Genomic DNA, 72,089 nt, shown 5'->3' with positions numbered 1-72,089 from the left:
GAACAAAAATATTTATTAGATTTCAAATTTATATATAAACGTAAAAAGCATAATATTGTATATATAAACCTAAACTAGAAATTATCATTTATGTTTAAACAATTGAGATAGTCATACTTATTCTATAAGCTAAATTACATATGTACCAAAAAGAAATTAATGAAATTCAAACTGCAAAAATCTAATCCAAATTCATAAATAGAAGCATCTCCGTTTCTCAATCCCATTATTTTCCTACTAGTAGATAAATAATTTTAGCATAACTAGAAAATCTGCTAATCCTGCATTTAATTGCAAAATGTTGTACAAAGTAAAATAAAATTAAATTAAATTCTAAAAAGAAAATGTAAATGAAAGCTTACGGGAAAGCAAGCTAAGGTAAGCCAAATTGATTTCAATGTCGCTTGTTTCTGCAATAAAAGAAAGCAAAAACAAAAAAGATGAGATTAAATGAAGAAACTAAGCTTGTGATCTCAGTAAACATTATAATAAATTCATTAAACTCGAATCCCATGCAATTTCAAAATTCTGAGAACTTCATTTCCAGATATAAACATATAAACGAACGTTTGCCGCTTAATTATTTGATTGAATCATAGATTAACAGAAAGCTAATTGACAAATTTCATTTCATACAAGAAGAAGAAGGAAATAAAGTTACCTGGATTAACCAAAAACAAACAGACAGAAAATGGAAGGGATCCATTGTTAATGATTTCTTAAAAGATTCAAACGCGAAAATTAAGCAAAATACGACGCTACAATTAAGCAAAATACAACGAAAATTAAGTAAATTAAAATTTGCTAAGAACACATAGATAGACTTCTTTACCTTGAATGAAGTTCAAACCTGCATAAGTTAGAACATGTGTATTGCCAACACATGCTAACTCAACTGAAATTCCAAAGCAAGATTATGGCTTAAATTATGAATTAGCTTGAGATTTGCTCTTGACTAAGTTGTAGGCTTTCAAAAAATTGAGTCATCCCAAAACATGCTCAAATCACCTAAGCTCAAACCTTATTTTGATACCACTGTCTGGAGAAATAAGCATAGGGTAAAACCATTAATCTCAGGGCATGGAAGAGAATCCTAGAAATCCATCATTCAGATTATAAAAGAAAAAAGAAAAAAAACCATTATTCAATATCTCTACTTCTTTCCATAGACATTAACGAATAAATTTAGCAACATTATTACCCAAAAATCAAAATAATTAACATAAAAAATCATAAGAATATTAACGAATAAACAAACGGTTTACCTTAAATACGAATTTGTTGGCGATTCGGGAATAAACAAACCCTTAAATGCTTGATTCTGGAATTGGGTGGAGGACCGGAGGTGGATCAGTGATTCGGTGGAGGTAGCTTGATTTTGGAATTGGGAAAAAAAGGGAGGAGGGCACGATAGGGTTAGGGATTTTGGAAGACTGTCGGGATGTGAAACAAAACATAAAACTTAAAACTAAAAGTAGTATATTTTAAAAATAAAAATATATATATTTAATAAAAAAATTTACCCGAGGGCCGGCCCATTTTCTAAACCGGCATCTTTTTTGCCCAAACCTATATTTCGGGCCTATATTTGTACCCGAACCCTCCCATTTTTTGGGCGGGCCGTCAGGCCGGGCTGGGCCACCCAACCCATGATCACCTCTAGTGTATGGTATAGGAACTCTACTTCTGCAACTAACTATTGGGGAATGGATTTTCATACTCAAAACTTTTGGCTTTTATATATTATCTCAAACAAAAAAATTATTTTTTCATCTCAAATTTTAAGATGACAACTTTTGATATTCTAACCGTTTGCTTGATTTAATATCATGATTTTCATTTTTACATTTCGCTTGATTGAAGATCGTAGCTGTCATTTTTACGGTTCACTTGGTTTAAGATTGCGGCATTCGGTCTTCTAACAGTTCGCTTGATTTAACAACATGAATAACATTTTTATGGCTTACTTGATTTAAGATCGCAACCTTCGATATTCTAATAGTTCGCTTGATTTGATATCGCGGTTCGCTTGATTTAAGATTGCGACCTTCGATATCTAAACAATTCGCTTGATTTAACATCACGTTCTATGCGTATAAATTTGTCTCAAAAGAGTTACTTTATAATAAAATATATAATAACTCAACCCGAGGTCTAACCCGAATAACTTCCCTATATAATAAAATTCTAAAAACCTCTTGGGAGACGGGACTTCCAATTCCCCATTTTTATTATCTTCTTCTCCTTTGCTCCATCACCAGTGCACTCCTTTTCTTGTGTCAATTACTAATGTTGATGTTATGTATCAACGTAACTGAATTTTTTAAAATAAAATAAAATAAAATAATTAAAATTTAAAAATAAAATATATTTTAATCTTTAAATGTTTACTTTTATCATTCTAACTTTAATTCAATCAAGTATTTAAAATGAATGGATAGATCTGCTGGGGGTTCACAGGGCCCACATGCTTTGTATTCTTAAATTTGTTTTTACTCGTTTTGTTATTTAAGTAAGAAAAATACTTATTTATTTTTAAAGAATAATTGATATAAATTTTAAATTGAAATTAGAAATATGAATAAAACTTTAGTAAAAGTGAGATTTTTTTAAAATAAACAAAAATTTCCTCCTCTTTTCCAAAATAAATTATGTAAATAATTAAAATTAGTAATTAAAATTAATAAAATATGTTTTAGTACATTACAAATTGAGGATGAAAATATTATTATTATATAAACCTAAACTCTTAAAGCTATTAAGATAAAGTTTTAATGGCTTGTTTATTTGCATTGTGGTGCATTAATACACTATTAATTCAATAAATGTGTTGTATATATATATTAAATTGGTGATAAATTTATGGGATAAATTTAAAACGCAATTATATACATAGATTTTAATTTTGTGTAATTTATATATGAAATTTTGATTTGATCCCATTCTTATAATTTATTGATATAATATTATGTTATATTTATATATTGCATACATAAATAATAATATTTATCTAATATAAAAATAAATTGATGTATTTATCCAATAGACATTTAAATTTTAAACCACAAGTAGAGTTTTACGTCGTCTAATGGTAATTAAACATTAAATCAAAACTTATGTATAATTTTGAGACTACTAAAAAATACTCTATCTCATATTTATATAAAAACAAAAGTCTGATTTGAAGTTGTTTGTTATAGTGAAGTTTAAGCCAAAAATATTATATGACGAAACAAAAAGTATGAAATATTTGTTGTAATAGTAGATTTTGCATTAAATTATTCATCAGGATAGATTTGGTAGTGATGAGTGACAGAGGACCTCTTCACTTTGCAATATAATACCACTTTCAACGGATATCTTTGCTCATGTTTAACTAAAAGCTCTAAAGTCTTCAACCCCAGTAACCTTTCTTCTTTCATGGCGATGAAAGAGGAGGGATACTTTGTTCATTTCTGAAGAAATTCATTGGATCAACCATGGTCTTTACCTGTACCAGTCTTTTGAAATTATTCTTGAAATATTTAAAACCCCAAATACTAGCTTGTTGGTAACTTGTATAGCCACTAATGTTATTAGATCCAATATCCAAATCCCTATAATTAAAATATGCTTCTCTTGGAGATTTTGAAACATAAGTCGCCATATAACTGTAAAATCTTCGGATCCAACTTATGTATTTTCCACATTCTGCATTTTCTTCTTTTCTCCATCCCACAATGTACGAGGCTTGGAACAAGTTGCCTGCTCTATGCGGGTAAGGTAGTTCATTTTCTGGGATCTCTTCCATTTTTCCTCCGAAAGGCACCATTAACATTGAAGCGAAGTCAGCTTCTTTCTCAAGAAACATGGACAAGAACCCCTCGATTCCACTTTCGGGGATGGGTTCCTTGACGTAGTCTGATTTGGCTTTGAAAATTGTTCTTGGAATAACATTTTTATCAAGCAACATATCCAGAGATGTTCTTGGAGCTCTACCAAGGTAAAGAACGGATTCAGCCCAACTCATTTCGCTGCAATTCTCTTTGGCTAGTCCCAGCTCTGGAAACCTTTCTTGGACCAATGGAATCAGCTCATCAACCCCACCAAGAAACAACGCTATGAAAGCAGCTTGAACTGTTTTCTTCCCTGCTTGACTGGAACTCACCTTCGTTATCCCTACATCCACATATAAATCATCGGGAAGCTTGTGAGCTATGTACTGCCATCGATGGAGAATTTTGGTTACATTTTGTTCCAAGTTCTTGTTGACTGTAAACACAGTTACAACAACTGGAACGGGGACTAACTTTATTTTCCAAGCAAGAACAATCCCAAAGGTATTTCCTCCTCCGCCTCGGATGGCCCAAAACAAATCTTCGCCCATGGATTTTCTATCAAGAATCCTTCCATTAGCATCAATCAATTGAGCATCAATTATATGATCAGCAGCAAGACCGTACTTGCGGACCAATATGCCATATCCACCCCCACTAAAATGCCCACCAATGCCCACAGTGGGGCAAACACCAGCAGGGAAGCCGAGTGTTTTGGTCTTTGCAGCAATTCCGTAATACAATTCACCTAGAGTTGCACCAGATTGAACCCAGGCAACTTTATTCTTTGTGTCAACTTCAACTGCTCGAAAGTTGAGCAGATCAAGGATGACAAATGGAACTTCAGAAACATAAGAAAGACCCTCGAAATCATGACCGCCACTTCGAATCCTAAGCTGCAATCCATGTTTTTTGGAACAGTAAATTGTTGATTGGATATGGGATGTTTTGAGTGGTGTAATAATGGCCAAGGGTTTAGGGGTAGCTGGTGTGGAGAACCTGGTATTTTGAATAGAAGCATTCAAAACAGATGAATATGAGGGATTATTTCGCATGTAAATAACCTTAGAAATGGTAGAAGAATTTGGTAAATGAAGAGAAAGGCAATGAAGGAAATCCCCATGAGAATGAACTAAAGTTGCCCCACTCAATGACAATATTACAACGACTAAAAGAAATGGAAGCACAGAATACTGCAGGAACTTCATTTTCCTGAGCTGGTTGTGAGCATGGGGGTGAGTTACATTTTGCCTTCTTTATATAGCATTGCCTAGCCATTATTATATCTATCATATTCCTATATTTCGTGATGTCATAATTAGTTTGAGATGTTTATTTTTGTAGTATATTATTTTGTAAAGTCTACTCCAGGGGAAAAAACTCTAATCTTCTCCGAGTAAATAATTACGAAAATAAAATGTTTTTTTATAATAAATATTAGTACTGTTTGATTGGTTGGTAGTGTCACTTCAATTTTTTCCCCAATCATCATACAATATATGGTTTTTTAAAAAATGATTTTTTTATTAGTGTTGTTAAATTCAGTGGCGATATCGGATTGAAGTGTTAAAAATAAAAAAGTTCATGGGCCTAATATGAAACTTTTCCTTTTAGATTAGTTGTTGTAAAAAAAAGAGATTAAGGGCTCTGTCTAAGAGTGTGGTAGCACCAAATCTGTTTTAGCGAATAATTGCTTCATAAACCCTTCTTTATTTATTATTATTTTTAAGGTGCTTGTATTTTTTAAAATAACCACTTTAGTCCCTCTCATTACCTGAAACTTGTTCTTTTTCATTTTTTTTACACGAATAGATGGTGGCTAAATTTTAGTTTTAATCCTCTCTTATTTTGAGATTATATAATAATGGTTAATTTTAGTTTTGATCCTTATATTTGGCTCAAATTTAAAATTCAATCTCTATATTTTATTTTTGAAATAAAACTTTAATTTTGACATGATTTGATATCTCAACTCTTATAATTCCATTAATTAAATTAAATACTTTTTAAAAATATTAGCACCCTTAAAATTCTCTATTAAATTCAAATTCATTACAATGTCACTTTTTATTATATGGATAATTAGAGAGTGTATTTTTTAATTTCAAAATATTACACCGAAGAATCGTAATGGTGTAAGCAAATTGACCTAAAATTTTCAATTCAAAAATAAAGTAACTAAAGTCTTGAAAATAAAAGTATAGAAACTAAATTTTAAATATCTGAAGAATATAATAACATTGAGCGTATTGTAACCTTTAAAATTTTACTCTACATTGAACCCAAAAGTAATTAATCTGGTACAAAGGGTGAGCATATATACATTAAAAGCTAACATATATATATAGTTTAAATGTCATATGTTCTATATTTGAATTCCCACAAAATGAAAGTATCATAAAAAAAAAAGCAATGAAGGGTTTATGAAGCAATAATCCCTAAAACAACAATCAATCTAAAAGAGAAAGATTCGTATCAGATCTGTAAACCTTTTGGTTTATCACACTTAAAAAATGGTGGTGCCCGATATTCACTATAGAAAATATTATATTTTTATAAATAATCTGTTTCCCATATATTTTTTATTTAATTACTTTTAGTATTATTTTTATATAAAAAACACGTTGCTTACCGTAGTTGATTTTGTTTCCCACCAAAAGGTTTTATATTTTATAATAAAACATTAGGAAATCTTTTAAATGACAGTCTGATAATGGATACACGCAATCCTTGAAATTATTAATCAAAATTTTAATTTATTTGAAGCTACGACAAGAACATAATATATTAAATACTGTAATTAACTATTTTTTTTATAAGTAAGGTTAAACAGAATTTTTCATACGTTATTATATTATAATATGTATGTATTTGAAAGAAGAAATTTAAAATTTTAGAAAATTTTAAAATATAAATAATCCATGCCTTTGTTTGTGACAAGTAAATGCAATCTAATTTGGTAAATTTATGGAACCAAGTGCAATGGGTTAATTAATCGAGGTTTTTTCTTATGTTAATTTCGGTTTTAGAGATTTCGAGTATAACTCTTTTTAATAATTTTGAAATTTATAATTTGTGTAATCTAATTTATAACATCCAAAGTTAGCAAAATTATTAACAAATTCATCAAAGTTATCTTAACTAACTGGCTTTTTTACCTAAACAATACAAAAAATAAAATTAATAACTGAAATGACATGCCCATGAGATTATTTATCAAAATGGTATGGTTTTACTGGTGCCGCCTATCAAATTGGCAGTACTAGACTAAAATGTAATGATCTAAAGTCTTCAGGGACATGATAAGTAAATTTTCCATTTTGAGTGGCTGCTGGAAAAAAAAGTGAAAAGGTGCTCTGTGGCATCAAACCTTAAACGTGGCTCACTGCCTTGTAAACCCTCCTTTTATATATATATATATTCCCCTTCAAGTCCTACATTATATTTAAACAAGCCATTAACCTATTTTTATAGTTAAACAAGCTCTTAACTTATAATTTTTGCTCATAAAATCCATTTATTTTAATATTAAAGTAAATATATTTTACTTATATTAAAGGGCTTTTTAGTATATTAGCCTTACTAGACTATATGTTGTTGAATTGGCACCTGCATTAAAATCAATGAAAACATAGATGGAAGGCTAATACACTAAAAAGCACTTAAACTATTATATTTTGTTTAAACAAGCTTTTAAATAGACCCTTAAACTATGATTTTTACCCATGAAAGTCCTAATTTTTAATATTAAAGTAAAACTATTTTAAAATATAAACTAATTCACATTTTATGTTGATATAAATGTGACGAGAATAGTTTATTAAATAAAAATAAAATTTTAAAATTTCTTGAGAGTGCTTATATACATGACATTCTTAACTACTCTTTTGAAAAATTTTGATTACTTTTTAGATTTTATGTTGATGTTAACGTGTATATAATTTTTATTGCATCAACAAGAAATTAAGATAAGAGCTTGAAATTTAAAATATATTTACTTTAATATTAAAATAAAGGGCTTTTATGAGTAAAAATCATAGGTTAAGAGCTTATTTAACTACAAAAATAAGTTAAGGGCTTGTTTAAACATAATGTAGTGAGTTGAAGGAATAAATATATATATATATATATAAGGAGGGTTTACAAGGAAATTAGTCACATTTAAGGTTATCAAAATAGAAATTTTCCATATCAAGTCCCTAAATACTTTAGATCATTACATTTCAGTCCGGTGCCACCAATTTGACAGGCAGCACCAGTAAAAACATACCATTTTGATAAATAATCTCATGGGCATGCTATTTTAGTTATTAATTTTATTTTTTGTATTATTTAAGTAAAAAAAAGCCTAAGAAATTCCTTTTGTACTTTTTTTTCTTTAATTAAAAAGAATTTGAAAGAATTATTAAAGTTTTATTATAAATGAGGATAATTGTTCTTTTCAAATCTTTAGTAGGTGACTGTCTGCTGATTGGTTGGTGATTTGGACCGCATGTTGACACCAATTTAATTATTTTTTGAAAAAAAATTAATTTTAATATACATCTAAAAAGATATCCCGCTTTTTTTATGAAGGTAACCCAAAACTTTTAATTATTTATGAAAATAGCTCACTTTGAAAATTATGTACGCAAATGACCCGTTTTGAAAAATAAACGTCGATGACGCCATTGCCATTCGCGTTACCACCTCTAATTTTTTTAAACAATAATGGATGTCATCGATGTCATTGGCGACACTGGACTGAAGTATAATTATATAAAATGTTGAGGGACCGAATGAAATAATTAACCTTTTAGATTGGATTAAAAAAGGGTGGCGCCATTCCTATCGGGGGCACCAATTAAATACTTAAGTATATCTCCTTTTAAAATTAAATTTAAATAGCCCTTAAAAATATAAAAATAATAAAATAAACCCTTTTAAATTTTATTATTATTATTTTAAAACAATAAACTTAAAAGACTACATGAAATTCTTATTTAAATTACCCAAATATATCCCTTAAGAATTTTCCTCAAGTCAAAAATTCTTATTTAAAACTTAAGGAAATTATCGAGGATATATTTGAGTAATTTAAATAAGAATTTTATATAGTTTTAAGTTTATTGTTTTTTAAAACAAATTGAATAGGGTTTGTTTTTGTTATTCTTATATTTTTTAAGGGCTATTTAAATTTAATTTCAAAAGTGAACAAACCTAACATGTAATTAGATCAAAAGTTTAAAAGCATTTAATTGGTGCCGTGGGAGAAATGTCGTCACCCCTTTTTTATCCAATCTAAAGAGGGTAATTGCTTCATTCCATGAACGTTTTATATAATTATACTTTAGTCCAATGCCGCCAACGACAATGGTAGCATCGACGTTTACTGTTCAAAATGGATTATTTATGTACATAATGATTAAAATGAGTTATTTTTGTAAATAATTAAAAATTTTGAGTCATTATAAAAGCTAAAATATTCCTATGGAATTGGTAAAACAAACACCAATTTAATTATATATTTTTTTAAAAAGTACTAATATATAATTAGTTTAGGTTTTTTACATGAATAATATAAAATAAATCAATATATACGAAAATAGGATAATAAAAATAATATTTACGAGAATAGGTAAAATACACAGTAAAATACGGGTGTCGCCTGACCAATCGACGGCACCACTTTATTTCTAATAAAAAATTCATTTTTTTGGGTGCAGCCGGATCAATTGGCGGCACCCGAATTTTGTATGGTAAATACAAGTTTTTTTAGTATACGGGAAAAAAGTAAAAAAAAAAAATTATTTGGTGTCGCCAATGTGTTAGGCAACACCCAAAATTTTTTTTAAAAAAATTAGCTAAAAAAAACTCGTGCTTTAATTTTTTTCCGATATTAAAAACACGAACTCGTGGTCACTTCCGTCAGGCTGGTGCCACCTGATAGCTTGGCTGCATCACTTTTAAAAACAAAATTGCTGAAAAAAAACTCGTGTTTTAATATTTTCAGTATTAAAAACACGAACTTGTGATCAAATGATCACTTCCATGTCAGCCATTAGGCTAGTGCAGCCAAGTTGTCAAGTGGCACCAACCTGACGGATGTGATAAAAACAACGAAAAAATGATATATAATTGTTTACCAGGACCAATAAAAATGATGTAAAAGTAAGAAATGAATGAAGATGACATAAAATATTTTCTGGCGTGAACAGTAAATATTCCCTACAAGAAAAGACGAGTAAACATGAAATATTCTCTGGCGTGAACAGTAAATATTTCAAATATTTTTTTTACTTTTTTTCCCGTATACTGAAAAAAACTCGTATTTATCATACAAAATACAGGTGCTGTCAATTGATCCAGTTGCACCCAAAAAAATGAGTTTTTTATTAGAAATAAAGTGGAGTTGCCGGTTGGTCAAGCGACACCTGTATTTTATTGTATATTTTGCTGATTCTCGTAAATATTATTCATGTTATCCTATTTTTGTATATATTAATTTATTCTATATTATTCATGTAAAAAAGCCCAATTAGTTTGCTTCTCTTGCTTCCCAACGGATCGTTATTCCAAAAGAAGACGAGAAGCAAATATTTTATACTCTCTTGAATTATTTAGAGATGAATAAATATAAATAAAATAAATAGTCTCAAAAGTTAGGGTAAATTAGATAAAAAATATATTTAGAGAAAAAGATTTTTTTTTCATATTTAAAGAAATAGGTTAATTTTGGAGAGAGAATTAAAAAATACGTCTAACTTGAGAGCTTTCAACTGAAAGCAGGATGCACTTTTTGAAAACGCTTTCTACGAAACATGTTTTCTATTAATGCATCAATTTCTTTAGTTAGATGATTAGATGTTAGCGATTTTGTTCTTGCATTTCAGGTTCAATTCCTCTCTCACTCACATTTGTATTTTTTAGTTTATTTTGATTTAATTTTTTTTTAATTTTTAATTAATTTTTTAATGTATTAGCTATGTTGGTTAGATGATTAAATAATATTATTTTTATCCTTGAGTCCTAGATTCGATTTTTCTTCTAAACATATTTTTATTTTTATTTTAATTAATAAATATTTTATTCTCAAATTTTTATTTTAATTCAACCTTTTAATTACTTTTTATTTATAAATAAAATAATTGTTTATATATATTGTTCTATTAAAATATTTGAAATAATAATTTGATTTTATAAATAAAAGAGTTATGAATTAAAATAGAAATAAAAAACTTGAAAATAATATATTTATTACTTAAAAAATTAATTAAAAATAAAAAAGGTGTGAAACAACATGAGATAAAAAAATATATAAATGTACTTAAAAGATGAATCCGACTTGGAACTTAAGGATAAAATCACTATTTTTAACTATATAACCAAAGAAGTCGATGCATTAAAAACATTAGTTAAAATTAAAACAAAGTTTAAAACAATATGAAATAAAAAATACAAATGTTATTAGGAGAGAAATCAAACTCGGGACTCAAGGAAAAAATCATTAACATTTAACTATCTAATAAAAGGAGTTGATGCAAAAAAAAAAGTGTTTTGTGAAAGGCTTTTTCAAAAAATGTGTCCTACAACATTATGCTGATTTCCCGTTTTCTGTTTTTCTCTCTCCAAAACCAACATATTTCTTTAAATATTGTAAAAATCGACATAAAATCCTAAATAAATTCTACTAATTTACTTCTTAAATAAATTTTCTCATACAACACCGAAATTCAAAATTTTTAATAACTGTAGATGTTTTCTTTTGCGCATCATAGTTCATGTTTTCTTGCTTCTATGATAATCCAATCCTTCATTAAATGAATTTAAGCTTAAAATGCAAATATGAAAATGATTTTATAAATTAGTAATAAATTAAACTTGATCATGCATAATAAAAGTTGGTTAGAGTAACTAAGCATATTTTACTTTACACAAAAAAATCTGATAGTTAGCAATGAACGTTCCTCCCTCTTCCTCTTTGGGTGCCAACAATTGTGGTAGAGTTACGAAGAAGGGACAATCGCCTCATGACTTGGGTGACCTTATGGATTTTAATCCCATTAGGGGGCTATGTCTTTTAAGGATTGGCTAATGAATAATGGTTAAGGTTTAAAAGGGAATGGCGTGGCTGGCGATGATGAGGATATTGCTTTTTAGGGGGATTTTACAACAGGGATAGTTGATGGAGTCTCCTCTATCAAGTTTTCTGAAAGAATCCATAATTTGATTAAGTTGAGTATGGCAAGGACAATGGTCGTGAAGCTGTTAGGGAAAAAGATTGGTCTAAATGATTTGTACAATCAAATTCATTTATAAAAACTACAACAATCAATTCATCTTATAAATATTGACAATGGTTTTTTTTTGGTCAAGTTTAGCATTGAGAATGATTTTTTGACCACCTTGTCAAAAGATCCCTGGGTGGACTTCCAACTTTAACATGCTTTAGTTGTACCTATCGAATGTAGTAGCATGGATTAGACTACTCAGCTTGTCAGGTGCCTGTATAAGAAAAACAAAAGTTATAGGTGAGACAATTAAAAAAACATGAATAATGATTCTTAAAATAGATTTGGTCGTATGGCGGTTAATATTAATATCAACAAGCTGTTAATTTTGGAGATATAGATTGATGATTCCCTTCAAAGGGTTGAATATGAATCACTTCCAATAATTTGCTTTAGTTGTGGGAGATATAGCCATGTTAATGAAGGATGCTCGTTTACTCCTAGGAATGAATCACAACGCAATAACCCATCAGAGAACCAACCAGAACAACCGAGGACGGTGTCGCCGGTAGAGAAGGAGAAGTATGTGGACTGGATGGTGGTGCAACGTACGTCACGGAAACAAACATGGAAAGGAGACAACTCTGTCACAGAAAACCAGGGGAGCAATCGAGGGAGATTAAAATTTGATATATTGGCTAACTTAGAGGAGGATTCTGCTGTAGTTAAAGAGGTTAACGGGGCCAGCTTTGATGATTTTGGCGGTTTCTCTTTGGGCTCTGCACGTCAAACCCAAAAGCCCAACAGAAGAGAAGAGGGGAAGCTCGGATCATGGGCCGGACAAGGCTAAATTCAATTTTGGGGGCCCGGTAGCGAAGGCTTATTCAAAAGAGTCCAATCTGCCAGTTTTTACAGTTAAAAAACTGCAGTCATCGTTGGATAAAGACGGACATACTGTGGTTTCATTTGAGGAGACAGAATATAGACCTCAATGTCGATACAGCAGGTGAACCCAAAATGCCTCAAGCTGACCATGATGAGCTCCTTCAGGGTTCCAAGGCGTCATCGTCTCGTCCTCCTGATGGTGGCGGTAACAAGCCTCCCATGGATGCTGGCTTCAGAGATTTGTCTGTCACTTACTGCTTTAGTGATGTGCTGGTGCATCATGCGTGTTGATTGGTCTTTTTGCAGGTGACTCTTAGCTGTTCTGCTCTTGGTGCGCATCTGAATTGGGATTTAAAGTGTGATATTTTCAGTGTGGCGTATTTGTGGGGAGGGGCGAGGTTCTCTTATCATCAATCTTTTCTCTTGTGCTTTCTATTTTTGTCCTCCGTTTGGAACAAGGGTGGATGAATGCTTTTTCCTGGATTGATCGTGAAAAGTGAGAAGCTGGTTTATTGGTTTTGTCTATTTGCAGCTCCACTTTCGGTTGCTATTTGGTTGAGATATGCGGCGCAAGGCTTGCCAATGTTGCAGGCCCCCTTCATTTATGCTTGTATTCAGACCTTTTATATCATGATCGGTGTTTGGTTAATAAGAATAATTGCTCTCTTTTCCTCCCCCTCTTATCTCATCTTAAATTATTTGTGTATATACAATATCGTGTCAATATGAAATATACATAAATTATCTTGTTCGTTAAAAGATTAATATTGTTTTAGTCCACATTTCTCTTTAAAAACTATTTTTAAAAATTAATAGTTAAATTTAAGTAAAAAAAAGAGTAAAAATTAAATTAATAAAAATATGAAGGGATTAAATTTAAATAAAATAATGTTAGATGAATGTATTCAAAACTACTTAACCCTGTGAGCAACAAATTTAATTTTTTTTTATAAAATTGGCAGCGACCTTTAGATTGGTAACAACATTTGTTGCGTTTACTTGAAGGAACAGCTCTAAATATGGACTAGAATAGAATAGCTTTAACCTTCAGCAGAAGAAAAAAGAGAGGAAAAAAAAAGGTTGATTAGTTTGTGGGTAGAAGTAATGTTGAAAAAGTCAGATTGAAGAGGAAATAGTAGAGACACTTCTCTGGGGTTTACAAGCTAAAGTTTTATTCATAAAAATATGTAATGATTAAAAATAACATTTGCTGGACAGAGTGGCCGGCGCCGGTAGTTCTTAACATGCCCATAAGGACCCTCTGCAAAAAAATAAATTTTTACACTCGATTAACCAATTAAGTTTGTACATGTGTTGCTATCCATCAAATGAATTAGTATCACATCTGAGGAAAATTACCAAAAACCAATTGAATGATAAAGGAGTGGGTAAGAATCCTAGACTCCTCTTCTTCCAAATTCCGCCGTTTCCCCCGTTTTACTTAATAAATACCTAATTAAAACTACGTCCAAATCAATTTCATTTTTTTTAAAATAAATAAGAAAATAAGATAAAGGGCAAAGGCTGCCGGCTTTTCACATGCACTTCTTTTACGTTAACCACTTTTTAATAAGAACAGCAGGAGCAGTGGCTGATACGCGTCGATTAAAAAACTGTTATTTTTTACGATTCTAGAAATATCAGTAAATTACAATAGTCAATAGAATATGAATTAGTGCAGTAGTTATACCATCCTTATCAAAGAATGGAAATTAAGCTATCAAACTTTTAATAACCTAATTAGTCTAATTCTTTGTTCATGGCATAGGAACTCTACTTGTGGAACTATTCGGCAGTGGGCTTTGATAGTTATCACAACTATCAATAGACATCTCAATTCTTTGCCATTTAGACCAAGCTATGGTATTCTCATTTTACATTGACTTTAGAGAAAGCATAATTCACATTTGCAAATGAACATTTATTTTGATAATATCTCAGGCTCCACACTGGTAATTACAAAATTGTATTGCGTATACGTTTTACCAACAGCTTTGCTTCAGTTATTCTAGAATTCTAAACGTCATTTATTTGCCTTTTTTTGTTTTATAAGGGTACAGAGGTAAGTTCGGAATATTTACCTTTAAAAAATGAATGGATGGGTATTGAATTTATATATTAAAAACTGACCAAACTAGGGAATCAAGGGAGCCATAATCTGCTGCTGGGGTTCTATTCTTCAAACCCCCTCTCACAAATCAAATTTTATTGCATTTCTTGCTATATAATATAGGTTAATACACTAATGTTTTGTTACATTACAAATTTTAATCAGAATTACTAACATTAACGCGATTAGCACAACTCCAACTCAAGCTATACCATACTAGCCATTAAGCTACCACACAGAATTTCTTATATTTTTTTCTTAGTTGTGTCAAATAAATATATTATTAATTCGATAAATATAATATATATTAATTTGGTGAAATATTTTTTTTTGTTATCAAAGGTATATTTATATATAATTAATTGAATCTTTACCAAATAAAATCTATGATATGAAAATGTTAATTTGTTTAAGCCAAAAATATTATATGATGAAACAAAACTTGTAAAACGAAGTTGAAATTATGATTTAATTAGTGGATTTTGCATTAAATTACAGATACAGTGATAAAAAAAAAAAAAGAGGATATTTTATTTTCAATATAATACTACTTTCTATCGAAATCCTTATTCATCATTAACAAAAGACTCTAAACTCATCAATCCTAATTACCTTTCTTTTTCCATGGAGACAAAAGAGGAGGAATGCTTTGCTCATTTCTGAAGAAATTCATTGGATCAACTTTGGTCTTTACTTGCACCAATCTTTTGAAGTTATTCTTGAAATATTTAAAACCCCAAATGCTGGCTTGTTCGTAACTTGTGTAGTCATTGTTGTTAATTCCAAGATCCAAATCCCTGTAATTAACATATGCTTCTCTTGGAGATTTTGAAACATATGGGGTCATATAACTGTAAAGTCTTCGACTCCAGCTTATGTATTTTCCAGATTCTGCATTTTCTTCTTTTGTCCATTGCACAATGTACGTGGCTTCGAACAAGTTGCCTGCTCTATGTGGGTAAGGTAGTTCATTTTCTGGGATATCATCCATTTTCCCTCCGAAAGCCGGTATCATCGCTACAGCATTGTCAGCTTCTTCCTCAAGAAACATGGACATGAGCCCCTCGATTCCACTTTCGGGGATCGGTTCCTTGACGTAGTCTGATTTGGCTTTCAAACTTAATGTTGGAAGAGCATTTTTATCAAGCAAAATATCCACAGATTGTAATGGAAGTCCGCCGAAGTAAAGAACGGATTCAATCCAACTCATTTCGTTGCAATTCTCTTCGGCAAGTCCCAGCTCTGGAAACTTGTCTTGGATCAATGTAATCAGCTCATCAACCCCACCAAGCAACATCCCTCTAAAAGTAGCTTGAACTGTTTTCATCCCTACTTGACTGGAATTCACCTTCGTTATCCAAACATTCATAAATAAATCATCAGGAAGCTTGTGAGCAATGTACTGCCATCGATGAAAGATTTTGGTTGCATTTTGTTCCAAGTTCTTGTTGACAGTAAACACAGTTACAACAGCTGGAACGGGGACTAACTTTATTTTCCAAGCAAGAACAATCCCGAAGGTATTTCCGCCGCCTCCTCGGATGGCCCAAAAGACATCTTCTCCCATGGATTTTCGATCAAGAATCCTTCCATTAACATCAATCATTCGAGCGTCAATTATATTATCAGCAGCAAGACCGTATTTGCGGAACAATGTGCCATATCCTCCCCCACTAAAATGCCCACCAGCGCCCACAGTGTGGCACATACCAGCAGGGAAGGCGAGAGTATTAGTCTTTGCAGCAATTGCGTAATACAATTCACCTAGAGTTGCACCAGATTGAACCCAGGCGACTTCATTCTTTGTGTCAACTTTAATTGCTCGAAAGTTGAGCAGATCAAGGATGACAAATGGAACTTCAGAAACATAAGAAAGACCCTCAACATCATGACCACCACTACGAATCCTAAGCTGGAACCCATGTTTTTTGGAACAGTAAAGTGTTGATCGGACATGGGATGTTTTAAGTGGTGTAATAATGGCAAAGGGTTTAGGAGTAGCTGGTGTAGAGAACCTAGTATTGTGAATAGAAGCATTCAAAACAGATGAATAGGAGGGATTATTTTGCACGTAAATAACCTTGGAAATGGTAGAATAGTTTGCTAAACGAAGAGAAAGGCAATGAAGGAAATCCCAGTGAGGATGAGATAAAGTTGTCCCACTCAGGGACAACATCACAACCACCATAAGAAATGGAAGCATAGAAAACTGAGGGAACTTCATCACGTTCTTGAGCTGGTTGTGAGCATGGGAATGTGTTAACACTTGGTTACCTTATTTATAGAGCATGACCTACCCATTAGTATATCTATCATTTCGTCGACTCTTACGGTCAAATAAAAAAATTTCTTATAGTATAGCAATTTGCTTAACAGAATGTTGTGCAAGCAATTTTCTTTAAATTAAAGAATCAAAAACTAAGTTTGACCTTCTGTATCAAAAAATTAAGTTTGACTTTAAAAATAAAAAAAGAAAGATTAAGCTTGACTTTTTTAAAGGCAGAGTAGCAAGTTTGTATAAAAAATGGTTTGACTTTTTGTATTTGTAGTAAGATTAATATAAATTTATATAAAATTAACAAATTGTAATATGTAAAGAAATTATATTAATATATTAATGTTTGTAGTTGTAAACTCTACCGTGCAAGTCTATAAAATCTATTAAAATTAATTAATTGCCAATTTCTTACAATTGCTTAATTATACCATGTTGCTGATTTTTCTTCCACCAAATCGTTTTCAGTTTTAGTATAAACAATGATGAAATGTTTTGAATGACAAGAAGTGAATTGGGTAGATGGAAGGTCACACTCTATCTAATTTATACCAACATAATTATATATTTATTATAAGTAAGGTTAAAATGGTAGTAAAATTTTAATTTATTATTTTTTATAAATATATATTACAACTATATTGCCTTTTATTTTATACCTATTAAATGAAATCATTAAGAACTTTTTAGATGGAATTTAAACAAAAGAAATTTAATTACTCAATTCCTTTTAACATTTCTCATAAGTAAACCATAACTAAGTGCAATGGGTTTTTTGATTTCGGTTTAGGATTTGGAGAACAATATAAAGTATCGCATTTTCTAGGAGGATTTGTTTTAGAAATTAAATTTGACCATTTTATATATAATTTTATATAAAATTTAATAAATTAGTGACTTATATTATACAAAAGCAATTTGCATTTCCGTTTGATGCATAGGATAGTTGTATATACTAAAACACATGCAAAATAGAAGTTGGTGTTCAAACTCAAATCGATAAATTAATTAATGATTCAAGTTTATTATGTTACTTTGATTTTTTTAAATATATATGGTTTCAAATTTATGTGATCTAACATAAAATTAATTATACTATAACAAGATCTTAATTTGATATATTTAATTTTTTTAATTTCACTCGATTCGACCAAGCTATTAAAATTATATAAATTTTTACACTTCAAATCATAGTCCAATCATTAAATATTTTTGAAAGAGAGCCTTCGTTAAAGTAAATCATAAAAAAAAATTATAACTGATCATATATAATAAATGTTGTGATAAGATTTGCGCGTAATTTTATTTTATGGTAAAATTAAATGGAATGTATTGGAAACAACATAACCCAGCCAACGACAGTTTTTATAATAACTTTGGGGTTGCGTTTACTTCAAGAAATAACTCTACATGGATCCAACTTACGCCACTCCTGTTCATCAATATTAGATACAATTAGCGCTATTCATTGGAGATATACATAACTTATTTATTAAAATTGGCATTTTTTTATAAATATTTTTATTATTAGGTTGTTCATGGATGGATTGATCTTGGACAAGATGTTTTTATTTACGCGCTACCCCGAGTTTAAACAAAATGATTTCAAAACTATTTTTATTTAAATTTAATCATAGAAATATATAAATATTCATATAAAATGAGAATAATTTATATTAGAATCATCTTAAAACTAAATCTTTTAAGTATTAAAAAATATTGTCACGTCATTAATTTTTAAAGATAAAATATTATTATACACTCCTTTAATTAAATTAATTAAAATTATAAATAAAAGGAAATACATTAACACTGTACGGTAGAGAAAACCATAAGGAAAAAGTTGAAAAATCTGAAATAAATAATTAAAATTAAAAGAACAAATAAAAAATTATAAGAAGTCAATTGAGTCTTAATTTGGTTGGCATTGACATTGTTGGCAATGGAGGAGAATGTAGGTTTGAGTGTGTTGAAACCCATTTATCCTCCTATTTAATGGTTAGGAGGAATTATGGGTAGTTCGTATAAAAATAAAAATCAAAAAAGAATATTGAAAATAAAGAAAAAAATTTAAAAACCTAAAAAGCAAATTTTGGAAAAAATAAAATGATAAAAATATAAAAGAAGAAAACGTGTTTGTTTATTTTAAAAATTAATGACTTCAAAGTAATATTAAATATAAATGAATATAATAATACTTTCTCATCTTTAAAATGGATGATGTAACATTATTTTATTGATGTCTAAAGTTTTAACTTTTTAGAATGATTAATTATTTCCATATAAAATTAAAATAATAATATAAATTTTGGAGTAAATCAAATTCTAATATAACGTTGAGTTTAGTCGTCTGTATATCCCTCTATTATACTACCGGTGGGTAAATTTTGGGTAAGGTTGGCATGAGATGGGGAATAAAAAAAACTATTAGTGGAGAGTGATACAACTGCTTCCATTAAAGCTGTTGCTTCCCAAACAGCAGCTTCCAGCATCATCGGGCGTGAGGTGAAGCACATAATCCATGAAACTAACATGGTGCCGGATAGTGTGGCAAAGGAGGCTATTAAGAGGCCGGTTGGCTTTTACTTGTTCCACCACTTCCTCGTTCGATTAAAGTTGCACTTACATAGGATGCTATAGATTGCGATAGCTTTAGCGGCGCATTATCAAAAACGCCGCAAAATCCCCCAATGCTAGGAAAAATACGTCGTTGGCTTAGGTTTTGTTGCGGCGCTTTCACAAAAACGCTGCTAAAGTCCCTAAGCGTTAGCGGCGCATCATAAAAAATGCCGCAAAATTCCCCAATGCTCAGGAAACGGCGTCGTTGGGCTTAGGTTTTTTTGCGGTGCTTTCTCGAAAACGCCGCTAAACCCTGAATGTTCAGAAAATGGCATCGTTGTGCTTAGGTTTTTTGCAGTGCTTTCTGGGAATTGCCGCTAATGCTTATTTTCAGCGGCGTATTCTGTGAAGTGCCGCTAATGATCGATCCTTAGCGGCATTTTTATCCAATCGCCGCTAAAAACCTGTTTTGGTGTAGTGAATTGTATTATTGGCTACTAGCTTCCTTTTCATACCCAAAAAAAAAGAAAAAAAATTCACGTAAATCTCCTTTGCCACATTAGTTACCTGGTTGACCGTCAAATATAATACCTTTAATAGGTAAACTTTTAATACAATTAATAACTCATTACCAAAGCTGACATAACAAATATAAAAAGTCTAACCATAAATAACCAAAAGAAAATTTAAAGCATCTATGGATAGTCGTTTACATTCTATAATCTTGCATGTTTTCTTCTTTTTCTTATTTTATCATCTCTAGCATCTATGGAATTGTTCAACCTTTTTTTAATATACCTGTTCAAATTTTCTTTTCTTTTTTTTAAATGAAAGGTTGAATTTCATTAAAGGAAACCAAAATGGTTTGTTGAAATCGTCATAACTAGGTGTTATATAATTTGACTTTCTTTTTACCCAATATGAACTCCAGCTCTGTAGGGGAAGACTGAGTCTAATCAAGCAAACAAGTTTTGTTTTGAGTTTTTCTTAATAACCAGTCCGCAACCTGATTACAATTTCTCGTAATAAAATTAAGAGTAAGCCGTAAAGACGTATTACGTTTTCCGCATTTTGATTATTTATCCATTAACAATGATGTTGTTGGAAAAATTATTTATCCGATCTACCAAAACTTTAAAATTTTTCCATAAGATTGACTCTATAATAATAAATCTCACCAAATTATCAGATTTAGTATTTGTGTTTCAAAGCTAGAGCGTCCTGTATGACTTTTGGATCTAATATTTAATTTTTTTTAGCTTACGATCAAATTATTTTTTCCGCTATTCTTAAACCCTTGGATGTTAAGAGAGTGAGTTCTTATCTAGAACCAGACACAAAATGAAAACTAAAACTTTCTAGTAGTTTCTCTATGAGAAAACCAAAAATTCATTAATTTTATAAATTTGAATGAGTACTCACGAAAAATAAATTCTCACTAAAATTCAGTAAAGTATCCTCATATGTTTTTTTTATATGCATATTTTTCGCTACCTCATAGTCCCTATATATTGGAAAAATCACAAGATTTCTATTAGAACAGGACAAATAATATTGAAATAGAAAATCCGCAGTCCCTCTAGGCCTCTACATTAGACGGTACATACACACTAGTTTCCCACGCCAAAGAGTCGCCGGAAAAGGCCCATGGTTCATTGCCCTTATACTACACGTGCACTTAAGCCATGGTTTATGGGGATTGTTCTTTTTTTGAGTAAAAGTGTATGGGAAAGAGAGAGGGAGGTGAAGGAGAGACTTGGATTTTGTACACAATGATCCACATTTCTAAAACACACAAACCATACGCTCCTCCAGGGATCTGTAAAACACGCGCCCTTTTCATATTTTCAGTTTTCACTATATTTTTATCAGGCTTATTCTTCCATTCCTTTGGACGAAGCATTGACTCAGCCAAAAATTTAATTTTATATTTAATTCGGGTTCTGTACTGTTCGCTTGTTTCTGAGACCAATTTTTAATGTTAATTAATAGAGATAAAATCAATTTTAGCCTAATTTATTTTAATTTGATTCCTAAAATTCTATTCCTTCACGTTAATTTCGAAATTTAGGTTTTTTTTAAAAATTTGGTCTTGACTTTAAAGTTTATTAAAGTGTGATGACACGATACTTTAAAATTATATTATGTCCTCACTTAAAAATTATAGTCGATTAAGTCTTAGTTGATTGGCATGGTTATTATTGTCAATACAGGAGGATGTGTGTTAGAGTGCACTGAAGCGTATTATCTTTCTAATTATGGGTTGGAAAAGGATTATGAGTAATTATAGATATTGTGTTAAAAAGAATAGATATGATCGAATCTATAATGAAATTGTTTGAAAAAATTATATATATAATTTTAAACAATTCAAAATTTTTTAAAATTAAAAAATAATTACATAATATAATCTTAAAATACTACACCATCGTATTTTAAGAGAATCCATGTTTAGGATTAAAATTGTAAAAACCGTCAAATGGAGATGAAAAATAGTCAAATTTAAGCGCTAAATATCAATTTTATATCAAATTAATACATAAAAGGACTACAAAGGTAAAAGACAGTTAACAAGATTAACACAGTATTTAGGTAAATATTAACAATATTAATTATAGTTTAAAAAATATTAGCAAAAAATCAAATGAATGATTACAAATCTGATAAGACATTAAAAAGGAAAAAGTTAGAGGGTTAAGTGGGATGAATTTAGGTATTATGATGAGGAAAAAGAAAAGTAGAAATAGAGAAATTAGAGTAAGGTTCATTAGGATGATAACCAAAACCAGAACAGGGTTAGCAAAAAGGCCAGGGAGTGGTGGTCGCCATTGAATTACCCCGACCAATGGAGTTCTAAACTAAATTCTATATCAAAACTTTAAAAAGTTATTTATTAAATATTTGATCCAAAGGGGCAAATTGTTTTTAAATTTAAAATATCCATAGGGTTTTAGATCTAATAGGGCTTTGGATTTCAGGGTTGGGTTTTCGGGTTAAGATCTAATTACTCGCGTTTCTAATTTATATCTATACATATTTATGACTCATAATTAACAATTTAAGTCGCTAACACAATATCAAATTCTCTCTACAATAATTAAATATGAATTCAGGTGAGTTGCATTATTTAATAGCTACTGATTTTGTAATTTGGATGCAAATTAGGCAATTCTACTTAGGGAGTTTCAATGTCAGACAATTTGCGATTTGGTGGCGTGGCACATGCTGCCTCCAAAGCTCCCTAACTATATAGCATCAAAGATAACAAGCTTCTTCCACTCCGATTCCATATATCTCATGCTGATCGATTTGTTGGCTCTTCCCACGGATAGTTGGTCATTGTGGATGAGGATTTAGCTCTTCATTTACTCAATCCATTGTATTTGGTCTCCGACAAACAAATCAGTTCCAATCCAAATACTTACATTATTCTTCCTCCACTAAAACTTCTAATCCCTAATAATTTTTTGGTTCCAAACTGTGATTATCACATTTGCAAGTACATCCCTAATAGTTTTTTGGTTCCAAACTGTGATTATCACATTTGCAAGGTTGTACTTTTTGCCAACTCAACATCGAGTCCTGACAATTAAACAATCATGGTTATGTTTGGTTCCTATGATCATCTGGCTTATATTAGGCCAAGTAGAGAATGGACTTACATCTACCATGACGGGGGCATGCTTCATGATGTTATATACTGTCAACATCACTTTTTTGCAGTTGGTTGCAAGGGTGGAGTTGTTTGTTTTAATCTGGCTGATGAATCACATTTTATATTTGCCCTTAGATCATAATGTAGAGCTAGTAAATTTTGTACAAAAACATATTGTACAGTGCACAATTGTTGGTTGAAAAAATAATGAGGTGACTTTGGTAGGGGAATATGGGATATGATTGGAGCCAAAGTTTGGAATATGAACATGAATTGCGAGACATGGGAATGGAGGGAGAAGAAAAGCACAGGAGAGTGTACTTTGTTCGTTGGTGATAACAGCGACATCCAATTTCTCTAGATGTCAATCAAATTGTATATACTTCACAAATGATCTCATTGACATGAATTTCTCTTGCCCAATGGGCTAAACACCAAAGGTCAAGTAGAAAATTTGTGGGGAATTCATATATATAAATATACACAAATATGTAAAAGTCGAAGCAAGAAAGATTTCACAAATTATGATACTATTTTCAAATTATTATTAATGGCACTATCAATTGCTTTTAAGTTAGAATAAATATTAACACAATTTTTATCATCATATATTTTAAACTAATAATGATATCAAAACAATTGAATTTTCTTTAAATCTAACAGGATTTGAGGAAGAAAAAGAAGGACCTTAGAGTTGGACCGATGGGGTCTGGCTTCAGTCCATCAATTCACATTGTTGGCTTTGCAACCCAACTGCTCGCATACCTAAAGTAATTTATGAAATTACCTTAAATTGAATTAATATAACATAAACAATGAAAAGAATTTCCCTTAAATTAATTAATGAAATTGAGAGAACACAAGTATCCTGCGAATGTGAGAAAAAAAAGAAAGAAAGAGTGAGAATGGTAACAAAAGTTTTGCAAGTTTTTTAATTAATAAATTTTAAGATTGTTTGGATCCAACCATCATGATTTGAACATGCTTTTTAAAAATGTGTCTTACATTTTGTCATGTCAACCAAACTTCAATATTTACTTAAATAAAAATAGGAGTATATCATAATCCCCATTGTTTTCATCCAGAATTATTAATGCTAAATGTTTTAAGATAAAATATTTATTTCAGATATAATGTTGCATTTAAATAATATTCAAATTCATTACTAATATGATAATTTAGTAGCAACATAAAAATAATAATAATTTGATATAGTAAACATAATTTTAAATATTTTCAAGTAATTAATATAAAGCTTAATTTGAATATATAAATTAGATTTTAAATATTGCAATATAGCGATTACAAATTTAAATATGCAATGTTATATATTTGAAATAAATTTTAATAAGGAAATATAAATATTAGATAAAAACTGTTTGGGTTCCAAAACACTTTTGAAAATTGTGAATTAGATAAAAGAATGATTTAATTACAAATTTTAAAAATATAATGTGAAATTGTTTATAACTGGTTTTGTGAATTATTAGATAAAATGAGTAGGATTAGGATTAGGATTAGGATTAGGATTAGGATTATAAATTGAAAAGAAAAATTCTCCAAAATCTAGTCATATGTAATTAGAGGGGACATGGGGAGGGCGAACAGGTAAGTTACAGCTAATTCATTTTTCAAAGTTTTTGCCCCCAATACGTGTAGGCTGTTAAACCTCTATCTCGGTCTCACCATCGCATCCAAAAAGTGACCGCGATTTCTCCACGCCTTATAAGCTTCCCCACCCCCTATAAAATCCAACCCATCTGTTTCCAAACCCTTAACCATTCTATCACTCACTCTACCTACTACGCATACATACATGCACGCAAATGTAGAATCACAGATATGGCCAATTTGTCCCCCGAAGAGAACCCACCAGCCCCTCAAATCCCCGACTCTACGCTCGATCTTGTGCAGTTGCCAAATCACAGCAACCTACCTTCCATCCCGACGCCAAACCCTGTTCAATATAGAAGGCATTCTAGTTATCGGGGAATACGAAGCAGGAGCGGCAAATGGGTATCTGAAATACGCGAACCGCGTAAAACCACGCGTATATGGCTCGGAACGTACCCCACTCCTGAAATGGCAGCCACCGCGTATGATGTGGCTGCTATTGCTCTAAAAGGTCCCGACACGGATTTGAACTTTCCGGATATGATTCTTTCGTATCCAAAAGTGGCTTCTACATCCGCAGCCGATATTCGAGCGGCTGCTGCTAGTGCTGCCGCTTCCAGGCTACCCATGCCAGATACGGGGTCATCAAAACAGGATCAAGGCAACCTTCAAAATGAGGGTACCGCGTCGACTTTTAGCACTTGCATGGAGTCTGGTTCAGGTCAGGAATATATTGACGAGGAAGAGCTTTTAAACTTTCCCAATTTGATGGTGGACATGGCAGGAGGAATGCTCGTAACCCCTCCCAGGATCAACTCACTCGCTTCAGATGATTCACCAGAGATTTCAGATATAGAAAGCCTATGGACTTATCCTTAAAGGGTCTCTAAATTTACTAAGATAGCAGAAAGTACAAAAGAAGAAATGTGATTGAAAAAGTAGATGAGATGATCACAAATGTGAAGGTATTTGTCCTTTTTGATCTCTTTTGGGGTGTTTCTGTCATGCCCTGTATCTGTATGCATTCCTGAGTATTGCTAGTTAAAGTTTGCTTGAGGTAAATTAAACTAAAGAGAGACTAACTTAATTTCCCAGCCAATTTCCAATATTAGAAAGCCTTCACCTTTTATATTATATGCCTAATGCCCTATAAAAAGCCTAATTTTCTAAGCTAAAGTCATGAGGTGACAAAAGAAAATTGGGAAATTTTGGGAACACTATCAGTCCTACTTGATAGTTGAATAACTGGGTTCATAGCGTCGTATTGGAGAAAAAAGTTGTGAGACTGGGATTTGATGCTCGATTCCAGCCTTTCGGTAAAGAAAGAAAAATGGGGAAATATAGAAGATGCTTTGATCCTTTTAACGGTAAAATGCTTCTTCATTCAAAATCAATGTCCTGGTGGGATGTATGCTAATTTAAGTTCCCTCATTTTTTCAACTTTAATGCAACTTCATCCTTTGTAGTGTTCGACTTCACCTTAAAAATAGATTAATCCCTTTAATTGAAAAACGAGTTAGGGCAGATGAGGAAAATATCTTGTTAGCTTCGAAAGAAAGTTAAGTTTTGAAGGGCATGCCTATTTTTGCTTAATATGATTAAGGAAGCTTGGTAAAATGAATTTTGGATGTAATGAAAGGGAGCTCATTCTCTTGCAATTTGGTTTTGTTTTGTTTTTTTAAATTGAGGGATAGAGAATGATGATTTAAGTGTTATACAAATGTATGACTAATGTATACTATTTGGGTCCGCTCTTTTAATATATTAATACGTTTGCTTCACTAAAAATGTGATCATCCCCATTACATAAAATCCAAATTTTATTAACCTTACAATTTTCAATGATATCCATTTTTAGTAAAAGTCCCTATCATATTATCAAATATCTAGTTCAATCCATTTATTTTAAAATACTATTTATTTACTTATTCCAATAAAACAATCTTAATATGTATTTTAATTAGTATGTAAACTAAAATTTAATCTGATAGTACCTAAAATAAATTTAAAATTAAATAATTTTTAAAATAATGAAAATAAATAATAAAGTAATTTAGTCTCAAAAAGTAATTCCAAAGGAAAACTATATTCTCGCAAAGTCACAACATTGGTTGAATTAGAAAAAGATGGAAATTTCTACGTTTTAGAAGGTAAATTATTTTATTTTGAGAGTGATTTTGTCATTTAATATCTTTTATATAAAACATATATATACATAAGAAGATTTGAACTCTTGCCTTTTTTCAATTTTCACATCTTTATTTTACTATTGAACTAAAACCTCAATATTAATATCAACTTTTTATAGGGAACTTATTTGGTACACTACAAGTGGAATTTTTAGACTCCACGAGTAGGGTCAATGGGTTGACAAATGTCCTATAAGGTATAGTAAAATATTTTAAAAAAAAGAGACACATGCCAATTTTTAAGGCTACTTGTGGAATAAAAAAATGCACTACTAGTATATCAAATACTCATCCTTTTTTATAATTATATTTGTTAAATAATTTAGTACACCTGTTTTAATTTCTTGAGTTAGTGTCACAAGTAAACTAGACACTAATTGAAATTACTAAAATACTCACTCATATACAAATTAAATTATATTTTATGAGGGTGTTTTTTCTTTTATATAATAAATAAAAATTTGATCATAATAATATTTAAACCCAAAACACTATTCATGATAAACAATTAATTTTACCATTGCAATTAAAACATTAGTTATTATGTGAACTTTTAATAAATATATTAATGATAAATATTATGTAGGGGTATAGTATAATATTAAAAAATAAAATATTTAAATAAAATAGAAAGTTATTTATAAAATAAAAGAATATTGCATACAAACACATTTATATTTAAAGTTTTGATGGATCTAATAGTATAAATAACATATTACATAAAAGTATAGTATGAGAATAATAATATCTAACAGCAAGGGCAAATGACCAAAAAAAGCCTTTTTTTTTTCAAAAATTATCGAAATGAGCCAATTATTTAATTATTTACCGGAATGGTCCATTTTCCGAGAAATCGCGTCCACGTCAGCACGATGTCAGGGTACGCGCCAGGAAATTACATCCACGTCAGCGCGATTTGCTTACGTGGACACAAATCGCGCCCTCTAGGACACGATTTCCTTACGTGGATGAACAGTTTCTCATTTTTAGCTTGAAAAACTTTGAAAGGCCATAACTTTTCGCTCGGTTGTCCAATTGAGACGATTTTTTTTATTTCGAATAACTTTTCGAGATCTACGCGCTGACAAACAGCCGAAGGCGGTTTGCCGCACTTTTCGTCGAAAAAGATCCCTTTTTGTCCCTAAATTTTGATTTTTTCGATTTAAAATTAAATTTTGAAACATTCAAATCATTATTTGTAGTGTGTGTATATGTTAATAGTTACGTACAGAAAAGTCAACTGAATATAATTTTATATTAAATTCATTTAAGTTCTTCTCAAACGACCAATGATTCTAACTGTCTTAATTATATGAGTTACCAATGCCTTTGCCTAAGCATCGATGAACTAACATTTTATGTATTTCTAATTGTAATTAGCACTTTCTATCATTATGCAGGTTGCTTTTCCTAACTTAACTTGGAGAAAATCACAATCTGCCATTTGAGGAACGCAAAGAGGATATGGCACAGCAAATTTCATAAGAATTCTTTTTCTATGCTAAAAGAGCTGACTGTTGAGGAATGTGATGTGCCATTTGAATCTTTTTTGTACTTGTTGTTATTAATTCAAAAGAGATTTAAAATTATTACCAACAAGATTCGAACCAAGGTATTAAGGGAAAAGAGCAAGCATCTTAACCAACCAAGCTAAACTAATTAATTGATATATTATAAAAATACTGTTATTATCTTAATTATATTACTTACGTTCTAATGATTTATCGGACCTATTCCATACGCGTGTCAAATCAGAAGAAATAATATAACAATTCTGTAAAAAAAATCTGGTGTTTACTTCAAATAAATAAGGAAACTAATGATTTGAATGTTTCAAAATTTAATTTTAAATCGAAAAAAAATCAAAATTTAGGGGAAAAAAGGGATCTTTTTCGATGAAAAGTGCGGCAAACCGCCTTCGGCTGTTTGTCAGCACATAGATCTCGAAAAGTTATTCGAAATCAAAAAAACATCGTCTCAATCGGACAACCGAGCGAAAAGTTATGGCCTTTCAAAGTTTTCCAAGCTAAAAATGAGAAACCGTTCATCCACGTCAGCAAATCGCGTCCTTGAGGGCGCGATTTGTGTCCACGTAAGCAAATCACTCTGACGTGGACGCGATTTCAATAATTAAATAATTAAATAATTAAATAATTGGTCCATTTCAATAATTTAAAAAAAAAATTTAGTCATTTGGCCTAACAGCAACACAACTCAAATCTAAATTACTAATTAACACCTTAAACATCGTGTCCACTAATGGAAGTCTATTTCCAATAATATCTTTGAAGAGACGTTTACGCAATATAAAATATACCATTGAAGAATATGGTTAAAATACAAAAAAAAAAAGAAATTTGTGTACGATATAAATTAATTAAAGTAATAAAAATATAAAAGAAAAGCCAAGTGTCGATTGAAGATTACGTCAAAAGGAAGTCGATAGTCCAGGTTCAGAGCTTTGGGTTTATAATAATACACGTGCTGATGTTTGACTCAATCTCAGGGGGTGGTGTTTGGCTGCCACGAAAATAACACGGCTAAGGATAACGACAAAACCCCCAACTACAAATGAAAAGTAATAATAAGTCTCCAGTCTCCTGACGTGGATAAAAAACACAAGGGCCAAACAGGCCTTGACCTTGATGATAAAGACAACCTACCACACTATAGGGAGGAAGAGGCATGGCCTCCAAGCCCTATGCAACCAGAGAAAACTGTATCACCGACAACCCAAATATCTCAAAGGAAGGAGACATAGCCGAGTTGAGATCCAAAAAGTGATACGGACATCACCATGCAATTGAATAAAGATTAGAGCAAGACCAAAACTAAACACAAGATGCAGTGACCTTCAACCCCAAGATTTGGAGATTTAACACTAAAGACAACAAGTTCAAAAGGGACACATTAATGGAGTACAACAAGGTACATGAGAAGATCTTGTTGGAAGAAGAGACCCAAGAGCAAAAAAGGAGGAAAGCTCCAAAGCAACCATAGGAGATACCCATGAGACCATTGGGGGCAAGGAGAGGCCCACCAACAAAAGAGCAGTGGTCAACTGCTGGAGGATATTTGGGAAGACACACACTCACAAGAGGAGCCGCCACTCAGGCCAACATCCGCAAGAAACCCCATCTCAAGGTCGGAGCAAACATAAAAGGAAAAGAGAAAAAAAAAGAAAGACGAGAGGAAAAGAGAGGGAGGGAGGTGGGGAGATGGAAAATAAAGCAGTGACTACTACTCTAAGGTCAACGGCACCCTCCTAGGGCCAGGGTCGAACCTAGAAATTAATTTTGGAAGGGTCAAAATTAAGTTATGTATATTTATGAGAACTAAAAATTACCTCATCAGATCTCCACGTCCTAGCAGCCAAAAAATTACCTCCATGATCCTGTAATATATCCCCAAAACCAGCAGCATTATTAGCCTATCCAATGTCGCATCAACAAGCATCTTCAAAGCCTCATTTGAAGGTCGTGTCCAGCGAGCTGCCAAAGGGATGTTGTTCAATGCCGAATGTGGTTAGCTCATTCACAGTAAGCCAATCATCTAAAAAGTCCCTGCACCAACGCTGCACATAAAGTAAACTCTGGTAACCTATTAGCATAGTAAAGAAGGTCCGAATGTACCAAATTCTCCAACAAATCATTACATACATCCTAGAGTGTCACAATCCCCATCTAGAATAATATTACGAATTAACTTACGGCAAGAGCTGGAAGGTAGAGAAAGTAGTAAAGCAATTATCATGAACAGCCTCTCGATCACTTGGGCAAACCCTGTACATCACTCCCAACCATTTGAAAACATAACCTGGACGTCCCATTCAAAAGAACACCCCGATGAGTTAGCCTTAGTAGGTAGTAAATTATTATAAAGTCTCCATCCAAAGTTTAAAATTTTATTAGGAAGCTTTAATCTCCATTATGTTTTATTCACAAGAACTCGAGCTTTCATTATGGTCCTAACTTTTAATCTTAATTAGTATGATTTTTAAGCTTCACTGGTTGTTTTTTTTGTGTCAAATTATAGAATAAATATTTGAAGGTTAAAATATACTCTACTCCTATTTTTATTTTTAAAGATTTAGACTCTCTACTTTTGGATTTAAAAATTTAGGTCTTGTTGCCATTGTTGAAATTCCATGTGAAGTAAAAATTTGAAGGTTAAAATATGATCTAAGCCCTATATACTTCGTACATTTAAAATTTAGTCTCAATTTTTCTAGAAATTTAATTTCTCTAGTTTTCAATATTAAGAATTTAGGTCAGTTATTACCCCTTTAAATTATTTAGTTAAATTCAATGGTGTGAAATTTTAAAATTAAACAAAATTACTTAGTAATGATGTAATAAAATATGTTGAAAATACTTTATGTGAATTTTTGTTCTTAAAAATACGCATTCGAACTTGTCATGATAGAATAATTTTTGTTGGAATAGTGTTCTTAAAAAATGACAACACTGTAATTGAAATAGTTAACAATATTAACTTTTAGACTAATTAATGAAATTATAAAAGTAGAAGTACCAAATTATGTCAAAAATAAAGTATTTGGATTTTATCCTAGTTTTAGCATGGTATAAGGGCCAATATTGAGATTTGACCATTGTCTCATAATGTAAAAAGGTCAGGCAAACCCAAAAATGACCCTTAAAATATTCAAATTATATATAACTACATAACATTTTAATCGAAAATTTAACTATATTAACTATTTGGACTAACTAATAAAATTATGAAAAAATATATAGGATTGGATTATATTAGAAATTAAAGAGATAGGATTAAATTTCAAATTTAAGTATAATTGAAGGACTAAAAATGAAATTAAATCATTTTTCTAAAATGCAAAAAAGAAGAAGAAGAAGAGAAAATTGATGATGTCCACGTGTCAATGGAAGAAGGTGAACGTCCTTTTACATCTATATGCCCCACTTAATTGGGAACCACTTGTCATGACGTGCTGAAAAATAAGGGATGGACTTAGCTCAGAGTCCGTAGACTTACGGATAAATGTGAGCCGTTCATTATTACTACAATAACTATTTTAAATTTTAAAAGATTTTTAATATGTAAAAAAAAATCTAAAATATTAATTTAGTCCCAAAACTTCAAACTCTTAAATATAAATTTTAAGTCTAATTAAAAAAATCTATGCTCGATAATAGTCCTATAATTTCTCGAAAATAATTTGGCACAAAAATATTCTAAGTAGATGTCACTAATTATTTATAAGTTCAGTGGGATTAGTCACCTATTAAATATTATTATATAGGATATTTTAAAATTTTTAAAAGTATTTTGAGATAAAAATATTAAATAAAAGTTTTTGGTGTTTAGACTGACCTTGAGTCTATTTAATTACGATATATTTTAAGTTTAAAATTTTTTCGGTGTTCTGTATTTCTATTTTATAGTCTATGTTCGAGGTTTAAGATTGTCCTTCTCAACAATATTAATCCCAAGGTTCGAACTTGTATTCTCTTATTAAGAGTTCAATATACTTTATCATTATACCCAATCACTTGTTAAGTTTAAACTTAAAAATATCCTTAAAAAAAACAAACTCGGATCCAAGTTATACCAGACGAATGGATTAACACCACTACAATATCTGCCATATTAGTCTTGAAGAATAGTACTATATTCGTCTCTTAAAATTTTGATTAAATTTACCAATTTATATTTGACCCAAAATCGTATTTTAAGAAAAATAGACCCCAACCATCTACGAGGTATAATTTGAGGAATAACAAAACTTGAATTTACTGTTATCTTTTAAAGAAAAATAGACCCCGAGCATTTGCGAGATACAAATTGATGAATTAACCATTTGTGATTCTCAAAATATTTAATAAAACTTATTTTTATTATTTTATTATTCATTTTAAGATAAATAGACTCCCACCCTTTTCGGGTACGGTTAACATGAACCAAATGTTTGCGACTCAGCATTTGAAAAATCTAAGGGAAAATATAATTTTAAGAGAAATTGTCCCCAACCATCTGCAAGGTACTATTATAGGTCAACTTTAAAATAAAATTTTCAATTCTAATTTAAAGTGTATTTATAATCAATAGAAAAACCATATAAAATATGTAATACTCAAATTTTATCCGGCCCTTTTTATAAATATAAATAAAATAAAAAGTCCAGTTTGTTTTTACAAAGCTGAATCTAATAGGCCCAGAATACATGACCCAAATTGAAATAAAGTAGAGGCCCAAATCTAGTGGCCCAAAACAATGGCAGAAACCCTACGGTTTCTGGGGAGAACTCGCGCCGCAGCCACTTAGTCCGAATCTCCGCGCGATCTTCACCTGCAAATACAATAAGGGAAAGAAAATCAAGGATTTCGAAATCAAATCAAACAGATATTAGCAGATTTCTTTGTATTTTTACGATTGCTATAAAAGCAATCTTAACACACTGTAATATAGATCCCGAATTCGAAAATCAATAAAAAGAGGGCTATTAGTTTCGCAAAACAGAGAGTCCAAATAGGGAAAAAACAGAAATCGATTCAAAGGTTGCTATTTACAGTTCATTTATCTACTGTTAGATCATATGTTTTATTTTTTACTTATTTGCATGCGAATAAACTAAGTAAAAAGAATGAAACAACCTTTCTTTGATTCTCAAGTGATTGAGGGAGCCACCCTCGAGGATCGGTGGCTGGAAACCGAATGGTTTTTGTGATTTCTTCGCGTCTTCTGACTTTTTTTTGTAAATTTTGAGCCCGGATTCGGGTTAAGGGGGGCCGAAGAAATCAAAAACGAAGCTTTCCCCTTTTTCGACCAATGCATAAGGCGGTGCCGGTGCCGGAGATCGGCGGTCGGCGCGGTGGCCGATGACCGGACCCTGGCCGGACGTCTGAGGAGGGGAGAGAACTTTTTGAAGCTTTTTTTGTTTTTTTTAAACAAACTGAAATGATTTTTTTTTACTAAAGTTTGGTTTAAATAGCCCTTCAAAACGGCATCGTTTTAGGCCTGGACTGACCCGAATCCGACCCGACCCGGCCTAGGATCTGCATGTTTTTGAGCAGAGGGGTAAATTGCGCTTTTAGCCCCTCCGCCTTTTTTATATTTTACAATGAGGTTGTTTTTATTTTTTAAATTCGTCCTTTTATTTATTTTCAATTTCAACTTAACCCTACCTGAACGACGCCGTTTTAGAGGAGAAGGGAAAATTTTCCTTCCAACCCCTCTATGTAATTCGCGTGTTCAATTTAATCCTTTGAGTTTTATTTATTTGCGAATTTGCCCCAGATTTTTCATATTCAGTTCAATTTAGTTTTTTTTATATTTTTAAATTAATTAACTTCCATAATGTAATTATTTTTATTTTTTTATCTGTAATTATTTTTTATTTATATATATGTTGTTTTTATATACATATTTATTTTGTTATAAGTAATTTTTATTCATATATATACGTATATTTATTTTTATCTTGTAATTATTTAATTTTTTTTACATATTTTTATGTACACTTATATATTTAGTTTTAAGTAAACATTCTTTTATATCAACAAATACGTATATATCTTTTTATTTTATTTCTAAAATGCCTAAATACCTATTCATATTTTTTAAACATATTTTATATATATATATATGCTTATTTTTTAAATACATTATATTTTTTTATAATCCAAAGATTTACATGTAAATCCATATGTAGGCCTCTATTCTTCATGCATATATTATATCCTTTCTATTCTTTATTTGTTTTGTTTTCTTTGTCCGCTATTTATTTATGTTTACATTCATGTATTTTTTTATTTATCTTGCTCATTTATTTGATATTTTATATGTCATTAGTTATTTTTGCTTTTGTATTAATTTAGTTTGTTTACTATCTATGTTATTACACCATTGATGTATTTATTGTTGTATTCGTTATTGTGACATTCATGCACACATACAATATAACCTTACATCATATTTTTATTCGAATTTAAAAATGGAATTTTTCAAAATAGAGATAATACTCGTATTGAGGATTTTCGAGATGATTGAAGCCCTAACGTATTGGGTTCCGATTTTCTTCGTTAAATCTAACAATTGAGAATTGCTCTTGAATCAAACAAAAATAAAACTTGTCATCGAGAATTCAATATGTTGTGTCCTAACGTATTGGATGTGGCACGTTGATTTCTCGAGACATAAATTTTTTAAAAAAAAATAAAGGAAATATTGAATGTTTGGGATTTTAGGAAATTGTGCCCTAACGTATTGGGCTGCGATTTCTTCATAAATTTTAAACAATTAGATATTTTCTTAAATTTTATTACACGAGTTTTTTTGGACTAACTCATCTTGAAGAGAATAAAATGTTGTGCCCTAACGCATTAGGTGTGATATTTTTTTTCAAAATGAGAAAGTCTTAATAAATAATTTAATTTAACTAAGGATAGTATTTATTAACTCTCGACATTAAGACACGAATTAATCAACTTGGTACCAAATTTTGGGCGTTACGAGGGTGCTAATCTTTCCTCGTACGTAACTGACTCCCAAACCTGTTCTTCTAAAACTCGTAGACCAAAGTTATTTTAGGTGATCCAATCACACATCAATAAAAGATTGGTGGCGACTCCCGTTTTCATCGACAACTAATTTTTGCTTTTTTCCAAAAATAAAAATGGTTTCGACAAAATAATTTAATAACTAAGTTGAATAAATCAACACTAAATCTAGGGATTAGATTAAATAAATAAAAAATTATGTCAAGAGACTGAATCGAATAACTTAATTATAAAAACAGTTACAACTACGCTTATAACTACTCAGAAACAATAATTTATCTTATTTGTTGTTGCCAATCTTTTGAACCAAAACAATAGAGCTATGACTAAGTTGATCACATCTAAATGTGTTGGCCCATTTATGAAGGTCGTTCTAATGGAGAAACAAATCGTAGAGAATTGGATTGAACTTGATCATACAAATAAGGTTTTCTATTTTTTGTAGATTGGATTGAATGATTTGAAGAATATATTTATCAGAGTTGTGTGACCCAAATTCTAAGAGATTGCTTGCAAATCAAGTTAAACAAAATATATTTTCTTTCTAAAAGATTTAGTATTTATTAGTATAATATATTTAGTATTTATTAGCATAGTTTATTTGACTTACTAATTTAGCGTATAAATAGCTTCTTTTACAACCTTAGAAAATACACCCATTAGAGATTAGAACTCATAACACATTTGGAGAATTTCGTATTTACGTTTTGAGGGTTATTTGTTTTCAGGTTTTCGGGGTTTAGTTTTTATCTCCATCTTTTGTACTCTTCGTTTTTTTGCCATTATAGTAAAATTATCTTTACCTGTGGTTTTTTATCCTCTTTGGAGGAGTTTTTCTACGTTAAATTTGTGTGTTCAATTTCTCAATTTATTCCGCTATTCTTTTTTACTTGTTGCTTAATTGGGTCGATCCTAACAAGTGACATAAAAGCTAGTTTAATTTTTATATATCAACCCGTTCAGAGATGGCAGCAAGGTTTTAAATTGAGAAGTTCGATGGTGAGACAAATTTCAATCTGTGGCAAGTTCAGATGATGGCAATTCTAGTTCAAACCAGCTTGAAAAAGGTTGTAACCGGGAAAAAGCCTGAAAATCTAAATCAAACAGAATGGGAAGAACTTGATGAAAAGGCCTTGTTTGCAATCCAGTTGTGCTTCACGAATACAGTATTACAGGAGGTATTGATGGAGAAACCTTATTTGCCTTGTGGAAAAGGTTAGAAACTCTTTATGCAACTAAGTTTCTGGCTAACCGTTTAGTGTTGAAACAACATCTATTTACGTTTTGCATGAACGAATGTGAGCTTATTAGAGATCACATCAGTCAATTCATTACTCTTTTAAATGATTTAAAGAACGTTGAGGTTCATATTGATGATGAAGATCAAGCTATGCTATTATTGTACTTTTTACCCCATTCATAGAAGTCTTTTAGAGAGACCCTAATTTATGGCAGAGGCAAACTCTCGTTCGAAGATGTGAAAGGTCATTTGTTGAGTAAAGACAAACTTGACAGTGAGTTTGGTTTGGATAGCATGGTAGATAGGGAAGTTTCCGTTTTGTTAACATCAAAGAAATGATACAAAATGTGTCGCTATTGTAAATAGTTAGGTCACGTCAAAGTATATTGTTATAAACTGCGAAATAAAAGAGTTGCTGAGAGTAACGAGGAAGATGTAGCTGGTCCTAATTTGGTTGATGAAAGCGGTAATGATTTCTTGTTAGTGTTAATGAGCGATAACTCCAAGCTCACATCCGAGTGGGTACTAGATTCGAGATGTTCTTTCCACATGTGTCCCAATAGAGAATGGTTCTCCACATATAGTTCGGTTGAACGTGGAATTGTGCGCATGGGAAACGATTCATCTAGTAAGGTAATTGGTATTGGTACTGTTAAAATTATGATACACGATGGGACGATTAGGACACTCTCAGATGTCAAGTATGTACCTGATTTACTAAAGAATCTGTAACACCCCTAACCTATAATTGTCGTCGAAATAGGTTAAGAGGCATTACCAAACTTTCAACTCAGTTCAAATTGGTAATTCATCAAACATTTAACAAATATCATTTCATTTCACTAATTATCAATCATTCATATTCATAACATGCTTAAATCGAGCATACAAAGCTTAATTCATACATTTAGGACTAAATCGATAACATATAAAAGTTTTGAGAAAACTTAGAAAAATTCTCGAATAAGGGTCACACGCCCGTGTACTCAGGCCGTGTGGCATGAAATATGTTTGGTTTAAGCCACTTTTCACACTCCAAAACACATGTACCTAAACCATTCATATAGTACCATATTCACATACAATATGAGCAACTATAAACAACCATTTCAATGCACATATATGCCATTTCAAAACCAATCATTTACATACTCAAATCAATACCATTTGTGCATTTAAACACCTATCAAACTAATATGATTCAACCTCATACCTATCCTAATATCAAATAACATTCAAGCATTTTCCAATTCACCAACTCATCACATACCAATATTATCATATGCATCAAATCCTTCATAAGCAAACTTGCCAAAAAATATCATCTTATACACATTTGACCATTATAACAACTAAGCCAAATCTCATGGCTTAAGAACATCAAAACACATAACTATACAATAAGCCAAAGTAACCAAAAACATATTCTCATAAACTAGCCTATACATGTCATGTTTACACAACTTCCATGAGTTCAAAAGTACCGAGAAATCGACTGGATAGTGTAATGCTTATCTCTGACGTCGACCGAATCGAGCTAGCTAACGAACCTCTATAAAACACGAAGAAATAAACTGAGTAGGCATTAAAACTTAATAAGTTGATATGTAAATAATAAGCAACCAGTTGACATGCTTTTACCAATCCTCACAACATGTTCTCAAGATAATATAATCAAAATTGCACATAGTTCGACTATTTACTCATGTTCACTTCAAGCTGTCTACTCGAGTCATAGTCACTAAATTATTTATATCTTGCACTATGGAACTCCAAATTAAGATCCGCTTGAGTATTTGATAAATGTACTTTCAAGTCAAAGAAAAAAATGTATCAGAATAGTTGTTACCTATTTCCTTTAATAGAACTTCAAATAGTTGGCATATACACATTGTTCCTCTCCATCAATTCTCTCATTTTCATAGCAGCATCTCCATATATTTGAGCTCGGATATTTGATATTTAGCTTGTAGCTTTTGAATACGAAATTGCTACCTACACTTTCTCTGGTTCTCTGTAACACCCCTTATCCGTATCCAACACCGGAATAGGGTACGAGGCATTACCAGAACACATACACTTGTAAATGTATTTAACCGAGTTATAAAATTTCATCTAAATTAAAAACTTCAAAATTATTAACATGCTTTTATAACTTTTCACAATATATCCTTAAAATATTATAATCTTAATAAATATGGCCTATGAGACCCGATACATACTCATGCAAGTCAATGTTTCATTTCCATTTCATTCAATTTGCAATTTCTCATGCTCACAATTTAAATCATATCACTAGCAATTTTCCATTTAATTCACGTACAATTCAATGCCACTAAGTTTAACACTAATACGTAATTACCATTTAATTCAATGTTTATTGACTATACCATTCATTAACACGCTTATGAAATTCTCAATTCAATAACTTATTCTATTTCATATCTAAACCTTACAACATTAGTTTTTAGTAATTATTTCACATTCATTTCAATTTCCCATTCCATTTTAATAATTTATCCATCATCAATTTCCATTGTCAATTCGTTTTTTTATAATCAATTTACGTTAGAGTCTTTAAATACTCACTTCATACACTAAATCCATAAATATTTTTCAATAACTTGTATTCAATTAAATTCAAATATTATTTCACTATTTCAAATTATTTCATTTTCACTTCTCATTTTTACATCATTTTATATTATCAAAATCTATTTCATAAAATTTATCATTATCTGACATTAAATCACACACATACTTTTCATTACAATTATCACTACTAATAAACAATTCAATCTTTTAATATTATCAACTAATTATATATAACTATCATTCTTATTTCTTTATTTCAAATTTCACTTTTCACATATGTCTTATCATTCAGATTTAGTTTTATCAGTAACTTTATTTCATTTGCCCCTATTAACTTGACTCGGACTCGACGGATACACGGATTCCAACCAAACACACCAGTATACAGTAATCAGTAACGGTAGCAGTAACAGTATTCAACACACAAAGTGCTGAATCTGTAACAGTAACGGTAACAGTATTCGACACACAAAGTGCCGAATCGATAACAGTAACAGTAACAGTATTCGACACACAAAGTACAGTCGATAATAAGATAAGATAACGATTCGACACACAAAGTGCCGAATCAATATGATAACGATGAGTTGGCACATAAGTGCCTAATCGATGTTTCAAATACCCCGTACTCTTCCATATCCTATGGCATGCCAACTATATCCGACTAGCCCGACTAGTTAATAGGGTATTTAATTCACTTTCCAGTATAAATTTCCATCTTAGTTCAGTATCAATTATAATTTCTTATTTCAATCAGTTTCACAAGATTGCGAGAATTCATTATTTCAGTATTTTCACGTTCAATGCAGTATACATAACAATATTCAAGATTCGTAATTCGATTCAAGATCGGTCTCATATATCAATTTCCACTTTCTCAGTTTCAATTCCAATAAAATCCATATCAATCACCAATTTTAATATTCCAGTTTAATTCAATAATTCAATTCAAACCATTTCAATTTCTATTCAATAATCACATTTCAATGCATAACTTATAAATTTAACGTGACATAATTCAGCTATTACTTGGCCAAAGCCTAAGCATGTATACCAAATATGTTAGCCAAATACACATATAACATAAGCATTATAAGCATGGATGAGCACAACATTTATTAATGTGCCACATTTACCAACAGATGTTAATTCATAAACCATTCATGACATTACTTCATGCCCAATCATATACCAAATATACTATTCACACGTACCATGAAACTTTATTTTCACACATGAGCTTAAACCATATCCAATAATGCACAAATATAAGCATCATTTTTATTTTATCGTTTATCAATTATAATCAAGCATATGACCAATTATACACAAATCATTCATACATTTCCCAATTTTCCTCCTCCTCCTCTCCATTCCACATCCTTAATGTGTATAACACACTTAAACAACATTAACTATAATTTCACTATTCACTCACATGTATATTCAAAACTGTTTATCCGAGTCAGAGTCACTAAATTATTTTTATCCAGAGCTACAAAGCTCCAAATTAAGATCTGTAAATTTTCCCCAAAACTAGATTCACATATCTTCTTACCATAAAATTTTCAGAATTTTTGGTTTAGCAAAATAGTACAGTTTATTTTTTAAAGTTTCCCCTGTTTTGCTGTCTGACAGTTCCGACCACTCTTCACTAAAAATTAATTGTCTCACTATACAGAATTCAGATAATGTTTCCGTTTATTTCTTCTGAAAATAGACTCATTAAGGATTCTAACCATATAGATTATAACTCATAATCATTTTTGTACAATTTTTAATGATTTTCCAAAGTCAGAACAGGGGAACCCGAATTCATTCTGACCTTGTCTCACAAAATCCATTATATCTCATGATTTACAATTCCATTGCTTACACCATTTCGTTTATAAGAAACTAGACTCAATAAGATTTAATTTCATATTTTATTCATCCTCTAATTCAATATCTACAATTTTTGGTAATTTTTCAAAGTTAGACTACTGCTGCTGTCCAAAACTGTTTTAGTGCAAAATGTTGATTTCTATTTTACCCCAAATTTCACAGTTTATACAATTCAGTCCTTTCTCAATTAACCACTCAATTGATCTAATTATCTCAATTAATACTTTACCTAGACATTATAAGTTATTTCACAACTATTGAAATTCAGAATTTCCACATATAGCTCTAACTTCAAACTCTTTTACTATTAGGTCCCAAACATTCACTTTCTATTCAATTCTTTCAATAAAATCAGCATATGAACAATTTAAAGCTCTAATTTCATGCTAAATCATCATATAATTCCAGCACATATTCATATCAACTTTCAAATTCTTTCATAAAATCAAAACTAATGAATTCAACAAGTGGGCCTAGTTGTAAAAGTCATAAAAATACAAAATTTCAAGAAATGATCAAGAATTGAACTTACTTGCAGTAAAAATATGAAGAACCAGCTTGAAGAAACCCTTCCATGGTGTTTTAGCTGATGAGAATGCAGAAAAAATGAAGAGAAATCTAGATAATTCCACTTTGGTCCTAACTTTATTAAGTAAATTTTGCAATATTCCAATTTTGCCCTTAATTCTCTTGATTTTCTGCCTTTGTTGTCCAGCCCAAATAGACCTTGGGTCTATTTTCCTTTAAGCCCTCTTCCTTTTATCATTTAAGCTATTTAATCATTTACTATAATTTTGCATTTGTTACAATTTAGTCCTTTTATTCAATTAATTATCGGAACTTTAAAATTTCTTGACTAAACTTTAATACTAACTTTTAACACTCCATAAATATTTATAAAATATTTATGGCTCGGTTTAAAATCTCTGAGGTCTCAATACCTCGTTTTCGATTCTAATTATTTTAATATTTATTTCTAATGTACTATTCACTATTTCAAAATTTTTCCTAACATCACATTTAACTTATACTCACTAAATTAATAATATTTTCTACTCATTTGTTGAATTTAGTGATCTCGAATCACCATTCCGACACCTTTGAAAATTCAGGCCATTACATTTTTTTTCGTTATCGGATTTGTGGTCCCGAAATCACTGTTCTGACTAGACCCAAAATCGGGCTGTTACATTCTCACTTTCGTGTAAAGCCAAGTTTAGCCAACTTTTGAATATTGACGCTGCGAAGTGGGTCAAATCGCCTTCTATCATTTAGTAATTATATTGAAATCAAGCTCTTTTTGCTTTTGATATTATTAGGCAATGAAACTAAATATTCATAAGTGTCCTACAAGTGGTTCTTCCTCAAACTAGCAAGCTAGAAAACATGGGAAGTATATTATTCATCACTTTATTCATTTTAAGATGTAAACGAATAATATTACTGTGGATTGAATCATAAATAGAATTTTACAAAAATTGATATTAAATCTTTAATTGGTTTTTTTTAAGCTGAAGAAGTTGAAATTATCTACCTACGTACATAATAATAACAATGTGGTTGAAAGCCTCCCCAGTTGAATGAGTGATGATTATTGTGAGTTAATTATTGCATCAGTTCAGTCCAACAAGAACAGGCATAATACCTCCAATTGAATTGAATTTTGAGTATTTTTGTTTTAATTCATCAATTGCTTTTGTCTAATTTTCAAACAAAAGGTTAATACATCATAATCAACTGGTGTGAGCTATGATCAATATATATTTATAATGGATTAACTTATACTACATAATTTTTATAATCTTATGTGTAGGGTATTAGGAAGAAGAGTTTGTTGAAAAATAGCAGCCTAAGATTCTAAAAACAACAAACTATCACAAAGCATGATATTAAGCTTAATAATGACATTATTACAAAATGTAACAACTACTTTTAAATTATCTTTACCAACCATTGGTGAATAAATTATTACTAAATATCTCTACCAAACCTTAATCAACATAATTACTTTTTAAAATGTTTTTACCAAATACTGGTAACATCCTCTCATTTCCTCACTTCCCTATGAATATCTAACATGCCCAGCTTGGGCTTCAACTTCTCACAAGTATTTCAAGGAAATGCCTCTAAGAATGCTCACAGTCTGTTAATGTAAGTGTGTAAACTAGTCTAACAATTCCTTTCTCTTATCTTTTCCTTGATGAAGTTGCAAATCTCCACTTGTTTATTTTCATCACAATGAAATTGGTCTTTCAATGTAATTTGTTATATTTGATTGACATTTTTTATCTAAAATTATTACTTTTTAAAAGCATATCTTTAACGATTTTTAGCAACAATCTAATCCTTTAATAATAGCAACTACAAAATAGTAAAAACAATTTGCTAATAAAAACCAGCGTAAAGTGAATTACTGGGCATACGTTCTTCAAAGAAATCTTCAATGCAATCCCGATCATTTTCTTTATAATCCAAGAGGTTTAATTTTTAAATGGATTAGTCTTTAAGGTTGGGCTTCCATATGTCCAAAATATTAACACAATTTAAAATTTAAAATTTTGTTTCAATAAATTATCAATACCAAATTTAACAAGGCTATTGTAGGGATGATGAAAGTGAACACTTTTAACTTGTACTTAACATACTACTTTATAAACTTGCCCCAACAAAAATAATGAAGATTGAAGACTAGAAAATACATATTTGCATCATATGAACATATTTTAAATATTGTACAATTACTTTAATTATAATTTGAATTTTTTATTAATATATTATATATGTTTTAATTATTTTTAATATGGGAGAATCCACTTATACATATGTAAAGAGAATATTTTTTATATTTTTATACAATTAATATTTAATTATTAAATTTAATATTTTATTCATATAAATCATACATATCAAATTTAATATAAATTAAAATTTTCTAATAATTTATATTATGAAAAAATCATAAAATTTTCATTAAATAATAAAATATGTACAATCACAAACAACTCACATAATCTAAAAAAGTAATTCAAGATTGAAACTTAAGCCATGGAGTATCATGTAATGTAAGATCAATTATTTTGAAAATTTAAATTGATAAAACCGGACCCAACTATATTATTATAAAAAAAAAAGCATAAGATTTTATTAGTTAAACATTTTAGCCTTTCCCAGTTAAGCACTACCTTAGTCAGGGTTTCTAACTCAACTTGCCCGCCGAATGCTGATACTTCATTTATCCACCTCAAAAAAAGTTCGAAAGGGTATTGTCTGGGTGGCTTCAATTATGTATACCAAATCCCCAAGACATTGGTCAATAATAATCATGAACCAAGAGTACTACATCCTATGAATTGTGGGTGGGAACGATAGCTCTTGTAATTGGACCTCCCAAACACTAAACACTTCTTAAACAGGTCAGCTTGGATGGTTTGCACGCCTAAGACTCCGGCATAACTCCAAACTTTCCCAACCACTGAGTTATTAAAGTGTTATGTATCAGGCTGGATCATGAACTCATCTGTTTTATTCAACGTAAGGTTGGATGGGTTTACTGGAACAGCTGACAATTTCATATTATTATTTAAAATAATGTTAAGAAAATGTTATTATGATAACAATAGTTCAAACCACAAAAGGCTTATCTATTCGAGTTTCAAGGTAGACCCTGCCTTCAACAAGTCTACGCAGATATAAGTAGAGCAATAATTAAAAGGAGCAACAAAAATATTCTGAATGTGTATACATGATAACCAAATCACCACGCCCACACAATATTGGCAACCGCCAGCTCTCTCAAACGTTTTCCTAATACCTTTGAAAAAATTGCATTTCATTTTTTTTTTTTTGTATAAATAGGATTTTCATAGATACTCTTATGAATGGATTTTTTTTGGGAAATGGTGGATATAATTCATTGATAGATGTACCAAAAAACTCTCTTTTATTTTTATTTTTGAAATTAAGATATTTTTTATGTCTATTTTAAGGTTTATACAGATTAATTTGTTTAGGATTTGTGATTGTTCTATCGAATAATATCGTTTCTAAAATTTAAATACAAATCTTTTTATTAAAAATGTAATATATCCTATCATTATATCAATTATTTATTATTTATTTTCTTAATCATTAGTTGTACAAAATACCAATGAAAAGAAAATTAAAATGAAATAAAACATATACCAACTATATATACATATTTTTCCAGTTTTCATGAATTCGAATGATAGTTCTATGTTACTACAACTCCCAGGGGAAAAGCCTTTTTAACGGTTTGTAGAAATAAATATTAAAGAGGAAGAAAAATATTTATTTCGATTGAAGAGTCGTTAGGTTTGATGGTCAGAGAAGATTAAGCAAATACTAAAGAAAAGTTTGGGTATTTGGTTCTTGTTTATGCCTTTCTTTTGGGAGTAAAGGGTATTTAATTATAAATAAAGAGGGGTTTAGAGTGAATCTCTCATTGCAAAATTCAATCTTAAATACGATTTAAAGTATGAAATAAGTGTAAACTCATTAAGAATTGATGTGATAATTATCTTAAATAACATCGTAAAAATACGTTTCAAAAATTTATAATGGTGTGAGCTCTATCCATAAGACATGCGGTATATATATATATATATATATGTAAGAGATAAAATTATCCAGCAATTGAATTTAGAAATGTATCAACTAAAGATTTAATATCAAATTCTTTACTAATTTATAATCTCGCACAACTTTAAGGAAAAGCAAATGATAATTGCTGTATGAGTAAACTATGTACTGAAAAATAACTTTGGACAAGAAGAATTTGGATTGATTAATTGCAATATCATAGTGAATCAAATGGAGGATAGTTATACAATAAGGTGATCATTGGATTCTTTCCTACTTCCCCGACACTTGAAACTTCTCACATTATATAGCTGGTTTTTTGATGGATAAACATTTGCATATGATCTCGGTTTGAAATTGTTTGTAAATCAATTGCATCATATTTTTATTGCTTAATCAGTCGTCTTGAGGTCAAAGGTTCAAACCAAGTGATTATTAAATATTCTATATCCATCGAATTATATTATTAAAAATTACACTATTATTTAGATATTATTAAAACTCATGGTTTTTTTTTATAAAATATCTTTAAAAAATCAGTTATATTCATATTTTATATAAAACCAATAAAATTTATAAAAAAATATTTTCAAAATACAAATACTCAAACCAAAATGAACAACTTCCTAACTAAAATTTTTATGCTATCATTTCTGGGTTTTTTCTTACTTAAATTTTGAGTAAATATACATTTTACCCAAGTGGCATAATGTAATTGAAATTTATACAATATGACACACAAAATACGAAAACATGATGATCTGGTTTACTCGAAAGAAGTTACTCCCTCCTGGGTTACCGATTTCAACACGTCAAAGATTTCGCTTCCAGTCATCATCTCAATATAATACTAAAGAATGCATAAGTTCAAACCATAAATTATTTAACATTAGAAATTAAAGATTTGGTGAGTAGAAATTAGGAAGGTGATTCATGTCTTAAAAAACAATAAAAATATTGAAAATACCCCTTCTCCTACTCTCTAACAACCAAACTTTCTACCCAATTTCTAGTTTTTATATAAATCACTTACTTTATTTCTTCAAACACTCAAAATCCCCATCTTCTCTTTTTCTTGTAAATCCTGGAGCAAAGCCATGAAGAAATCCATGGAGATAGCTGATTCAGCCTCTTGGTACTGTGCCCTTGCCTTATTGACCTTAATACTGATGGGTTGCATCAAGACAAGTTCCGTATCATCAGATGAAGCTGCGAGAGGGAAGCAGCTTCTGAAGCCACCCTGTGACGAAATCTATGTGGTAGGAGAAGGGGAGACACTTCACACCATCAGCGACAAGTGCGACGATCCTTTTATCGTGGAGCGCAACCCTCACATCCATGATCCTGACGACGTTTTCCCCGGCCTTGTTATCAAGATCATCCCTTCTACTGCTGGCAAACTCTAGAGGTAGCCATACGTCTTCTGAAAATATTTGTGTTAATTCGTCCCTTATCAAGGCCCCGGTTGGTAAATTTGGGGGGGATGGTGGATCCTTAGTTCTCTCTTATCCAAATTCCATGCACACACATATGACATATATATGGGGTAAAACGATGCTTATTGAAAAGTTCATTATTTTGCTAATTAGACTCGAATGTTATCTATTATCCCACAATCTCCCTTACACTTCTCACTCTCTTCCTTTTATTTCCTTGTATATAATAAATTTTGAATATTTACATCAATTTTAACTCATTAATAGAAGAGTTCATTCAATTTGGATGAACGGTAAAATTGATTTTCAGTGACACTAATTTATGTAGCGATGGAGTGATGGGATGTGTGTTTAATTAAATTCCATTATAAAAGTAGTAGTAAGATGAAATAATGAGAAAATGAATATTAAAGGTATTATTTAAAATTGGTATATACTAAAGTTTTTAAAATATTTAATATTTTAAATTTAATAATTATAAAATATTAAATTATTTTTATATCAAATATTATTTGAATAAATAAAACTATTGATAATGATAACATTTGTTTAAAATCTATACTATTATTTAAGTCCCTAATTGAGTTGGTGTCACGAGTCAACCGAATATTAATTCGATTAAAGAAATTATGGAAATGTTTTTCTATAATTAAATTAAGTTATATTATTTGAGGGTACTTTAGTCTTCTTATTTTAACAAAACCAATAAGAATGTGGTGAAATTAAAACTCACACCAATTAAATTGGTAAAACCTTAAATTTTACCACTAAATCAAAGCTTTATTTTGATGTGTTTTATATTTATTTATTTTAATATGCACAATTTAATATTTCCATCAATTGTATATCTCTACTATTATTTAAGCACTTGACTGAGTTGGCGTTACGAGTCTCGATTAAGGAAATTACAAAATTATCCTTTTGTATTTAAAATAAGTTACATCATTCGATGGTACTTTAGTATATTTCTTTTAGAAAAAAATATGTTTATGCTTATTGTGGGATTTGAACCCGCGCTAATGCGTAAAACATTAAATTTATCACTAAACTAAAACTTTGCTTTAATTTTTTAATACATTTTATTACACCCATCAATTATATATATAAAATAATATTTTTGATTGAGATGGTTTCACAAATTAACTTGACACTAACTTAAGTTCAATGACTACACCACGACAAATGATTATCTTAGTTTAATATTTTTAATATGATAAATTCATATGTTTTGTGATAATTTAATCAAATTTTATTTTAAGGGGAAAATATTTGTCCAAATCCATTTCAAGTTGGGCCGAGTCCTCCCCAGAAAGAAGTGAGGCCACAGAAATCAAAATCAGGGAAGGCATAAAATCAAGATTTGGAGGATTAATACATTTCCTTTTATATAATTAACTTTTAAGAAAGTAAAATTTATTTATACAAAATAGAAAAGAGAGAGAGAATCTTATCAAAAAAAAGAAGCCCACCAGGTGTCACCATCTGGGGTCCTTAGAGAGAAGAGAAATACGCCTCCTTTTGGGTCCCTCCGTTTCTCAAGAAGGTGGGGCTGCCTGGCTGCTTCCTTAGGGTTTGTGCCTTTCTCTTCTCTATTCCCCCCACTTTCCCCTTTTCCTTTTAATACCATCTCTGTTCCATGTCCCACTCTTTTCTAATATCATCAAATCAAAGGCTAAATTTCAAATCCCACCCAGTCAACTACTTCTCTTAACTATGAGATATTGTGGCTCTTTTTTTTAACACAACTTTTCCATAAAATCTCTCATCTTTTTGAGCTAATCCTGTTAATATATATGTTTTTGTGGCTTGTTTTGATAGGCTAAACATATCTTGTTTGTTGTGTAAAAGATGGAGTGCAATCGAAATCAAACGATCGAGGAAATCGACGAAAGCATCAACAACAACACCGCCGTCATCATCAATGAAGAACGCCATCAATCCAACAATACAACACCCACTTTCTCAGCTTCTGACGCCACCGTAATGGACCCCAACCAACCCATGAAAGAAGAGGCCTTAACAGATACGGAGCCGCAAGAATTGGCTAACCCAACCCTGGTTCAAGTCGTGCCTGCTGCTCGAACCCAACGGTCTTTGGCCCCCAAACGCCCATCAAAAGACCGTCACACAAAAGTCGAAGGCCGTGGCCGTAGGATCCGCATGCCTGCCGCTTGTGCTGCCAGGATTTTTCAGCTCACTAGAGAACTGGGTCACAAGTCCGATGGCGAAACGATTAGGTGGTTATTAGAGCATGCCGAGCCAGCTATTATTGAAGCTACAGGCACTGGTACGGTCCCTGCTATTGCTGTTTCCGTTAATGGAACTCTCAAGATACCAACTTCTTCAGGGAAACAAGAAGGCGAGTTGCCAAAAAAACGTAGGAGAAGACCCTCCAACAGTGAGTTCATTGACGTTAATGAGCATCAAAGTTCGGTGTCTTCAGGATTGGCACCCATTGCTCCCATGACCTGTAACAGTTTCAATTTGAATTCACAAGGGTTGGTTCCTATATGGCCTATGGGTACTTTTAGCGTACTCCCTGCTGCACCTGGTTCAAACCAGGCACAGTTGTGGGCGATTCCAGCAACTGCAACGCCGTTTTTTAACGTCACAGGTCGACCAATATCTAGCTTTGTGTCTGCTATGCAACCAGAGGTGCAGGATTCCAGCGTTGGGTCGATGGGCTCAAGTGTTTTGCCCACTTCTAGTTCAGGTGCTACTAGTGTTAGTAACGGTAATAATAGTTCAAACCATAGTACTACGCAGATGCTTAGGGAATTTTCTTTGGAGATTCTCGATAAGAGAGAGCTTCAATTCTTGGGTCGTCCCGCAAACCAGCAAGCCCCATGTTCGAAACCTTGATCACAAACACTAGGTTAAGTTTCTTTGATTTCGATGATACAGAGTAGAGTTGTTAGACTCAGGAATTTTCTCTTTTTATATATATATTTGTAGTAAAAAAAATTGGGAAAAAAGTTCCAAACATAAAAAGTTTATCAAAAGAGTATTTTTTTGGCCATTTTATTATTAATTTTCCTTGTCTATCATCATCATCTTCCTGCTCCTTTTCCATTGCTGTTCTCCTTGGAAATGTTTATGGGAAGAAAGCTTCTTTTTTTCTGTTAAATCTTTCTGGTCCGGCTGATGGTGGGGTCACGTGACATTTGGATACCCACGTGGAAAGTGGGATCACATCTTTTGGGACGCGTGGGGGAGACCCGCGGACCTGGTCGAGCGGCTCAATGTAGGGCACGTGCGGAGACACGTGTACCTAGGGATGCGGATCCAACCGAACCAAAAAAATCTCTTGTGCCGATCTTTATGGGATTGGGTTGGATGAGGGTTCGATTCCCTCCCTCAAACCCTAATTTTTTTTAGGCAGACCAGATTGGGCCCCTGCTGACAGTGTCAGCTTCCGTGCTCTTCTCCACTTTGGGGACCACCTGCTAATGCTAAACACGTGTCTTAATTTTGATTTATCACTTTATCACCTATATTTGGTATTTCTTGTACTCAACTTTGTTAATTGTGTTTTAAAATATTTTTATTAATATTATTATCGGGCATGTATATACACACCCACTCAAAACCATTTAGAATGAAATATGGTCGTAATCAACACCATTTATCTTTCACAACACAAAAAGGCCTTGACTCAGAATTCTGGAGGATCAGACACTACTTCGAAATCAACAGGAAGCTGATCTATTTGTGAGTCAAGTTGTGCAAAGTTCAACCTGAAGGTTCGAGTTCAATCAAGTTTTAGATTTGAAATAGAAGTCGAATTGATTACTTCATAAAAATGAATTTGATTCTTATGCTCAAGTTCAAACTCGATTATTTCTGCTCGAACTTCATAAAAATAAACTCGATTATTCATCTCAATTAATAGTATAGAAAACAAAAAGAGCGGAACTAAAGGGTCATACAAGTATACAAGTATCCTCTAAATGAATGTTTCAGGCTTGGTTTCTGCATTAACAAATGTCTGATAAAGAGATGCATTGCAATCTTCATGCAACTCACATACAAACAGGACTCACTAATAAGACGGTTTCTAATTTCTCCAAGAAGGGGGCAACAATGATAGTTACCTGATGTCAACGAAGCTCTCAAAACTGAAGTTGAATGTTTAGATTCTTAGTAGATAAATTAACTGCTCACCTCTAATGGTGACAGTAAGTTACTAATATAAGATAAGATGAAGTATTTATGGATGATGTCCACTTTTCTTGTTGAGTTGTATGTTCTGATAAATGCCTGCTATTCAACCTGATCAGGATGCATTACAATTAGAAAAAGATGCACATAAAAATTAAATATGATTCCGAAAGAACAACCAGTAACTATTCCAGTAAGTGTATATTATGGGAAAGGGATAAACCAACCAAAAAAAATGCAACTTGAAAAGGATTATAGTATAGCTGCAATTACTAAAGGGGTCTAGAATAATACATCCATATTCTACATCTTACATGTATCGGTTCTTTTGTATTGAAAAACTTACCAAGCCCTTTGAAGTCTCCTCCTCAAGCAAAAACCACATCTGATCGGAAAACATACTTGATACCCTTGGAGACGTTTCGAGCTTCATGTAGCATACATTTGTCACCATGAATGTGCAGGAGAGCCATTCCCTCGGCAGGAGCTACCTGCATAGTTACTATTACATCAATAACGGCTATCCAAAGTAAGCCATACATACAAATAACTGAATATGAATTTGAAAAAGTTTAAACAAAGTGAAAAAGGAAATTGTTGTTTGGGGAGGGGTGCAACTAAAATAATATAAAAAAAGACGTAAAGAGAACTTGCCTCCGCTACAACACGATTCCTTGAACCATAGAAGACGGTCTCCCCTCCAACTATTGGCTCTGATGCAGAATCCTTCATGTTGTTTGAATCACTTTTGTCTTTGGTTTTGGCAGCACCACTTAAATATACTAACAAAGTATAAACAGTGTGCTTTCCCTCTCCAAGATCGACACTTTCATCAATATGCTGTCCAAAGTGCTGACCAACCTTGTATCTAGAAGTATAATATTGATTGCATGGTAAATACTAAAACCGAGCATCATAATTGACTAGAGAAGCAAATTAAACAGTTAAATGATTGAAAAACCGTCAGCATACATCATAACATTTTGTAATCCAACTCAGGTATACTTAATTCATAAAGTTGCATATGTGGTTTCTAAGTCAGCTAGGCAATAGGCATGGCAAAATTGTTCTTTAATTTTCGAGAAGCATTTCAGAGCGAGATAATCTAGTATCAATTGGCAAAAAGTTATGCAAGTTATTCAAAGTAAAAGTAAGTATGAGTTTATGGGAAGAAATCAAACATACCTGTAAAACCTAATATTCGGATTCAAGCCAACAGCGGCTTTCCCCCTAATTTTAATATCAGAGAGTAGTTTGCTAAGTCCTGACTGCCATACCATATCTGCAAGAGCAGGATCATTAACAGCTATTCGGTCATTGTCTCGGTAGGCTTCACCTTTTGCTGGACCAAGACTTCCTTGGTGTTCAAAACCAGCAGACTCAGCAGCTTTAATAAATGCCTTCGATTCAGCAGGCGTGAAGAAATTCTGCACCTGCATATGTTGAAAACAATAGAATCATCATTAACATCCAAGGATTTCAGATCATATTCCACCACAAAAGCAATTTAACACCAAAACTTATATGCACCAGAATTTGGGAGTGAAACCTTATTGCTGATATAGACACAAACCATAGTGTGATTTCTACATTTTATACTGAAAAAGTTGAAGTCTTGAGCCTTGTAATTGAATATGCCAAAGTCAAATCCTATCCAATTTAAAGCAAAGTCCGCACAAAGGAATTCCGAAATAAAGATTCAATTACAAATACAGGTAAGAACCGAATTCATATTAAACTCGATCCACATCCAATCTCAATTTTAGAATTTAGAAAGCAAAAATGCTTTTGTTATTCATTAGAACAATGAACAAGCTGCTAAAACATCTAAACAAGGGTTCATTTCTATTCACTTTTCAAACTAACTTCAACGCTTTTAACAACCCAGATTTGAATACAAAAGGCTTGAAAATATGAACCTTTTAACAGATGATTACACTATGATTTGAACAAAAATGAAGGGGGGTCACAATTGCAATCAGTAAATTTTCTTTTGATAAAAACTAAAACATATTAAATAAATTACAGTTAAACTATACACAAAAGCATAATCTCATGATTTCATTAAAGAAGAGTGAAATTTAAGATTAAAATGGAAATATTTTTTTAGAGAAAGGACGAATTGAAGAGAAACGTACGGTGAAGAGATCCTTGTCTTTAAGGCGTGTAATCTGAAGGTTCAATTTGGGTTGAAGAACAGGCCATTTCGCCTTTGGTGGTGCTTTCTTCTTATCGGCTGCTCTTCTCTCCCCCATTTTGCAATTCTTTGTCGCTGCCCCTGCGCTTGTTCATTCAATTCAATTCAGGAACAAGACGATGATTTGTATTATATATTGGTTAGAAGCCCATTACGATGATGGACCAAGTTAAAATCCTAGATCTACTTGGCCCAATCTAATCAACCCAACAATTTCCATAATTCAATCACAAATAAAATCCAACTCAACTCATCATTATTCCATCTTTTTATTGATATATTTAACAAAAACTCTAATATATCCAAAACTTGAAATTTGAATAAAAAATTTTGATATAATTTTCTTTTTACATGAAGAAAGGACAAAATTATAACTAGACTAAATGGGGTCAAGTCATTTCAGTTAGCTTTTGAAGAATTTCATCCAAGGGTTGCATATAGATATATATGCCCAGAGGCCTTGAAAATGTCATTATTGCTAATTCATTAGCTATTCCGTTACCCTCTCTAAATACATGTCACCCTGATCATTCAAGAATGTTGAATAATTTTTCTAATAACTCATAACACGACTGAATGGTGAAACTCAACTGACTCATCTTAAATATTGTCCATCTTCAAGTAATTTGAAGTTCCTCTAGCAGAACAATAGAATTGATACAAAATTTTAATCACATTTATATTACTATTTGAACCGGTTATAATATAACTTGTATATAATATATATTAATATGTAAGTGTGTAAAACTTAAAACCTGCAAAAATATCTTTAAATTTGTTATTATGATGTAAGGAGTTCAAACTCGTTCAACATCAAGTCAATTTTAAATAAATTTTATTAACGGTGATTTTAAAAAAATTATCAATTACCCTTTTGAAAATAGACGAATGTTTTTGAATCAAAATTTTGTTAAATAATAGAATCAAACATTTTATTACTAATATATATATATATATATAAATAAATAAACAAATAAATAAATAATTGGTATCAAATCATTTTAAGTTTACAATACAGTAAACACTTTGTTATACATACTAAAATAAAAAATACATTGATGATAGTTACTGAATTACAATTTAGTGTAGGTAATTCTACTGGTCAATAAAAGAATTTTACAATCAGTTTTGGTCATTTCCATTATGGACCTCCACGAAATAGCATCTCATAAATCATAACATGAATCGCGCCCATTCCCCTCTCTCTCACGCAAACTAAACGCTGCCGTATCAGTTTTGGAAACCGCCATAGCAAGTTCAAAGCCGTACACCAAACTCAACTGCCATTTCATGTAGCAGCGCCTCTAAGATGCCCTTCTCTAACTCCGCCACAATCGCTTCCCCTTCTTCCTCGTACGCCATTACACTCTGGAGTTTAATGTCTGGCAAGTCTTTATCAATTAAGGCATCAATGTCTTCAAGAACTCGACAATCAGATTGAGGAAAGCTTCTGATTTTCGACCACAAGGTGCCTATTAGTTGAGACCCATCCATGTAACTAAAACCAGGGCCGACCCTAATGACCCAAGGCTTCATATTAAAATAAGGCTTCAAAATTCCACTCAACAGTTCGTCCACCAGATGAAACAGTAGCTTTCTATTGCACCGCTGACTCAATTTACCATTATCATTAGCAGAACAAGTAGTGAAACGTTCGACATAGTTAAAAATGGACGGATCAAGAGGATGGGAAGGAGAGAACCAGGACGAGAAGGACACTGGGGTATCTTTGTCTATGCCACTACGTCTTAGTATTCTTGCGATGTACTCATATTCAGCTTCATTGCCAGCGGTGGAGATGGAGGAAACCTGTGCCTGCCTCGGTTCTTGTTTGACATACGTTTGGGTCGAACTAGATAACTGTGAGCTATATTTCGGTCTTTGAGCATCTAAGACCTGAAACGCATCCAAACTATAAGCTGATAACAAAAAAGTCACATTTCCTTTGCAAGATTAATAGGAAAATATACATGTTGACATCATTTTTGCTAGTACGGTACCTTTTCTTGTGGGATTTTTGCGGCCGGAGCCGGAAGAAGGGTGGGGACCGTGGTGTTGAGGAGATGGGTTTTCCTGCATTTCTTGTCGGGAATGTCAAGTCTGGAAGGACGAACGAAAGGCTCTTCTTTCTTGTTTCGGATGATTTCCGATGCTTCTTGAGGTTTTTTCAGTCGTGAAATGAATTTTTGATTGGGCCCTTTCTTGCATTTGCTAGCGGCTCTTGGCTGCTGCTGCTGCAGCTTGTGTTGCTCGTCTTGTTCCTCTTCAACAGCCTGCAACTTGGGCTTTGGTAACACTCTGATGGGCTGAAGCTGGATATCAATATCAGGAGATGATGAAAATGATAATTTTGGTGGTTGAAGATTATGATAATTAGTGGATGGATTTTTGTCTGGTTTGCCTTTGGATTCCAAGAATCTAAACTCTATTGAACTGGAATGTTTCGAGTGGTTGACAATGCTTGAATCATCAGCAACTTTGGTTAAAGCTCTGGAAATTCTCTTGAACTTAAATTTGCTAACAAGCTCTTCTCTGTCGTGCTGTCTGTTGCGAACTGCGTTGGTTATATTCATACCAACTTTCCTTTTAAGCCTCTCTTTAACCTGCTCCACTATTTCATATTTCATTTTCAGTGATGAGAGACGAGACATAACCAACTCTTCACAAGCGCTCATGTTTTCTTTGTTGATTTGAAGCGAAAGGCGATGATGATGGTAATCCACATCTGACCTCCTTGCAGACGATGGTCTTGGAGTTTCCGGCAATGAGCGAGTGCCTCCCCTCATATCACCATGCAACGAACTTTTGTGACCGGACTTTGAGGATTGAATGTGGTGGCTTAAACGTGACTTAGCTTGAAAGGATGGCGAGTGGCTTTCAGGAAGAAGATCAAGACCCATCAGTCGAGCAACCAAAGTAGGAGTCCTGGTCCCTGGGGTCTCATTATTTGGGGCACCAACTTTTGACCTTATGTCTAAACGTGTTTTGATTTGAATTCCCGTCTGCATTTTCATTGAAAAAAAGGGCATTAATCACTCACTTTCCAAGAATAAAATTGTGATACTTTTGAAAATGATAATAAATAAAGACAGGAAGCCAAGGAGAAAAGTTACAGGGATATTTAAAAATTCTTCTTCTTTAGTGGTCGATGTGAATGAAGCTGAAGTTAACGTTGAGGCTTCCTCCTCTGTGTCTGTACCTGCATTGCATCGGGACACGTTACTCCCCCTATAATTTCGAAACTAGAAAAAGGAAAAAAAAAAAAAAAAGGAGAGTGAGTGAGTGAGTGAAAGAAGGAACCTTTAATGGTGGAGTCTCGAGAGAGAAGAGAGGGAAGCTTGCTACGACTGGTGTGGTGTTTTAAATGGCAACGGAAACGATGGGAACCAAACAAGTGAAATACGGCAGTGATGCAACCAGAGAGAGTAGTTTGAGCAGAGTGTCTCTCTGATGTTGTTCTGTTAGAGGTGGAGGAAGGTTTAGCCACTGGCCCCCCGCTGCTCCAATACCAATCCCTTCCCATCTCCGGAACCCCAATAAGAAAAAGGACGAGAGGGTTCCTAGTAATGAAAACAAGGACGATGTTTGAGGACGAAAAGCTGAGAATAAAGATTAGTGGAGAAAAGCATGAAAAGTGAAGCATGGGACATAACTGAGACACATATTCGGGTTTGCATGAAACAAGAGTTTTCAGATGGAATTGGTTAGAAGGCTGTTGTGGTAATACTACTAAACTAAACTAGCATATATTATTATAATATTGGAAAGTGATGAGGAGGATATACGACCATCTGAATAAGCGCATTGCGGAGATAAACAATCTCCCACAGGGAAACTCGATGTACAATGTGATTCTTCCATCAGCAATGTCAGCCAGATACCAACACTTTTTATCCTTTGATCTTTACTTTCCCGGAAATGTGTTAAGCAGCGGCCCACTCGCATCTATCTGTAGCATCGTCCTTCTCACCCCTTCTAGCAACAATAGATAGTACTACCTTCCCCACTCTTTTTCATTTTAAAACTGGAATTCCATTATTATGTCATCTCTTTTTCTGTCATTACAATTTATTACTCTCACCAGAAAATATATATACACTTCTAAAATATTTTTAAAAAAATATAATTTATTACACTTTCTGTTTCCTCTTCCTCTTCCTCTACCATTATTTAATTTCTTTTTTATTTTATTTAAAAGGGATTGCACCATATTTCGCCACATTTTTAATGAGCATAATAAAAAAGTTAGAGAGAATTTTAATAAATACTTAAAATTTTATTTAAACATAATTATAATTAATTATAAATTTTTTATTTTCATCTCTTAATAACAATGCTAGAACTTTTTGATTTAGAGTTCTTCAAAATTTGTTACTATACCAAATAAAATTATGTACAATTGATGAAAAATATTAACACGAAATTAATTATTTTAATTGCTCACTTTTAAAATTAAAAATGATTAAATTACTCTAATTTTTAAAGAGGATTAATTTACTTAATTTTAAATTAAGAAGAATTGGAGAAGCATTTTTACTCTTTTTTCTACTAAACAATGAACTACATATTGATTTTATTACAATTACTTTAATACTAGTATTGATGTATTTAACAAATTAATAATTATTAGGAGGGATAAATATAAACATAGAAAATAAAAAAAAAAGAGAGATTGATATTGATAACTCAGATATTTAAGGTGGGAATTTAAAGACTTATTTGATACATGTCTCTTTTCCTGAGAAAAAAATTCTCCACGTTTATGACGATTGGTAAAAAAAAATCATAATCATGTGACCATGCCCCCACTGATTGTAGTTTCGTTTCTTCTATCTTAAAAACGAAAAATATTGACTTACAATCAAAATCATAAACCATTTACCAGAAAAAGAAAAAAGAATCACAATCCATTTTCCACCTCTACTTTCCACCCTGTGAAAGCATTCAGACCCTCAAAAGCAAAATTACAAAATATTGACTAAGATGCTACGACTTAAGGTTTTTAAATTTATCGACATTTTTCAAAGCAAGTAATAGAACAAATGTATAAAGAACATAGGAGAGATTTTATTTAGATGATTGTTGCATTGAAATTTCAACTCTAAAAAGCCAATTACTTTTTTTTAATTAAAAAAAGACAAAAAAAAAAAGAAATTGGATTAAGGATATTAAATGCTTGGGGTTGTGCTTTTTTAACCTCATTCTTCCATTTCATTAAATTTCTAAGATGTGATACATAGAGTAGTAGAAGGAGACAGATTTAATTCAAAATTCGAACACAAAGAAATAGAAATGTAAGTATATCAGTTTAGGTGGCAACAAAATGGGTGAATCGGAATGGACCATTCCTCGCATCTAATCCATCATATAGTCATTTTGTTGTGTTGTTAAGGATGGGAAGAAAAAGGCAAAAGAAAATGGGAGTGGGGATTAATGGAGGAAGCAACATTAATATTATGTATCATTTATAGGAAAGGGAGGGGAGGGGACCCCAAAGCCACGGCAGGATGTGCGGCATGTGATGGAAGGTGTGGTGGAGTAGCAGAGTGTGCAGGAATTCCGACAAAGGTAGGCCATTAATACAAGTTTGAACTGTGTCGGGAGCCTCCTTTAAACTGATAATAAAATCCCACTTGGGACTGAGATTGAGGCCTGTTTGTTGATTCCCATGCACCTCTCAAGTCTTTCTCAACGCTCAGGGACCACCGCGCCGGGGGAAAGCTGTTATTTCTTAATATTAGCTCAGATGGAGGAGGTGGTGGTAGTGGTGGTCCTATTCCTTTTTGGGGCTCAATCCAAAGGCCTTCCTACTCTACCATTCGTAGCTAAGAATGACAATGGGACGGGGATCAATCTATGTTTTGCTTATCTTCACTCCCACCCATTTGACCATAAGCTTCATCTATCTCACCCCCAAATTGGATATTCTTTTTTTATTTATAAAATGAATAATTAATTATAATTCAACTTTAGTTTTTTCTTTTTTAAGTTTTGATGAAGTTAATAATGAACAACTCATCTGAAATTTGATCAAGCAGATTTTTAATAATGAATAGATATTGATTTTCGAGTTAGCCATTTATACTTTTCACCTAATCAATTTTTTAACCTTTAATTCTATAAAAAATAATTTTAACTTTTCATTTACCCTTTAAATTTTCTCTTTTTTTTTTGTTAAGCACTCCAAAATGAAAAGAAAAATTATTGTTTTAAATTTATCAATGTGACATATACATGAATTGTCATATGTATGACACATTAGCATTTAATTCATTTTTAAAATTTAAAATTTATTTTAAAATTATATAAAATATTTTAATATTTTTGAATTAATTAAATATTGATATATCATCCACATGGGAATCCACTTGTATGTCATATCAACGAAATTAATAAACATTAACTTTTCCATCCATTTTAAGGTGATTTGACAAAAATATAAATTTAATAATTAAAATAGACGAAAAATTAAATAAATAACTAAAATATTTTTTTGTGAAGTTAGAGGATAAAAATGTCATTATACCTTCTTTTTAAGTCACTTGTTGATAGATAAGAGCAATCTGCTTATTATGATAGCTAAAATAAAGGTGATATTGTTTAAGATAAGATCTTTTAAGTGGACTCTCAAGTCTCATGATTTTTACCCTTCTAATAAATGGCATTCCGCTTAAAATTGTGTATTGTGTTTAAAAAAATGTCTTGTATTATTAATGATTTGTTATTGTTAATACGACTCAAATCTCGTAAAATTTTATAAGACTTATTTTACTATTGAATATTTATTTTAAATGGGATAGATTTATCCAACAAAATTTAGTAACAATTAAAATTAATTTTGATTGATCATCAATTCGATTATTTTTTTTCACTTAATTAAACTCAACTCTCAAATCATGTGTTTTTTACCTTCTATTAAACAAATTTTCTCTTAAAATTAAGAGTAGCATGTTATAAATGATTTGTGATTTTAAGTAAACTACATGTTATAAATCTTTGCTTCATTAAATTTAAATATTTATTTTAACTCACTCATTTCAAATAAAATAAACTTCACTCTAATTTCAGAATAAAATTTACAATTTGATTATTTCTTAAATTCAATTAAATAATAATCACCTTAGTTGTAACGTGTAAGAAAGAAAAGTTAGCACCATAACATTTAATGCTACAGTGGCAGTTCTCGTGAAATTGTTGGGAATTCCTTATAATGGCTGCCAAAAGGTAATAAATGGCAATAAATAGCAAAAAATGATAGTCCATCAATGGTTTGATTCATCCCTTGCTTGCCTAAAAATTACAAAACATTTCTGCTTCCCTTGCCCCACCGTCATCCATCCCACTCTTCCTCTCCATCTCATCTCAAGAGTCTTTTCAACAAGGGCAACCCTATCTTACCCCCGTATATTTATTGAACCTTTCGTATGGCATCAACATTCAAACAGTGTTTAGTCTGTCTGACGCTAGTCTTTCAAATAACCAAGTCTAAACCCTCTTTCATTACATAAATGCATTCAACAACCTTATTAATGTGGTTCAGATGTCTGATCTGATCCCTATTATTAAAACTTTTGCACCCTTAAATATATATCTTTTCTTTTCAAGTTTCGAGCAACCTTTTCCTTTTCTAAGTTATTGTGAAGTACTTTTATCATCTTCAAGAACTGTACCAAATTATTATATGCAGTGCAGCAAGGCGCCTTGGGAGGAAGAGACACTCCCTGTCCGGCATATAAATCAACCCAACATATCAGTTAATGTCATCCCTCTATACTCAAACCACAACTTACAGTGAAGACGCAACCTTCTACATTTCGCAGAAATTGGTTTCATAAAAGATGACCACCAGTATTCCACAACATGTTTTTAGTGTTATCACCAACTTACATGAACCTAGACCACTCAATATTTGAATCTAAACAGTAGGACTTCCAAAATTTGCTTCTCCAAAGCTCCTACCGTCATACCATATTAATCAAAGTAATAAAGGTCGCCACATCAGTAAGATGAAAGCGTCGCCACCCCTATTATTATAATACTGAAAAGTGGAATTTGTTTAAGGCTTTTGTCTGTTTTGCTGAAAAATGTTAGAACGTGATGGATAAACTCCATTCATGGAGTTTTAACCATATAAATTTAACAAACAACAAACCCATATCTTTAATAAATTAATACACAGTGAAAGAGATAGTTTAACTTTTACTTGTTAGTAAACACAAAATTTAAGTCAAAAGGTTTGAATTGAAAATTTTGAGTTAAAATTTTTTGATGAAATTTTAAGAAAGTTAAAATTTCAAAAAAATTTTGAATATAAAGAAAAGTATAATTTGATTTCAATCCAAGCGTGGTTTGACTTGATATTAGATGGAAGTGGCTTGCTTTTATACAGGTTTGAACCTCCTTTCTTTAAATGATTTGAATCAAAAGACAGACTTTTTTTAAAAACAACTTTTGATTTCTTTTCCACAATTGAATTGGATTGGAAGGCGGCTTTTCTATTGAACTAATGCGGCATTCAAGTTATTCGGCTTCTTTAGAGAATTTTGAAAAGATCTTTTGAGCTTCTTGAACTTGTGTTCCTATAGAATGACTTCGGATTATCCTTTTTATAATGTCAATTACTTAAATAAAAGAGAGTTATTGTAGAATTTAACTGTTCCATTTGATTGTTCTACAAAAGTTTAATCTCTTTGGTTTATCATTTATCTATTATAATTTAATTAATTAAAGATAAAATAATTATTTAATATTATCACTTAATTATTTTATTTTCAATTAGTGATAATATAAAAATTTATTATTTATCTCTTAATAAAAATAATTATGACACAAATATGATGTTATCATTTTCATTGTGGCAACTTTGACCCACAGTAATTTTAGTTTAACATGTGTCGTTTTATAATTAGCCTGTAAATTTTCTTTGTCTACAAATATCTCCTCAAGACTTGATCACGTACACAAATTTTGAAGTGCAACAAATGAGCTAGTCTTGAAATTACATCTACATTCTTTGAACTTGATTTAATAAAAAAACAATTATTAATCTTGATTGAGAATCGGGGAAGTGATACTTCTTTTCTTGTCTTTCCTTCAAGATAGTTTTTCCTTTGCTTCTATCTTAAAATTGAGAAATTTGCTTGAATTTCAAAGACTATGTATAATTCGATGTAGCTCTAATTCGCAACGAGCCATACATGTTATAATGATTCTAAACGAGTTTTTTGTCGAAATTGGAGAAAAAAACTCTTTAAAGTCTATGTCTTCATTTTGAGTGAATCCCTGAACAATATGTTATATATCTTTCGATGTTATCATTTGAATTTCGTTTACTTTTGCAAATCAATTTACAGTCAATCGACTGTTTTATGACTTTGATCTATTTATGTGAGTTATGAATTGATTTAACTTGACTAAAAGAGATTGAATAATCTTCTAGTCCTATATCAAATTCATGTTAGATAAATGGCGTAGTCATCTAAAATTGTCTTTCCTTTCTCTTATTGATCTCCCTATAGGCATTCCATCTCAAGGATGTTGAAATGCATCATCTTGAACAGATGATGATGGTTTGTGAACAAAAACGGATTAATTACGGGTATGACTATGTTTTCTATGTTTACCTGATTTGCAGGTTAAGGACACATCAAAAAGTTAAATCCTAAATTCGTCCTTAACCTTTTAAACATTTTAATTTACTCCTCAAATTATGAATATAGTTTCAATCAAGTCATTCGGTTCAATTTTCCATTAGATGCCAGTTTCTGCTTTTTAATTTAATCCCCAAATTATGAATACATACTCGATTGTGCTGTATTTACGGAAATTGCGAATATAATATATACTGTAATGCTGAAACCCAAACGAAAAGCCAAACTTTTACAGTAGGGTAGAAGTTAATTTGTGTATTCCACTTTAAAACCTCTGTTTTCAGCTAATTTCATATGTTTATCTCATACAAGAACATCCCGCAGCGCGGAGAAGCACCTTTTCTTTTCTAGAGATTAACATGGGATCGCTTGTTTTATTCATATATCAAAACTCTATGACGCTTAAACCACTGAAACCGGCTCAACCAGTGTAAGGGGAACTTCTATGTAGTTGTACGAGAAGCAAGTAATGCTCTGAAACTCAGCAAGGAAGCTATAATAAAACAAAAGTATACCAGTTAGGAGGATCTCTTTCATTTCTTTGATGCAGAATGTTTGTTCAAAGCATCAAGCACGGCTGTTTTTGTTGGCAGCGACGGTATTGCACCTCTCTCCGTTACTGTTAGGGCTCCACAGACATTTGCAAAAAGTAAGGCATCTCTTAACCGCTTCTCGTCCTGTTAAAAATACAAATTCACAGTCTGAACTTCGACTCTTCATGTTCATTTAAATTGCACTAACAATGTTCCAGGGGTAAGTTTAGTTTTATGGAATTTATCAGTAACCATTAGGAAAGAAGATACTGTAAATGATGTATCTTAACCAATGTAACAACTGTAACTACCTGAAATAGCTTTGAATCAGAAGCTAGGCTATTCAATAAGCCACTGACAAACGCATCGCCAGCACCTGTCGTGTCTACAGGTTTAACTTTAATGCCAGGAACCCTGCCCTTAAATGCCTGCAGAGGATATATAGGTTGATATCACTTATTTAATCAGTGCATCATTAGAACTCGGATAATCTTTAGTTGAGGGCATTGGCTCCATAGAGGATTTTATAGGTCCACAAAAAGTCCACTTGGATTGTGAGAATTATTAGTGAAATCCATAACATCCAATCTTCTTTCAAGGAAAAGCAAAGAAGAGATAATCATACCTTGGTGTAATATCTACAACCCTCTGATCCCTCGGTTACAACCAAAAGCTTAAGATTAGGATGAAAAAGCTTCTTCATCACCACGTTATCATCATAAGGGTCATCACCTCCGGTTAAGAATGTAATTTCATCCTCGCTCACCTGCATTTTCTTAGGTTAGCAGCAAATGAATGCAGTAGCACGACATTTCATAAATGAGTCTCATGATAAAAAGAAACCATACCTTAATAATGTCCGATTGATCCCATATACTCATTATGCCTTTTCGAGCAGCCTCTGGTGATGGCCATAGTGGCAATCTTAAATTTGGATCATAAGAGAGCATGCTTCCAGACTTCTTGGCAATGTTCATTGCTGCCAAGTGAGCTGACTTGCATGGTTCCTCGATCAAACTAATAGAACCATAGTGAAAGATGTTTGCCTACGCAATCAATATTGTTTGGAGGTCAGAAATTTCCAAATCCTACTAAAACCAATCCCTTTCACATCGACTATTTGAAACAAAGAAGAAAGCCAGAAAGAAACCTGCTTAATGAGGTTTGTATTGAGTTCCGACTCATGAAGACGCATATCAGCACTTGGATGACGGAAAAACATGAACTCACGTTCACCATCAGCTTTGAGAGTAACAAATGCAAGCGCAGTTCTTGCAGTTCGATCAAATCGCATGCCAGAGTTGTCAACATTGTTTTGTTTTAAAATGTCAGCTAACATGTAGCCAAATTCATCATCACCTACCTGATATGGAATTGAAATAGTATTTGGAACTTGAAGTATGTCAAAAGTAAAAAAGCAAATTTGCAACAAGAAGAAAGAAGGATTAGAGCTACACAATGATCACAATATCATTTGTGAGAATGTATCCTTCAGCCAAAGTTCTCAAATGAAGTTTATTTCATAGAATTGTTGCAGTGATGTTTGAATTTACCTTTCCTACGAAAGCGGATGATCCTCCTAATCGTGATACCCCAACAGCCACATTTGCAGGAGCACCACCAGGAGCCTTCTTGAAAGCAGGTGCTTCAGCCAGAGAAACCCCTCCAACCGTCGGTACAAAGTCGATCAACAATTCACCGAAGCAAACAACTAGAGGTTTATTCTTTGCAGCGTTGCCGTTTGTAATAGCAGTACGATCTTCAGCTCCACCAACAATATGCAGTTTCTCAATACCAGTGATATTTCCTGACATTGTTTAAACCAAAAATAAAAAAAATCTTAAAAAGAGTAACTCTCTCTAACAACTCCTAGGCCTAGGCCTAGGCCTAGGCCAATTTGTTCACCTTGAAAGCACTAAATTACCCAATCCATTTTGAGTAACAAATTCAATCAATGATTTCTCTAAACAGCTAATTAAAAACATGCCACTGGGATTAACAAGGAAAAATAAAATCCATTTCCCACTTCATCTTTATTGAAAAAGTAATGTCTTTTAGTGTAAGATCTTGCGGTACACGGTATACCATACAAAGCATGTGATTTGGCCAACATGTAAGCAACAAGAAACGAAAAATTCGGGTAATTTTGATTGAAATCACAAACTTTAGACAGTAATCAAAATACCATGATCAAATATATCTTTATAATTGAAAGAAACCTAACCTCAAAAGCAAGAATTTTTAAGATTACTCGTTAAAGATGTGTTGTACCAAATCCAAAAAAAGAAGTACTTGATAACAAAGAAAGCACAAAGTTTGGGAGCTGAAAGAAAAAAGAAGTATGATTTCAAAAATTGTCAACAGCAACAAAACAAACAATCACAGGTGAAGGGATTCACACAAATAATCTTGGGTGCATAAAACCAACTTAAACCCAGAGTAAGAAAATGGCAGAGCATTGAAAGAAGAACATATTGAATCAAGAAAAAGAGAGGAACCTGTAGTTAATTTCCCAGCCATATTGGGAACTTATTGAAGATTGAATCAGAAAGAAAGCAATGGAATGGCCAAAATCCCGGTGTTTTCAGCAAATAAAGAATGCGGCATCGGGTATTTCTGGTCCTAAGAATAAGAAAGAAGTGTAAAGAGAGGAGGTTGGTGGCTAATCTTGAAGGATTCTTCGCTAATATAAAAGTTGACAATTGTTCCAATTTGGTCATCTGTGTTTTATATGTTTTTTTTTTCTTATTCATGTTTTTGTTTTGGATTCAAAAAACTACACAATCTTATTTACAATTTGGATAATCTTGCTATTTCAAAGTTTTTTTTTTAAATTACGCAAATGAAGCTAAGTACATATAATTACAGTTACAATGTCATATAATTTGTAAATACATTCTTCGCACACACAATTTAGTCTGCCCAAAAATCATTATAGCTTTAATGTTGTAGGGGGACATCGACTCTTATGAGAGAAGTCTTCGAAGGTATGATTGTAGGGTAAAGGCTATGTATGCTTTAGTTGATGGTTCAAATCTCCTATACACGCATTCTCCATGATTATCATTGTAAACGATTCTAATGGTTTTTCTTTGAGCTCTTATAAGTTGTATCTCAATCAACTAAAGCACCACTCTCCATGAACCGTACAACAGCTCCTCACGGAGATTCGGGCAAAAACCTAACATGGTAACAATACCTTCGATTGTTGAGGGTATGTAGTAAAAACCTAAGATCTCTAAAGAGTGCACTAACTACATAATCATCAAGACTAAGTCATTTCTTGGTTATTTATTTCATCCAACCTTATATATTTGGGGGTGTTACATAAATTTTATTTTACTTGTTGCAACATAATTCACTGCGTATAGATTTTAAGATATTCATGTATACATGTTACTTTGGTTTTGTGTTTTAATGTTTTAATATTGTGCAGGTTGTGTTCTAATTCATCTAATAAATTTGTATATTTTGTTATATTGGTTGAATTCATTTACTTGAAAATTTAAATATTGCTGAAGAATTCTTAGTTAATTAATTTGAGTTTAGTTAGTTAAATTAAAAAATCTAAAGAATAAAATATAAAGAGATTAAGTTATTACAATAAAATATTTTCTATTTTTATATTCGGAGAGTTTTAAGTTTTAATTTTATAGTAATATTTCAATTTAATGAATGATGATTTCTTTGTCTTAGAAATTTCTACTTCAATGTAGATGTGAATTTTATGGGAAAGAATATTAGGTAAACATTGTCATGGGACGAAAATGATGCATACCAGCAGTTTCAGGTTTAATTCTTGTTTATTTTGAATTCCATAGATTCTTAAGAGAAAGCCAAGAGTAATCAAATTTTAAAATGTAAAATGTTTTTTATCCTCCTATTTTTTCATCATTTATTTTAATAAAATGGTTAAACTTACTTTACTTTTTTTAATTTTAATTATTTAATTTAATGTGCTCAATTTCACATCAATTCTAGTTGTTTTAGTTGATATGGTCTGTTCCAATAGTAAATTGGAACATTAAACTTTCGGTTATTTTACCCATCAGACTCAAAAAATTTATAGACATTATTTCTATATTTCTATATTTTATGTTTTAAATTTATAACTTAATTTAATCTATAAGGTAAATAACGAGTAATATATTTATAAATTTAATCTATAGAGTTATTTCTACCTGTTATTTTTATATTTTAAATTTTAAATTTATAAATTAATTTAATCTATAAAGTAAGTTTTTTTATAAATATATTACACGTTTCTAAATTTAAAATTTTAAGTCTATTTAAAATTAATTTTTTAGATACTATTTAAATGTTTCTAAATTTATAAATATATTACTCACTATTTTTAAAATAAAAGAAACAATAATTTAGCAATGTTTATTTGAATTATTATAAAAGAAGAAAATCATTAAAGTAAGTTCTAATTTTATAAAAAATTAATTTAATAATAATGTGAGTGATGCAATAAAAATTAAAAAACATGATAAGTAGTTCAACGTTATTTTAAAATATAAAATATGTAATTAAATTTGGGAAATAAAAAAGATAAGAAAACAAGGAGGGGTTAATGTTGCAATATGCCCATCCCTTTTGTTGGGTGACTTTGGCCATTACCACACACCCCAAAAAATAATTTTTAAATTAAATAAAGGGGTGTCGGCCATCAGTGTGCCAGCACCAAACATACTGACTCATTTCATCCAATTATGATGCATGTGGGAACAATAGGTACTAGCAATTGGAAATAATGTGAAATTACATACATGATAAAAAATAATACGTCCAGAATGTAGTACTAGCTACTTAACCCAAGCAAGATAATACATAACCTTTTATTTCCTTTCCTGTTAATCCAAACATAGTATTAACTTTTTGAATATTTTGTTGCTTTTTTTAATAGTTGACCACTTATTTAATGTAAAATAAATAATAAAATAGTTAATAATAAGGTAAAAAATGAATTTGGTTTACTTTTATTATTTTTTATATAACAGTAAGAGTTTAAATGTTAAAATTTCTTTATAAAAATTAGTTTTGTGAAAGTTGGATTCTAGCTTAGACCAAAGTTAGTTTAGGTTTATTAATATCCAAAAGATGTAAGCTTAGACCTAAATTTGATAAACAGGGGCTGAAGCCCAAGTAGCATAAAATGCCATCACTAAAAAGTAGAAACCCACAAATGGTGATTTGCCCATCACATTCTGGGATCAGTCTTTGTAGCAGTAGGCTTTGGCTTCTTTTTTCTGCTTATAATTTAAATCCCAGTGGTGGTTCAGAGAAGGTGGGGATGGAGTTTTTTATTATTAATGTTTTTTTTAAAAAAAAATCCTTTTCACTTTAATATAAAATTTGGTATGATTGTTGTTTTGAAGTCTCTTTGACTTTTGAGGGTTGAATTTTTTACATGACAGTCAAATGATATCAATATTTAACACTATTAGGGGAAGTATCAGATTGATAAATGGAATTAAAGTTTAAATACCAAAATCAACATTTTGAAAGATTTATTAAAGTCCATGGGTTAAATTTGTAATAAGAGAAAAGATATTATTTGTTTTAGTTTATTGAATTCCATGTTGTATTTTTATAAAAGTATATACAATGTATAGCTAGGACTAAAATTCAATTACTAAATCCCAATGCCTCCATTTACCAACCCTTCACATATATATTTTTTTCATAAGCCAATATGAGATTCAAGATCAAAATCATGACACCTAGTTAAGGAAAAACACTCCTAATATTTTGGAGACACAAGATTTTCCACTCCGCCAGTTAATTAACGATATATTTGCCGAGAGAGGTAAGTAATTCTTTACAAAACATGGAAAACCTTGTGGCTGAATATTTGCTATCATCTTTCAAGTAGTAACTACAAAAGAAATTGATATAATTTGGGGTGAAAATTCCATAACATCATCTTCAACTTCACGTTCTGTTCTTGATATACTATCAAATTTCATAAGCCTCGTAAATAAGAGATAGTTTCCGTTTCTCTTTTGCAGAAGAAATAATGCCAAAACTAGTCAAATCATCAAGCCACACAACCTGAGACCATGAACCACCAAAACTATTCTTTTTAATTGAAAATGGTGTTTATACCTTTTCTGCCTACCTCTTCCTTCATTCCAACAGCTGCATCTGCACCAGTGATGGCAATGAGGCGGGACAGATTTTTGCTCAACCCGATACTCTACTGTAATATTTCGACCCCAACCCGACTCTAAAAAAGATTTTGACCCACCCGAACTCCAACCCGAAAATTAATCATATAGGTGACCCTGATCCAATTTCATCCGAGTTTTTTTTTTTTTTTGAAATTATGATTAATAAATTAAAATATCTATATATAATTTAAAAAGACCGCTTGAGAAAATATATATTACATTATGGAAGAAAAAAAAAAGGAATGAAAATGAGGGAGATTTAGAAAAATAAATTAAAAAGAGGGGAAAGAAATTACTGTAAAATGGGAATAAATGTGGTAAAATGAGGTTGATAGTGATAAAATTTTAAGAAAATTTTAAATTAATTAATTCCCTAAAATTAATCCAATCCACTTCAAAACTCGATTTCAAGAAAAAAAATCCGATCCAATTAAAGTCAGATCGACCCAAAACCCATCGATTCCCGAGTGTTTTTTTTCCTTTGCAATCCCTAATCTGCACGTACAATATGCCCAGCAGCCCAAGTAGGGATGGGCAAACCAACATTAACCAAACAATTACTCAAAACTAAACCCAATCCACTTCCTACAATTATCCTAACCCATGCCCAAGCCCAATTCCAGCCCAACAATTTTCTGGGCCCTCCTCTGTATAATTTTGTTTGCACTATATATATTATCTTCCATGACGGTTTATTGGTAGCTACCCTTCCGAACAAATGTTTGAACTCATGTTCTCTTTTTAGGAGTGTAATGTGCCTTATCATTGCACCAAAAATTTATTTGTTATAATACTTGGTGCATCGTTAGTGCATGAGTTTAATATGCCATGAGCAAATAACAACACAACACCTCATAATTAGGTAAAATAAAAAATAGTAGAGTACTTATAAATAAATACTAATAACTTTAGGTAAACATAATTAATAATACTTATGATTACTATATTATTCTTAGGTTTTATGTTTAGAGTTTATATCAGATTTTGAGTTTTGGGGTTGAGTTTATGATTTAAGGTTTACATTATGGTAGCGTTTAGTGCTTTCCCATGTCATGATTCTAATAGAATATGATTGTCGAGAAAGTTAATTAAAAGGGATGTTACAGTTACGCTAAATGGTAAAACATGATAACAATCAATTAAAAATCAATTAACATTAACAATTTGATTAAATATTTAATAATAAAATTTAATTGATTTTTAAATTTTTTATTTATAATGTTAATTGAAAGTAAAATTGTCATACATATATTTTGTAAATATAAAATGCACTTATAAAGTAATGTATTTATAAAACTTGTTTTTGAATAAATTTAAAAATTATGTATATATAATACTTACGAAGAATCTGTTGAAATAATACGAAAATAAATTTAAAAATTATAAATATATAATACTTACGAAGAATCCGTTGAAATAATACGAAAATCAATTAGTAGGACAAATGAAGAAAGCAATAGCTTCTTCTTTTTACATTTATTAATAGACTAACACTCTAAACTAATATAAAATAGGGCTAATTTTGCCCTAATATATATTTTTTAACTTTCCAATCTATATGGGCAAGTAACTTTCCCATATTTTATCATGAAAATCACATCACCATGTTCATGAGAAAGTAACTCTAAAGAGAAAGTTAGATTCCAAGGAAAGTAAATAAATTTTAACATATCAAACGTTGAAATCACTTTCCAACGGATTAAATTCTAAGAAAAGTGGCTATTTCCCATCATCCCAGACAATACCTGAGTTTCACGTTTTTCTAAATA

The 72,089-nt window shown here is 31.4% G+C and overlaps 8 protein-coding genes across 8 annotated transcripts; 3 read left to right on the top strand and 5 right to left on the bottom strand.

The window, feature by feature from the left end:
- Positions 1–3,249: 3,249 nt before the first annotated feature.
- On the bottom strand, positions 3,250–5,037 carry LOC105800113 (tetrahydroberberine oxidase). The gene has a single exon (XM_012631036.2). It carries the CDS (start codon positions 5,021–5,023, stop codon positions 3,419–3,421), a length of 1,605 nt encoding a protein of 534 aa, XP_012486490.1. The 5' UTR covers positions 5,024–5,037; the 3' UTR covers positions 3,250–3,418.
- Positions 5,038–15,462: 10,425 nt separating this feature from the next.
- On the bottom strand, positions 15,463–17,285 carry LOC105800112 (tetrahydroberberine oxidase). The gene has a single exon (XM_012631035.2). It carries the CDS (start codon positions 17,242–17,244, stop codon positions 15,625–15,627), a length of 1,620 nt encoding a protein of 539 aa, XP_012486489.1. The 5' UTR covers positions 17,245–17,285; the 3' UTR covers positions 15,463–15,624.
- A 7,978-nt stretch (positions 17,286–25,263) lies between these two features.
- Positions 25,264–26,217, top strand: LOC105800111 (ethylene-responsive transcription factor ERF027). The gene has a single exon (XM_012631034.2). The coding sequence runs from the start codon at positions 25,352–25,354 to the stop codon at positions 26,000–26,002; it is 651 nt and encodes a 216-aa protein (XP_012486488.1). The 5' UTR covers positions 25,264–25,351; the 3' UTR covers positions 26,003–26,217.
- Positions 26,218–47,075: 20,858 nt separating this feature from the next.
- LOC105800110 (uncharacterized) lies at positions 47,076–47,918 on the top strand. Its single transcript, XM_012631032.2, has one exon. It carries the CDS (start codon positions 47,265–47,267, stop codon positions 47,571–47,573), a length of 309 nt encoding a protein of 102 aa, XP_012486486.1. The 5' UTR covers positions 47,076–47,264; the 3' UTR covers positions 47,574–47,918.
- A 913-nt stretch (positions 47,919–48,831) lies between these two features.
- On the top strand, positions 48,832–50,622 carry LOC105800108 (transcription factor TCP19). Its single transcript, XM_052620896.1, has one exon. The coding sequence runs from the start codon at positions 49,452–49,454 to the stop codon at positions 50,463–50,465; it is 1,014 nt and encodes a 337-aa protein (XP_052476856.1). The 5' UTR covers positions 48,832–49,451; the 3' UTR covers positions 50,466–50,622.
- Positions 50,623–51,456: 834 nt separating this feature from the next.
- On the bottom strand, positions 51,457–54,065 carry LOC105800109 (uncharacterized). The gene is made up of 5 exons (XM_052620897.1): positions 53,903–54,065; positions 52,950–53,197; positions 52,415–52,632; positions 52,111–52,251; positions 51,457–51,875 (listed from the first exon to the last, which is right to left on the bottom strand). Exons 1-4 carry the CDS (start codon positions 54,017–54,019, stop codon positions 52,133–52,135), a joined length of 702 nt encoding a protein of 233 aa, XP_052476857.1. The 5' UTR covers positions 54,020–54,065; the 3' UTR covers positions 51,457–51,875; positions 52,111–52,132.
- An 870-nt stretch (positions 54,066–54,935) lies between these two features.
- Positions 54,936–58,008, bottom strand: LOC105800107 (uncharacterized). The gene is made up of 4 exons (XM_012631029.2): positions 57,262–58,008; positions 57,075–57,160; positions 55,962–56,963; positions 54,936–55,857 (listed from the first exon to the last, which is right to left on the bottom strand). Exons 1-4 carry the CDS (start codon positions 57,602–57,604, stop codon positions 55,219–55,221), a joined length of 2,070 nt encoding a protein of 689 aa, XP_012486483.1. The 5' UTR covers positions 57,605–58,008; the 3' UTR covers positions 54,936–55,218.
- Positions 58,009–63,838: 5,830 nt separating this feature from the next.
- On the bottom strand, positions 63,839–66,822 carry LOC105800106 (probable fructokinase-7). The gene is made up of 7 exons (XM_012631028.2): positions 66,643–66,822; positions 65,698–65,951; positions 65,295–65,507; positions 64,993–65,190; positions 64,770–64,910; positions 64,456–64,572; positions 63,839–64,288 (listed from the first exon to the last, which is right to left on the bottom strand). Exons 1-7 carry the CDS (start codon positions 66,662–66,664, stop codon positions 64,145–64,147), a joined length of 1,089 nt encoding a protein of 362 aa, XP_012486482.1. The 5' UTR covers positions 66,665–66,822; the 3' UTR covers positions 63,839–64,144.
- Positions 66,823–72,089: the final 5,267 nt, after the last annotated feature.

Source organism: Gossypium raimondii, chromosome 9 (genome assembly GCF_025698545.1).
Source record: "Gossypium raimondii isolate GPD5lz chromosome 9, ASM2569854v1, whole genome shotgun sequence".
NCBI lineage: Eukaryota > Viridiplantae > Streptophyta > Magnoliopsida > Malvales > Malvaceae > Gossypium > Gossypium raimondii.
This window is presented reverse-complemented; position numbering and strand designations above follow the sequence as displayed.

What these genes read in the sequence shown, in the direction of transcription:
- LOC105800113 (XM_012631036.2), bottom strand. Translation starts at nt 5,023, where the DNA reads ATGAAGTTCCTGCAGTATTCTGTGCTTCCATTTCTTTTAGTCGTTGTA.
- LOC105800112 (XM_012631035.2), bottom strand. Translation starts at nt 17,244, where the DNA reads ATGAAGTTCCCTCAGTTTTCTATGCTTCCATTTCTTATGGTGGTTGTG.
- LOC105800111 (XM_012631034.2), top strand. Translation starts at nt 25,352, where the DNA reads ATGGCCAATTTGTCCCCCGAAGAGAACCCACCAGCCCCTCAAATCCCC.
- LOC105800110 (XM_012631032.2), top strand. Translation starts at nt 47,265, where the DNA reads ATGAAGAAATCCATGGAGATAGCTGATTCAGCCTCTTGGTACTGTGCC.
- LOC105800108 (XM_052620896.1), top strand. Translation starts at nt 49,452, where the DNA reads ATGGAGTGCAATCGAAATCAAACGATCGAGGAAATCGACGAAAGCATC.
- LOC105800109 (XM_052620897.1), bottom strand. Translation starts at nt 54,019, where the DNA reads ATGGGGGAGAGAAGAGCAGCCGATAAGAAGAAAGCACCACCAAAGGCG. An exon ending in AAGACAAGGATCTCTTCACC is followed by an intron (nt 53,198 to 53,902) that starts GTACGTTTCTCT and finishes CAACATATGCAG; the next exon opens with GTGCAGAATTTCTTCACGCC. An exon ending in TCGTGTTGTAGCGGAGGCAA is followed by an intron (nt 52,252 to 52,414) that starts GTTCTCTTTACG and finishes CTATGCAGGTAG; the next exon opens with CTCCTGCCGAGGGAATGGCT.
- LOC105800107 (XM_012631029.2), bottom strand. Translation starts at nt 57,604, where the DNA reads ATGCTTCACTTTTCATGCTTTTCTCCACTAATCTTTATTCTCAGCTTT. An exon ending in AAGAATTTTTAAATATCCCT is followed by an intron (nt 56,964 to 57,074) that starts GTAACTTTTCTC and finishes ATGAAAATGCAG; the next exon opens with ACGGGAATTCAAATCAAAAC. An exon ending in CAAAAATCCCACAAGAAAAG is followed by an intron (nt 55,858 to 55,961) that starts GTACCGTACTAG and finishes GATGCGTTTCAG; the next exon opens with GTCTTAGATGCTCAAAGACC.
- LOC105800106 (XM_012631028.2), bottom strand. Translation starts at nt 66,664, where the DNA reads ATGGCTGGGAAATTAACTACAG. An exon ending in ATACAAACCTCATTAAGCAG is followed by an intron (nt 65,191 to 65,294) that starts GTTTCTTTCTGG and finishes TTGATTGCGTAG; the next exon opens with GCAAACATCTTTCACTATGG. An exon ending in CTGATTCAAAGCTATTTCAG is followed by an intron (nt 64,289 to 64,455) that starts GTAGTTACAGTT and finishes TATTTTTAACAG; the next exon opens with GACGAGAAGCGGTTAAGAGA.